This window comes from Neltuma alba, unplaced genomic scaffold (assembly GCF_004799145.2).
Source record: "Neltuma alba isolate B1F8T4 unplaced genomic scaffold, ASM479914v2 tig00012477_pilon, whole genome shotgun sequence".
NCBI lineage: Eukaryota > Viridiplantae > Streptophyta > Magnoliopsida > Fabales > Fabaceae > Neltuma > Neltuma alba.
Genome location: NW_021636952.1, coordinates 179,303 through 251,391, shown reverse-complemented (window position 1 = coordinate 251,391; position 72,089 = coordinate 179,303). Strand labels below are relative to the sequence as shown.

The 72,089-nt window shown below is 32.8% G+C and overlaps 4 protein-coding genes across 4 annotated transcripts; 3 read left to right on the top strand and 1 right to left on the bottom strand.

Moving 5' to 3' along the window:
- The first annotated feature begins 11,004 nt into the window (after positions 1-11,004).
- LOC114727458 (protein NRT1/ PTR FAMILY 5.4-like) lies at positions 11,005-15,489 on the top strand. The gene is made up of 5 exons (XM_028914167.1): positions 11,005-11,167; positions 11,307-11,524; positions 12,978-13,220; positions 13,523-13,809; positions 14,529-15,489. Exons 1-5 carry the CDS (start codon positions 11,080-11,082, stop codon positions 15,379-15,381), a joined length of 1,689 nt encoding a protein of 562 aa, XP_028770000.1. The 5' UTR covers positions 11,005-11,079; the 3' UTR covers positions 15,382-15,489.
- A 10,414-nt stretch (positions 15,490-25,903) lies between these two features.
- LOC114727473 (protein NRT1/ PTR FAMILY 5.4-like) lies at positions 25,904-32,965 on the top strand. Its single transcript, XM_028914176.1, has 5 exons — positions 25,904-25,994; positions 26,174-26,391; positions 30,153-30,395; positions 31,087-31,364; positions 32,104-32,965. Exons 1-5 carry the CDS (start codon positions 25,904-25,906, stop codon positions 32,963-32,965), a joined length of 1,692 nt encoding a protein of 563 aa, XP_028770009.1.
- A 3,137-nt stretch (positions 32,966-36,102) lies between these two features.
- LOC114727471 (protein NRT1/ PTR FAMILY 5.4-like) lies at positions 36,103-40,032 on the top strand. The gene is made up of 5 exons (XM_028914175.1): positions 36,103-36,190; positions 36,364-36,581; positions 37,146-37,388; positions 38,328-38,608; positions 39,165-40,032. Exons 1-5 carry the CDS (start codon positions 36,103-36,105, stop codon positions 40,030-40,032), a joined length of 1,698 nt encoding a protein of 565 aa, XP_028770008.1.
- A 1,568-nt stretch (positions 40,033-41,600) lies between these two features.
- Positions 41,601-44,956, bottom strand: LOC114727486 (UPF0481 protein At3g47200-like). The gene is made up of 3 exons (XM_028914187.1): positions 44,721-44,956; positions 44,378-44,572; positions 41,601-43,302 (listed from the first exon to the last, which is right to left on the bottom strand). The coding sequence occupies exons 2-3, from the start codon at positions 44,543-44,545 to the stop codon at positions 42,052-42,054; spliced, it is 1,419 nt and encodes a 472-aa protein (XP_028770020.1). The 5' UTR covers positions 44,546-44,572; positions 44,721-44,956; the 3' UTR covers positions 41,601-42,051.
- Between the last annotated feature and the right edge of the window lie 27,133 nt (positions 44,957-72,089).

The following is a 72,089-nucleotide window of genomic DNA, read 5'->3' as shown; positions in this document are numbered from 1 at the left end:
TAATCATAATACAGATAATTAATAAAAGTGATAAACAACTTAGCTTGAACTTTTAATCACTCCCTCATCTCATCAGGTCATCCATTAATCCCAAACAATAATTAATGTTTTACATTTTGAGTTAATTAGCTTTCTAATGGTGTAACTGCTCTATCCCGCATCAAATTCTACATATTTTAAATCCAATCAAGCCCTAACTAGACGGAACCTTTTGAGCTCTTTTCTTAATCAACAAATTAAAGCTCCAAAACTCAATACTTCATTACTTAAAAGATATTTAGGTCCTTAATTATTAATTAGCCCAATAACCATTTGTTGCTTTGACGAGTTTTATTTATGTTAACTCTATATTAATTTTGGTTTTTTTTTAATCAATCAAATCTAAAAGTAGAAATATATAGGGTGGCCTTTACAGTAGTTGTCAATTTCGTAAGAGGATAATATAATTAGTTAAATGAGCACAAATTAGTGATATAATATTAAAATAAATTATGATGAGCGAAGCACTAGGCAGGTTTCGCCGAAGCAAATGAGCCAGTAAAACTAAGCTTTTAGGCATTGACTTGACGTCCCATTTTCCAAAAAGGTAAAGACTTTTTTAATCATTACTGGGAGACTCACTGTTATGAACAGTAAACTCTATCATCATCATCATCAAAGTCACGAAACAATATAAAGTAAATTACTAGTATGAAATTAAATTTAAAAAATAATCATTTGCAAAAAAAAAATTATTATAATTAAAATAATTTATGTTATTATTATTCATATATTGATTATTTTCGATCTACAATTTTTTTGCATTTCATACTAAATAATTTCGGTTGTTCAAATTAATTTTAAAATATTTTTTTTTAAAAAAATCACTAGAACTATAAAAGAATCATGAAATGTAAAGTGTTTGAATCTCATCTAAATTCAATGCACTTGGGTACTCGTCGACACGAACAGTAGAGTATTAATGAAGTCATGAAAGTAAATTACAAAGGGATATCTATTATCCTTAATTGAGCAAGAAAACTAGTGACGTGCTAATTTTGCCAACCTGTTGTGTTTTCTAAAAATTAAGAAAAATGTTTCAGATGTCCTACCTCCATTATTATATGCTTTTGTGGATATGGATGTGCTGCGGCTAGCTCTATCTTCTTAATTATTGGCTCTATAGTTTTTATTACTATTTTATGTATTTAATATAAGAGTTATATTATTGATTTGTGGATATTAAGAAAATTAGTTAAGTTAATTATTGGGAAAATTTCAAAAAAGGTCCTTGGAATATGGGAAATGCCAGATTGGGTCCTTAAATTTCGAAAATGACAGAATGGGTCATTGACTCAATCTGTCATTTGTGAAATTCAGGCGAATTGACAATTTTGCCCTCATTTATTCATTCACTACAATGATTCAAGGAATCACTATAAGAGTTTAGGTGTTACTTAGATTCGTATAGCGAATAACTATTCACTTTTTCATAGTCAGGTGTCTTGTTATTAACTACAACTAATGCTATAATCACTAGAACAATGTAGGCATTACCTAGATTTGTGTAGAGAATAACTACTCATTTTTTCATAGTCAGGTACCTTATTATTAACTACAACGAATCTTGTAATCACTAGAACAATATAAGCGTTACCTAAATTTGTTTAGAGAATAACTACTCACTTTTGCTCAGGGGCAAAAATGTCAATTCGCCTGAATTTCACAAATGACAAATTGGGTCAATGACCCATTCTGTCATTTTCGAAATTTAAGGGCCCAATCTGGGATTTGGTATATTCCAAGGGCTTTTTCTGGGATTTTCCCTTAATTATTTGTAATAAATATTTTTTGGCTTTCCTAAGCTCTCTTCTTTAATTATGTATATTAAAACTACTTCTTGGTGGGAACTCTCTAACATGTACAATCAATAGAGATATTTTGAGAAAAAAAATTATAAAGTTGGGATATAAAATAGATTGAGATTTTATATTGGGACTAAATCCAACCACCAATCAGTTTTTATATTAAGGACTGAAAGTAGTATAAGACTTTTTTATAGCAATTAAGAAGGGATTATTTGTCTAAAGCATTAATTTGCTTATCTCATCCTTTGTTTACTGGTGTGCGTATGGTTCAATAGAGAATTAATAATTTGTTTAGAAATTAATTTCTTGCAATTCTTATCCACTTGTTCGTCTCAAACTCTGTTACATTAACAGAAAATGGAGGGAAAAGGAAAGGTGAGATCCAAATTTATAAGAGATAAGCATAGATTTAGATAGGGGACACTAAATCTATACTGATGAAAAAAGAAGAAGCATTATGTTGCAGGTTCAATTAATTAATTTTTTTTGTTAGTTATTTATTTTGTTAACTACCCACTAACCTATTTATTGATTTTGCATTTTAATTATTTTATTTAAAATTAGGTTATAAATACCCTAGGTTTCTATCGTATAAGCAGACTTGGCTTTTGACGTATCAGATAGTTTTCTTCCATTCCCGTTCTCATCTTTGTTCTCTCTTTCTCTCTAATATTCTTCTATGATCTCCTTCTCTTCTCCTTACTCTTTTCTGTTTTACATCAATTTTGGCATCAGAGCCTGGCTGTGCTTCCCTGTGTCCAATTTCTGTCAATCCAAACCATCCAAACACACCCTTAAGTTCAAAAGCTACACACAATGTCGTCGCTCTCCAGTTTCCGTTGCCAATCGCCTCTGTCCATTCACTCCCAGGCCTCCTCTCACTGCACCACCACCGTCATCATCCTCTTCGGCCAATAACCATCCAGACCACTCAGTTTCACAGTGAGTTATTGCCGGAAAAAGTCCATTGTGCGAGATCACCGTCACTGTCACTTTGAAGGCTCATAACTTTCTTGTCCGACCTTCGATTGGCGCGAAACCACCTCTATCGGGTTCACAAGGAGGAACACGGCCAGACCCAGAAATTTCAAGGCCAGCCGGTGTTCCACTAGCCCCCACGCGCCGCCACAGTCCTTGCGTGTGGTCTCCACACACCACCGCGTTGCCAGCTTTCCCAGATCGCATTTTTTGCCGTTTTGACCTCGTTTCGCACCGTTTCTTCCACCGCCGACCCTCCTAATGCTAAGAGCAGTCACCCAGGAGCATTGGAGTTTTTTATTTGGTGTCGTAAAGCTACACCAGTAAGGCCCAATCGACCCTCTAATTAATTATTGTGACTTTTAGTATACTGGAGGTTACTTTTATTGCTTTAGGACGTTGTTCTTGCTAGATACCACTACTGCCTGTATATATATTTTTGGTTATTTATTCCTGATTATTATTTTATAGCTTAAAAAAAGGGGAAAAAAGATGAAAAAAGGGGCAAAAAAAGGAGAAAAAAAGAATTTATTTTCATTTTATTAGTAGCTTCTTCGCTTGCTTCATTATTTATTGTTAGCTTTCGCCTATCTATTACATGACTATTCGTGATATTGAAAATAGACAAGACACCTTAGACCAAGCACTTCAATCCTTAGAACCCCGTGTTAGCTCCCTTCAATCCCAAATAGACCAGATACTTCAGACCTTTGAACTAAAACTGAATGAACTCACTAAATGCCTTAAGGAATCCTTGGCCGAGATTAAGCAAGAATATAACTCCCAGTGTCAAGAGCTTAGAGCCACTACTCAGGAGCTTAAGATAGCTAATCAAGAGCTTAGGACCTCCCAGCAAGAAATTAGAGATTCTCTCCTAAGAATTGATAGGCAGGTCTTTAGTAAGGGTGTAGAAGGAATTCTTGGAAATGCCCCTGAGACTACTCAAGCGCACACCAAGCTTGACACCGTTGGACCATCTCACACTAAAGGCTCCTAGCTTTCTATAGGTCTGCGTAACCTACAGGCTAGATCACTGCATGTTGAGGCCTTTCCCCAACCCCTCGAGGAAGAGGACGACCCATGGGATGAACAAGGTACAGAGAATCGTTACGAATCCCATCTTGGGAATCGACGTACCTACGGAGGGTACGCAGCTCGTCCCAGATATGGACGAGACCCATCGCCACCTAGGCGATACCGAGACACCCCTCGGCAAGACTACTATGATGATGCTATGAAGAGGGTTAAGGTTGAGGCACCTGACTTTGATGGTCGATTAGATGTAAATTCCTTCCTCGATTGGTTAGCCACCATGGACGACTACTTTGAGTGGTACAATATGAGTTACATGTAACGTGTTCGCTACCAAGATGAAGCTCGTCGGATCTGCACAGAAGTATTGGCAGCATGTCCAAGTGAACGTCGAACGCTTAGGGCAACCTCCCGTCATGACTTGGGAGGAGATGAAGCTGAAGCTTAAGGAAAAGTATGTACTGGTCAGCCACTTGAGCACGCTTTTCAACCAATTGAATAACCTAAAACAGGGAACCTTGTCGGCAGCCAACTACATCTCTCGATATGATGACCTTCTGATCCGCAACGACTTAAATGAGCTGAGTTTTGTCATTATCGAGAGATTCATCGGTGGCCTTAGGGATGACATACAGAGGGAGCTCAGAGTAAACCGCCCCTATAGTTTAGAGGAAGCATATCATAAGGCTATCGAGATTGACTCTTTGCCTAAATATCCCTCCTTCAGGCATCCCAGCTTCTCTGGTTTAGAGTCTCATCCCGCTCGTAGCTCTGCTACCTCGGCCAATTAACGGGTAAGTCATCAACTTTCAGGGCCAAGTGCTTCACGATCAAGAGAGTCATCAGTATCAAACATTCACACGGGTAGCTCATCGATAGAGTGTTTCAAGTGTCACTCCAAGGGACACATCGCTTCAAGGTTCCCGCAACATGCATTGCTTATCGAATATCAAGATGATGCACTACTCGAGAGCGTGCCAGATGTAGTTGTTGACCCTGTTGATATTCCTTATGATGTAGACAAAGAGATTAATTGTGATGAAGTGCCATCGGGCCATCTTGGAGTGATGCGATGTCTCTTGACTGTCCCAACACCAGATGACTCCTGAAAACGGAACAACATCTTTCACACCTTTGTGAAGTGCGGTGACAAGTCATGCAAGTTGGTTATTGACAATGGAAGCAAAAGGAAAGTGATCTCTACTTGAGGTGTCACTCATCTTGGACTCAAGACGGAACCAATTGCTAAGTCTTTCCGTGTTGCATGGGTTGACAACACTTCGTTGCTTATCACCCAACAGTGTCGTGTCCCACTCCATTTGGGCGACTACAAGGAAGATGTCTTGGGTCTCGTGATCCCCATGGATGTGTCTCACATTCTTTTAGGACGCCCGTGGCTATATGACCATGATGTCACTATCCAAGGCCAAGCAAACAACCACATCTTCAAGCATGAGGGCAAGACCATCTTACTCCATCCTGCGAAGCCTGAGTACAAAGCAAAAGGTCTTGCCCCCACAAAAGGATCCACCTCTAAGCCCATTAACCTTTACCTCCTGACAGAGAAGCAGTTCATCAAAGAAAGTAGGGATGTTGATGTCATCCTTGCCGTCGTTTTCAAGGTTGTTTCTCCTTCTGCACCAACACCTGACAATTTTCCAAAAGAGGTGACCCAACTCTTGGACGAGTTTAAGGATGTTGCACCTGAGGAGTTACCTCCTGACTTGCCACCCATAAGGAACATCCAGCATGCAATCGATTTGGTTCCAGGATCACAGCTCCCTAATCTTCCACACTATAGGATGAACCCTAAAGATTGGGAAGAGCTCAATCGACAAGTTAACGGCTTGCTTGAGAAGGGCTACATCCAGCATAGCCTCAGTCCTTGCGTTGTCCCTACCCTTCTGACTCTGAAGAAAGAGGGCTCATGGAGAATGTGTGTTGACAGTCGAGCCATCAACAAGATAATCGTCAAGTACCGATTCCCGATCCCTAAGTTAGAAGACATGCTTGATTTGGTGTCTGGATCTAAGTGGTTCTCCAAGCTCGATCTTCGCAATGGTTACCATCATATTCGAATCAGACCAGGAGATGAGTGAAAGACTGTATTCAAGACACAGGATGGATTGTACGAGTGGCTCATTATGCCATTCGGATTAACGAACGCCCTGAGCACATTCATACGAGTGATGACGCATATGCTGCAGCCTTATCTAGGAAAGTTCGTGGTTGTCTATTAACATTCTGGTTTTCAGTAAATCTAGGGATGACCACTTGCATCACCTTAGACAGGTGCTCCTGACCCTTCGGAAGGAGAAGTTTTATCTTAACCTACCAAAGTGCTCCTTTCTGCAGAGTCAAGTTATGTTTCTTGGATTCATCGTCTCAGAACAAGGCTTGTCTGCAGATCCCGTAAAAGTCTAAGCCATCTAAGATTGGCCAGAACCTCAGACACTGCATAAAGCACGCAACTTTCATGGGCTAGCGTCCTTCTATCGGCGTTTCATCAAAGATTTCAGCACCATTATGTCTCCAATCACTGACTGCTTGAAGAAAGATAAGTTCAAGTAGACTCCCACGGCCTCCACAGCTTTCAACACTATTAAGGAGAAACTCTCGAGCGCTCCCCTCCTGGCTTTACCTAACTTTCACAAGTGCTTTGAAGTTGCTTGTGACGCTTTCGGGGTTGGAATTAGAGGCGTTTTAAGCCAAGAAGGCCACCCCATCGCCTACTTCAATGAGAAGCTTAATGAGGCCAAGCAAAAGTACTCCACGTACGACAAAGAGTTCTATGCCATTGTTCACTCGGAGCATTGGAAGTACTATCTCCTCCCCTAACAGTTTGTCATCTACTCAAACCACCAGTCTCTCAAGTTCCTTAGCTCCCAACGACACTTAAATGCCAAACATGCCAAGTGGAGCGAGTTCATTCAGGAATTTACCTTTGTGGTCAAGCACCGCCCACAAGGAGAGAACAAGGTAGCTGATGCTCTTAGCCAGAGAATCCACGTTCTCAACACCTTAACAGTTAATGTCATGGGATTTGACAGGCTCAAGGACGAGTATACTTTGTGTCCTGACTTTGGCATCATTTATGATGAGGTTAAAGATGGCAACCGCCAAGCTCATGTGAATTTCCTGATCAATGATGGCTACCTATTTCGTGGGTCTAGGTTGTGTATTCCCCGCACGTCACTGCACGATTTTCTCGTTTGGGAATTGCATGCGGGAAGGCTAGCCAGACACTTCAGCATTCAGAAGACTACGGCCATGGTTGAAGACAGGTTCTACTGGCCTTCCCTTAAGTGTGATGTTGCTCGAATCCTTTCCCAGTGTCGTACATGCCATATAGCAAAGGCAAAGAAGAGGAATATTGTGTTGTACACGCCTCTTCCTGTTCCTGAGGCACCTTGGAAGGACATTAGTATGGATTTCGTGCTTGGCTTGCCAAAGACAATGCAAGGGCACTATTCTGTCTTAGTTGTAGTTGATCGATTCTCGAAAATGGCACATTTCATCCCATGTAGTAGGACTATCGATGCCTCACATCTGGCCAAGCTTTTCTTTCGAGAGGTTTTGCGTCTTCACGGTTTGCCTACCACCATCGTCTCTGATAGGGATGTCAAGTTGGTCAGCTATTTCTGGAAGACCCTCTGGAAGCTCTTCGGTACGCAACTGAAGTTCTCGTCTGCTTTTCACCCTCAGACTGACGGACAAACTGAAGTGACTAACCGTAGCTTAGGTGACCTGTTTTGTAGTTTAGTTGACGATAAGCCCGGTAACTGGGATATAGTCTTGCCTATAGCTGAATTTGCTTACAATAACTCGGTCAATAGATCCACTGGCAAAAGCCCATTCCAAATTGTCCAGGGTTACAACCCAAAGCAGCCTATTGACCTTGTTCCCCTTCCCCTGTCTGCTTGCCCTTCTGAGTCCGCCGAGACCTTTGCACATCGCCTTCATGATATTCATGCTGAGGTTAGGCGTAAGTTAGCTTTAAATAATGACAGGTATAAGATAGCTACTGATGTCCATCGACGTCACCAAGAGTTCGATGTTGGCGACCTTGTCATGGCTCGTATACGGCCTGAGCGTTTCCCAAAGAGGCCTTACAAGAAGCTGCACGCCCGCACCTCTAGCCCGTTTTGCGTTTCCAAGAAGCTAGGGCCCAATGCATACTTATTAGAGTTACCTCTAGATATGTCTATTAGTCCAGTATTTAATGTTGAGGATATTGTTCCTTACCGGGGCACTTTCGATCCGCCCCCTTTGTGTTCTAATGACTTTGCAGGTACTCAGACTCACCAAGTCCCAACCCCACACGTGCCTAGAGTTGCGCCTCCTGCGGAAGCCATTGACACTGTGATGGATGAGCAGACGGTTCTAACTCCAGCAAGTCCCGTCAGTCGTTACCTCATTCGTTGGAAAGGCTGTCCTGATTTAGACTCTACGTGGCTTACCGAGGATGAGTTCCGTCGTGTGGATGCTGCCCTCCTCGACAGCTATCAGCTTTCTAACTCTCCGGTTGCGAGTTCTTCGAACCGGAGGGGAAATGATGTAGATTTAATTAATTAATTTTCTTTTGTTAGTTATTTATTTTGTTAATTACCCACTAACCCATTTATTGATTTTACATTTTAATTATTTTATTTAAAATTAGGTTATAAATACCCTAGGTTTTTATCGTGTAAGCAGACTTGGCTTTTGACGTATCAGATAGTTTTCTTCCATTCCTATTCTCGTCTTTGCTCTCCCTTTTTCTCTAATATTCTTCTCTGATCTCCTTCTCTTCTCCTTTCTCTTTTCTGCTTTACATCACATTATTTGCCAGAAGAAATAGAAGAAACTATGAGTTTTACCAAAAACAAACAAAGAAGAAGATTATGTCGCAATTGTCAAAGGTCAAATAGTATTTCATAAATGGGAAAAAAATCCATGTTGTTGTATTATATTAAACTACATATATTACTTTAAAGCTTAACAAAATTATGTGAATTCTTTTGAAAAATGTTCTACTTGGTTCCTTTTTAAAATCTAGAGTCAACTTAGTTACTTTGATTCTTATATTAAAAATAAATTCGAAGTTGCACAAAAATTATAATTAAAGTATTGTGTCATGCAAAAATTAAAAGAAAGATTTTTTTTGTCATATCATATTCAACCAAATAAAATTAAACTATCATGATTTCACCCATTAAAGTTGGCCCAATATTCAATAATGTTACGTTTCATGTCCCATAAATTTACGAGATTGAATCTCACTCTTACAATAAGGCTTACCTTTGAGTAATGTGTATTGGGAGATATATATATATATATATATATATATATATGGAATGTGCATATAAACATGGGGTGTATATATATTTGGAATGTATAGTCTATATATATGTATATGGAATAGATAAATTAGAATACACACACATCTGTGTGTGTGTGTGGAAATGTATATAAATATGAGGAATGTGTGTGTTTGTGCGTATATGGATCGGACGGTTTTTTCCCACCATATAATTTGTACGATATATGAGGCATTACATAGATGGGGCAGTTACTTCCCATCACGATTGGTATCGTGTTGATTGAAGGATGTTGCGATTGAATGCTTGATGATCATTATATTTTCTTATTGTCTAATCTATTGATGAAGATTGAGAAAAATTTTATCCTTCCTAGCATGATTTTAGCGTGAACATTTGAATATTGTGACATTTATTTATTATTTGTGACAAATTCTCATGGCACATTTTCTTCCTTTCTACACACATTGTTATTTGTGCTCCCACTTAGTCAGTGGTTATGGTCGATTATGCCACATAGACTCGTGGGGTACATTTTAATGAATTGGTGACTCAGATATGATCTCATGACGTCATGACTATTATAGTAATGTTAAGCCTCCTCTACGTTTGATAACAAGCATTGAAAATTAAAAATTAAAGATGAAAATTAAAAAAAAAATATTAAAAAAGTATTTAACATAAGAGACGGCTTGTTATATGGGATTAGCTAAACCCATATTGAGATCCCCCAATCCCACACATATAGGTTTAGCTAATCCCATATAACAAACACTTACTTATACTAAGTGTTATTTTAATAATTTTTCTTGATTGCAATTATAATTTTTATCTCAGATTTTTAATGTTTCGTGAGACTTTAGAATTAAAGTACTGATAAGCTATGGAATAGCAAGTGCATTCCCGAAGTTATTTTTGTTTGTTTTTTCTCATTTAGACTTCAACAGTTTTAAAACTAGTTTGACAAGCATTTTTATTGCTGTGGAGATAATTATTTGAAAGTCCATAAAATTTTGTTTAAACTTGTTAAGCTAAAGAAAATTACTCGTGTGCCGATTACAACTCCGATTCCGATTTTGAGGGGGTGACAAGCAAAGCTCTAGATATCGGGGGCCAAGTTACACTTTGTGTAAGTTTAGTTTCATTTTCTTTTATATTACTTCTACTACTAATTTGAATTGATTAAACAAATTTATTAAGTTAGTTATTTATAATTAATTAGTTCTCACTTTTCTAAAATACCTTTACTAGTGTGTTTTATTTAACACTATCATTTGATAAAATATTTAACATGTATAATTATTATAAAAACTATATTAAAAAATAAATAAATATGACAAACAAAATAAATTAGTATATTATATTTAAAATTAAATTAAAAGTTAAACTAGTTATTATATTAAATGATGAAAGTAGTATTATAATAGTACAGATTGATAAAACTAGTACTACGTATATATTACCTCTATATCTAATTATAAGAGCTAGTTGACTAATTTGATCAGATTAAAAAAATAAGTTAAGTTAGTTATTTGTAATAAATAGGTATTGTATTTACTAAAATATCCTTGTTAATTAAATGTTTTGGCTAGAACTATCATTATTAGAAGGACTATCTTAGAAATAAATGCATAAATATTAGAGACAAAATGAATTAGGTTTTATATTTATAACCAAAATAAAAATTAAATGAGATATTATATATATATTGACGACGATGATGACTAGTTTTATCTTTTATTTATTCATACTGACACGTTCCCTCACCTCCACAGCCAACCCATCTCTGCATATAAATACCCTTCATGCCCACGCTTTCCCACTCACTTTCCTTTACTTCAGATCATTTAATTCCCTCTCTCTCCCCCTCTCTTTCTCTCGCTCTCTCTGATCTCTCTCTAACTCCGATCCGGCCGTCATCCATGGCGGAAAACCACGACGGTAACGCCTTCTTCTTCAACCAACCTTCCAGCCGGAAGGGTGGTTGGCACGCCGCCATCTTCATCATCTGTACGTCTCTCATCACTTCCAATAACTCATATAAATATATATGTAATTGTGTGCATATCAGAGACGACGATTTCCAAATGGAATAGATTGGAGACAAGATTAGAATAGATTCCATGATCGATGATATTTGTGTTGGCAGGTGTGGAGTTTGCAGAGAGATTCGCGTACTCAGGTTTGTCGGGGAATCTGATAACGTACCTCACGAATGCTCTTCACGAGCCCATTACGACGGCCGCCAAAAACGTCAACACTTGGGTCGGCGTCTCGTCTCTGTTCCCTCTGCTCGGCGGCTTTGTCGCCGATTCATATGTCGGTCGTTTCAACACCATCGTCCTTTCCTCTCTCATCTATCTCCTCGTATGTACTTTCTTCCTTTATTCTTAATTATCTCCATTCTTCTTCCTCCTCCTTAGATTTTACCTTTGCCTTCTCTCCTTTTCATTGGAGTTCCATATTTTGGGGTCCCACAACTTTTTGACAGAAGAACATCTGTCTATTGACGAGCCACGAGCTAGGAAAAATGGTTGAAATGTCTAAGCATCCACCACCATGATAATTATTTTTAAATCCTCACAAACTAAGGAACGACAGTAAAGTTTAGTGGCAAAAAAAAAAAAAAACAGTAAAGTACAGTTAATAAACGCTCCTTTCATACTATTAATATAAAAACTAGCTTGATATTTATTTTATTTTTAAATATAAAATTTCAATTTATTTTATTATTTCATATTTATTTTTAAAAAAAAAAACCATTATCGTAGTTGTATATATTAATTATTTTATTAAATAGTAGTTTTAACTAGTATACCTGATTAGTAAAAGTATTTTTAAAAAATAATATCTATTTATTATAAATAAATATCTTAACTAATTTTTTTAATCTACTTAAATTAGTTAACTAGTTTTTATATTAAAAACCATATAAATATATTTTAAATAGATAGCCATGTGTATTAAAAAATATAATATACATTTTTCCTTCTTATTTTTCCCTCTCTTTGTTGATGAGGATAAAATTAAACGGCAATCATTATTAGGCGTGGACATCATCATTAAGTGTTTATTTCGCAGTAAAAGATTCTAGGGGTGGATCCCACAGTAGATGTGGGACCTACCAACTCATCCGTTGCCTCCACTATAGATTTAAGATTCGTTTTATATACACTTAATGTGTGTTATTAAGCTTAAGAAAAAGTATTTATTAACAAATAATTGATTAATTAATCTGAAACTTTCGTCTGAGATTCTGCAAAGCCATAGTGCGAGAGAGAAATAGACCCAGCAATTAAGTCACATCTAAGTCACATATGGGACCACACATCTGTACCTGCCATATGGACACATTACCTATGATTCTAAACATAGAAACTATACGGAGATTTAATTTAATTTACACATGTTAAAATATTTATATTTTTATGTGCATAGCTAATAAAGGCATTTTAAAAAAGACAACACATATTTAATATGAATAACTGATTCAAACAATTTTTTAATATTCACAAATTAATTATGTACCTCTTAATATACATATTTCTCAGCCTCATTTAAGCATGTTCGTACATTTCCTGAGCACATTTCTACAGAAAAATTGGAAGAGGATCCACAGGACAGGGCACTCAAATTAATTTACATCACATCTTTATTAATCATGACAAAATGGAAAGGGGTTGCATGTTTATGTTAATAATAAAAATAAATAAATTATGCAATAAAAAGAAGTTTATATAATTATATACTATTTTCTTCCATTACCCTATAGAACTTTTTTTTTGTGAAAAAAAAATTTGATGTATTGACAAAAATGTAGGGAATGATACTTTTGACTCTGTCGGTCTCAGCACTGAAGAACACCACTTTATTTTTCGTTGCTCTCTATATACTATCCATTGGTGACGGAGGCCACAAGCCATGTGTCCAAACTTTCGCCGGCGATCAGTTTGACGATGACTCGCCGGAAGAAAAGATTGCCAAAAGCTCATTCTTCAACTGGTGGTACCTGGGGATAGTGGCTGGTTCAACTATAGCCACTTTCCTTGTAATATACCTTCAGGTAATTACTCCTTTCTAGTCAAAATATAGAAGTTAGTAAAAAAAAATTCACTTTGATTTTAAATATAATATTTTAATTCATTTTATTTTTGAAATTTATCATGAAAATTAACTTTTTTTTTAATGAATAACTAGTTTAACTAATTTTATTAATTTCGACTAATTAGTTATTTAGCACATACATCTGGAACGAAGTATAGTTTTAATCAACTGATTAAGTTCATCCCCTCTTTCTTTTTGCCTTTCTATTTATGGTGAAAAATAATAGAATCCACAAGAATAATTATTTATATGCCAAAACAGGATAATATTGGATGGGCCACGGGCCTGGGAGTACTAGTGGCTGTGTTGGCTCTAGCATTAGCAGTATTCTTGTTGGGTATAAAAAGGTACAAAAAGGAGGGCCCAAGAGGCAGCCCATTCACAAGGATGGCCCAAGTTTTTGTGGCTGCAATTCGGAAATGGCGAGTGAAGACCACGAGCGATCCGCAAACTTATTGGTATGGCGGGGAAGAGCATAGTACTATATCCCACCATCATCTCCAAAGTCAACCAATGTCTCATTCTTTGGCCCACACCAATCAATTCAGGTGCTTCTCATTTGTCCCAAAAATCTTCTTTTTCTTCCTATCATAAAAGTAAAAAAAGATTTTGTTGGAAACATATTGTTTTGTAAATATCTTCCTAGCAATTATTGTGTTTATTTGTGTTGGTTGTTATATATGTTTTCTCCTACCAATTGTCTGACCCAAATTTTCTACATTATATTATGATGTTGAAGGTATATTTTGACTCCTAAAATTTATCTCCGTCATTTGTGCAAAGTAGCCTCCTTACACTTGATTGAAAGGACTTTTTCTATCTTCCCTTTGACCGTAAAAAGCAATTTATTTTTTTAAAAAAACTGAAAAAAAATATTTTCTACACTTGTTGAAACAATCGATGTAGAAAGGTGAAAAAGAATTTCTTTTTTTGAAAAATTAATTACATTCTACACCCGCGTAGAAAATGAACAATTTCATACTGCCAGTTAAATTTTCTACATATTATATCGTCTCTAATTTTTTCATTTTTTTTGCTCTAGTGCATCATGAGACAATGATATTGAACCATCATGTTAAGAGTTTAAATATATTAGATCTGAGGAAAAGGTAAATTTTGAGAAGAAAAACTGGAGACTGGTGACCCTAATACTGAATAATGACTTGTGGGACTCATTTATAATTTTATTATTTTATGTCACCTTTTTTTTCAAATGCAACAATCCAATTTTCTAGTCGCAATGTTACAAAGTAAAATGTTGTTACAGATTTCTGGACAAGGCAATGATCATAGATGACATCGATGCTTCAATCAAAACCAAAAATCCATGGAGACTATGTTCAGTGACTCAAGTGGAAGAAGCGAAGCTAGTTCTTCGTCTTATCCCTATATGGTTAAGTTTCTTAATGTTCTTTGTTGTCCAAACTCAACTCCACACATTCCTCATCAAGCAAGGCAGCACAATGGTCCGTTCCATCGGACCACACTTCCAAATCCCTCCGGCATCGCTTCAAGGCCTCGTCGGAGTCATCATCCTCATCGTCGTCCCCATCTACGACCGAGTTTTCGTCCCCTTCGCCAGAAAACTCACCGGACACCCATCTGGCATCACAGTGTTGCAGAGAATCGGAGTAGGTCTCTTCTTGTCTATATTCAACATGATCGTTGCAGCTTTAGTAGAAGCCAAAAGGGTTAATATTGCTAAAGAGAATCATCTTCTTGACAATCCCAAATCTGTAATACCAATAAGCATATGGTGGATGCTTCCTCAATATATCATCTATGGTATTTCTGATGCCCTAACTGTTGTAGGGTTACAAGAACTGTTCTACGATCAAGTCCCAGAAACGATGAGAAGTATTGGAGCTGCGGCCTATATAAGCTTGTTGGGAGTTGGAAGCTTTGCGAGTAATGTTGTTATAAGTGTTGTCGAAGATATCAGCTCAAGAACTGGTGAGAAATGGTTAGGGAATAATCTGAATAGAGCACATCTTGATGACTTCTATTGGCTTTTGGCTGGATTAAGTGCTCTGAGTTTTTGTATTTATATTTGGTTGGCTAAACGTTTCGTCTACAAAAAAGTTGATGTAACTGATACTAGTAACCTGGGAAAAGTTTAAGGATCGACCATGCATGTAACTTTCTATGTATAATATATGAACGATATGTATACTTACTATGTTTTTGTTGAAAAACCCTTATAATAAACTCCTGAGAGTTGTTTTTAATTTTGTTGTCCGTGTATAAATACAATTTATGTGTGATTGTCTTAGCTTGAGACACTTTGTTTCAATTTTTCTTTTGATGTGTGTGTGTGTGTGTGTGTGGATATGGGAGGCTTATGGTGTCTTAATGTATCAGAATATACAGCTCAATTGAGTGGGGCATACGAATGTTATCTCAATATACAAAGTAACGAATTCTTAAATTTATATACTATATATTTCATATTAAAGTTAATTGAAAGAAAGTGATAATATGTTCCTGATGTCAACAGAAAAATTTAAAGGAATTTTCATATAAATTTTTAGTGCATTATATAATAGATTAGTTTACCCTTTACTACTCTGATCTTTTTTAATTGTCATTTGTAGGAGGAAAGTTTGGTTTTTTGTTATTTCATTTGTCACTTGTACTTTTTTTTAATGCTTCATTTCCAATTCTGCTCCTATTAATTAAGGGAGACAAATGTAAAAGTCAAGAGAGAGGAAATAAGCAAGAAAAAAATATACTAGCTATTTATAAGGGTAAAAGTGAAAGATTTTATGCATTTAATGATGTCCTTAGTATGTGAGAAATTACTACAAGTAATAATTAAAAAGGACCAGTGTGGTATATATTGTCTTCAGTTTTACTATATTGTCAGTTTACTAGTGCTTCGGTTTCCAATATTTTTTTAGTTTCTGTCCACATAGTTTTTGTGAATCTTTACAACTTTTGTTCTTATCTTTACATTTCCAAACCATTCTTTGATTTCTTTGTTTTTTTTCTTGATTTAATCTCTTTAGTCATTTAAGATTGAATTCACAATTCTAGATACTAGATAAAACGGAAGGACTTCTATTTTTGAATCCCTATCTAAATTTACAATAGTAGGGCAAATTTAGATATACGTTTAGTTCATATATAACTAGTTAATATCTAATATCACATATAAGGTTCCACCTAAGAGAATTAAATACAAAAAGTTCTTTAAAATTATCAAATTAATCTAAAGTCCCAAGGGACCTCATTACAAGAGATTCTATTTATTTAATTACCAAATTGTTCTTCTCTTCTTTTTTAAAGTATGTATTAATAACTAAAAAAATATAGTTGTTAACAACTCAAGGTGTTATGATTCTATTACAACAGATATTGACAATTCATGCATTATATTTCTGTGAAGTGTTGAGAAAATGTGTTGTTAATGTCTGTCACAATAGTTGTTAATCATTATACCTTAAATTATTAACAACTGCTCATTCAATTATCAATGCATATTTAAAAAAAATAAAGACAATTTAATAATTAAACAAATAAAATCTTTCACAATGAGATTCTTTGAGACTTCATAATAATTTGATTATTTTAAGGCATTTTTTTGTATTTAATTCTCTTAGGTGGGACATTATTATAATTTTTCCTATTTCTTTCCAAAAAATCATGCTCTCATCAGCAAATAGATTCTATGTTCCCTTATTTCTTGGGAAAATCACTAACAGGTCCCACAGAAGGCAATTTATTATTCTAAGGTCCCACGAAATGTCAAAATCACTGACAGGTCCCAAGGGACCTCAAAGTAATATTTTCGTTTTGTAAAATGACATTATTGCCCCTCATATTCCAGATTCATATTTGCTCTGTCATTACGATTTACAACCTCAGCAGCGACTATTAACAACCTAATGAGAGGACGTTAACAACCCTAGCAGTATCCGTTAACAACTTACTTTATAGAATTATATAACCTCTACATAAGAGTAAATTATAACCAAATAATATAATACAACAACTTTAACACTAAAATGGGAAGCTTTTTGATATCATTAAGAATTTTAACTAGATCCAATAGGATTATAGTAATATTTTAATGCGAATATCCATTTACAATCTCAACAGCGATTATTAATAACCGAATGAGAGGGCATTAACAACCTAAGCAGTAGCCGTTAACAACTTACTTTATAGAATTATATAACCTCTGCATAAGAGTAAATTATAACCAAATAGTATAATACAACAACTTTAACACTAAAATGGGAAGCTTTTTGATATCATTAAGAATTTTAACTAAATCCAATAGGATTATAGTAATATTTTAATGCGAAGATCCATTTACAACCTCAATAGCGACTATTAACAACCGAATGAGAATGCATTAACAACCTAACAGTATCCGTTAACAACTTACTTTATAGAACTATATAACCTCCGCGTAAGAGTAAATTATAACCAAATAGTATAATACAACAACTTTAACACTAAAATGGGAAGCTTTTTGATATCATTAAGAATTTTAACCAAAACCAATAGGATTATAGCAACATTTTAATGCGAAAATCCATTTACAACCTCAACAGTAAGTATTAATAACCTAAGAAGAATTGTTAACAACCTTAACAGTGTCTGTTAACAACTAACTTTATCGGATAATATAACTTCTAACTATAACTAACTAAACTATAACTAAATAGTCTTAAAGTTAATCTTATATAGTTGTTAGAGGTTATATTATCCTATAAAGTCAATTGTTAATAGATACTGCCTAGATTGTCAACAGCTCTCTTTGGGTTATTAATACTCACCATTGAGGTTGTAAATGGATCTTCGCATTAAAATGTTGCTATAATCCTATTGGGTTTAGTTAAAATTCTTAATGATATCAAAAGCTTCCCATTTTAGTATTAAAGTTGTTGTATTATACTATTTGGTTATAATTTACTCTTATGCGGAGGTTATATATTCTATAAAGTAAGTTGTTAACTGATACTGCTTAGGTTGTTAATGCCTTCTCATTCGGTTGTTAATAGTCACTGTTGAGGTTGTAAATGGATCTTCGCATTAAAATATTACTATAATCCTATTGGATCTAGTTAAAATTCTTAATGATATAAAAAAGCTTCCCATTTTAGTGTTAAAGTTGTTGTATTATATTATTTGGTTATAATTTACTCTTATGTAGAGGTTATATAATTCTATAAAGTAAGTTGTTAACGGATACTGCTAGGGTTGTTAACGCCCTCTCATTAGGTTGTTAATAGTCGCTGCTGAGGTTGTATATCGTAATGACAGAGCAAATGTGAATCTAGAATATGAGGGGCAGTAATGTCATTTTACAAAACAAAAATATTACTCTGAGGTCCTTTGGGACCTGTCAGTGATTTTGACATTTCGTGGGACCTCAGAGTAATAAATTGCCTTCTGTGGGACCTGTTAGTGATTTTCCCTTATTTCTTCTATGTTTTAATTTTGAAAAAGAAAGAAAGAAAACATGAAAATTTATGATTTGAACATGTCAATTTGTCTTTGGATTTTTAAGATATAAATGCTGTGATTTGCTATATTTATGACATTTAATAGTGTTGTAATGTAATTTGGTATAATTAATTTATCGACCAAAAACTTGTATCACGTCTAGACAATTTCAGAGTTCAAAGCCAAACAAACCCACATATTTGGGGATAATTAAGGGTTTACTTTTTTGCCATCATTCTGGTGGGAATATATTCCTCCAAATTGTTCTTCTCACCATCTCAGACAGCCTGTACCTTGGCTTTTGCCACTTCCACCGTCCAAGCAATTATGGTCTATTAGGAAAAAAATTAGAGGAAAAAGTTTTGATAAAATATGAATCCTATACGTATATACCTACATTGTTTGTGTTATAGACGAATCTTTTTTTAAGCTGTAAACAGTTATTTATTTAATACTCTTATGATCCTATTTATAATGTAGAAAAAGAATTTTTTTTATCTTTAATATCAGTAACTTTATTATATGAATTAAAATTTTACTCTAAATATAAATATAACTATATGTTAACTACGAATAAAATTGAAAATTTATTAAATTTTAAGACAAAGTAATGATATTTGAGGTTTTCTTTTATCATAATAAAATATGCAAGAAGTAACTTATAAATAAACTAAACGAATACTTCCTCCGATTCTATAGATAGATAACAATTAACTAAATCACATAAATTAAAATATTAGTTAAAATTAGTTTAAAACAATAAATGAGTAATACAGGTAATTTTTCTTACAAACATACCCTTACTTATGAAAATGATAAGTGAGAGAGAAGATGAATGGAAAAGAAAAGAAGTGAAAGAGCTTGAGTGAGAAAAAGAGACAACGATGTGTGTAATTAATTGGGGGTTGAAACGAAAAGGACAAGGGCATTGAATTTTTAAACGATCACAAATTGTTACTAATATAGTCCTCTTGTCTTGTTTATTCCCTTATGTCCTTGTAAGCTTTAAATAACTAATTCATGGGTAATGAATAATTAGTTAAAACTAATTAAAAGCAATAAATCGATTATAAACATATTTTTTATTTTCAAATATGTCCTTATAATAAATGAAAAAAATGATAAAATAAAATATGTGAGAAAATATAATAGGAGAGATTATGATAAAAAAGAGAGAATAAATAATTAAGAGCAAAACTGAAGGGGGAAAAACTAATTATATGTCAAGACAAACACTAAATTGAAGCTACAATAAACCACATTCCTCTTCAAATTTGAAGCTTATAAATAGGAGCGGAAGGAGTATAAGGTAGGGAGCAAGGGAGTTATTTTGTCTCATTTATAAGGTAAAAAGAAAAAATTTTATATGAATATATAATTTTATCCTTTATATATTATTGTGTTAGCATTATTCTTATGAGGTATCATGTACAAATTTTTCTCTTTCTGCCTTTACAAATCATTCTCACCCCTCTCTTCTTTCTTTATTTCTTTCCCATGAAAATTAAATGAGAATAAAGTTTTAAAAAAATCACTAAATATCTTACAAGTGACTCATGTTATCTTTGTTTCATCGGTCAGACATAGTAACGAAGATGGTGTTGTACATGTTATACTACTTTTAATCCTTAGTATAAGAGTTAATTGACTAATATGACTAGATTAAGAAAATTAGTTAAATTTGTTATTTGTAATAAATAGATATTATTTTTTCTAAAATATCATTGCTAATCATATGTATTATTTATTTATTTGATGAAACATTTAATATGTGCAATTATTATAAAAATTATTTTTAAAAAAATTAATAAATATAAGAGACAAAATAAATTAAAATTTTATATTTAGAATAAAATTAAATGTTAAACTCACTCCAATATTAAGGACCAAAGATAATATCACGTTCTGAGAATACCTCGTAAAGAGAAGTAAAAAGGAAATATGATTAATGCCCACTGCCAAAACTGAATTTCAATTAATGCACTGAATTAGATGTTGACTATGAAATACATTAATTTTCAGGCACAATACCACTTTCATCCTTAAAACACATTTTAGAAATCTATTAAATTGTGAATTTTTTAATTTTATCTTTATTAAATTTTTTTCTCCCCCTATATTTATAAATCATTGCCATGCCTATCTTCTTTTTTTTCTCTCTTTCTAATGAGAATTAAATAAAAATAAAATTTAAAAAGTAAGCATTAAATATATTGCAAATAACTTATATTTAACATTAAAATTTTTGCTATAAATAACCTACTAGTGACATACATTTAAGATCACTGTGGGAAAATGCCTACAAAGTTACGTTTCCTTCTGGTTGGCCAGCAAATGTTTTGCTCCACTCACATACTATGCCATTAAAAAAGCAGAGCAAGTGATTGGGGGAGTGAATCGGTTCACTGAACTGCTGTATTCTGTTGAATTGAAACATTAGCGTGCTCCCTTCCCTATGCAACTGATCTCAACTGGTCAATTTACTCCAGATTAATGGCCGGTTTTTTGGTCACGTTTAATTTCATTTCTGTATCAATGACCACAATGTACTCGCTAGTCGCAATAACGTCTGTGTATAGATGCATATTTTGGACTATACATAAAGAAAATGTTGTAGATACCAGTGTAGTATATTCATGGAGGCAATTCTAACTATAAATACTAAATGTGAACAACACTTTTAATTTAATAGGAATTTGAATCTTTGTAAAAGAATTAGCTTCTTCCATTAAATCCAATCTCGTTAATGAGTAATTTTCCTCCTTTTAAAAAAGCCATATATTATTTCATTTTTACTTTTGAAGGATTAATTTTTAGCCTTCTTTTTTGACCAGCAATTTTTAGCCTTCTTGGGTCTTAAAGAGTACAATTAATTCTACCAAAAAAAAAAGAGAGAGTACAGTTAATTAATTAGACGATGACAAATTAGGCATTAGCAGCAAGATATTAAAACAGAATTATCAGAGACGCACTTCAAAGCGAAGCAAATGAATGGTTTTTCATTTTTAGAGAGAATAAAAGCTTTGATGCATTGAATGGACGTCCTATTTAGGCAAAATGCAAAGACCTTTTTTTATCATTTTTCAAATCATAAACAGTACTCCTTCTAGATCATTGTGAAGTCATGCAATAATGGCTTAAATAATTATAGATTAGGGAATCATTTACATTACCTTCTAGATCACTAAATTAAATACCATTTTGTATCAAAAAAAATTTAAAGTGAATAATTTTGAAGGGGCTTGGGTTTTTTTTTTATAAGCATCACCTTGGATTTATTTTATAATTTAATACTTTTTTTATTTTATTCTTAATTAAATATATGTCTCTCTTATCTTCTTGTTTTTTTTTCCTCCTCATTCTCTCTTCCAATTGTCCTTATTTATTGTCTTTAATTAACCAATTTTAACTAACTTTTTAAATTGTGTGAATTAGTTATTCCGTCTTTATATTTTGAAGCGAGTGGAGTAAGCATAAGTCAAACTGAACTAAATAATTTTTTTTTCAAAAATATTATCATAAAATTAAAAATTATTCAAACTACGGAATAATTATTTCATTATACTAAATGGGTAAGCTTATCATGAACAGTAAAATCAATCATGAAGTCGTGAAAGAAACAGCCATGGTCCTTAATTAAGCCAGGAAACTAGCAACGTACTACAACTGATAGAGCCTTCTGTTTCCCAAGAATAAAGAAAAACGTTTCAGCCATGGCACCTCCATTATTATGCCTTTCTTAATATGGGTGTCCATAATACATTGAACAATGAAATAGGAATTTTTTATGGGAAAATCACTATGAGATGCTTAAAAATTGAATATGTAAATTTCAAAAAATTTCACAATCAGTGAACATCATATGAATAATGAAAAAGCATTGGTATTGAAGTGAATTTTCTTATCCATCACTTATCGCGTTTTAACTAATCTTTAACTAAGTTTTATCATTAAATAAATTTAGAATTATGCATTTTGATTTGAGTAGAGAAAAATCATTAACTATATAAGTTGAACAAAAAACTACATAAATTTCATTTTGTTCATAAGTATCATGTTTTGTTATAAAAATTTATACTTTCTCATGTCTTTTTGATAAGGACCCATTAACTAGTTTACGCATATTAAGAAGTTCAATTAAAATTTGTTAAAAACGTACCAAAATTCAAAGTTACTTTTAATCATTTTCATTAGTTAAAAGAAATTATCCAATTGGTTTGGATTTTGTTTAGCTTGTTAATCAAAGGACCTTGTATTAAAGAGTTAGAGGACATTTTTGTTCTTAAATCATTTCCTTAACAACATGAAGTATCGTAAACTGTTAAGTGAATTATTTTTTTTAAGATTGCCCGCAAGGCGTTTGTAAAAAGTACTGCTTGGTGGCGTTGATCTGATGTGTTTAACGGAGAAATTTGTAGATTGCTTCTAGTCTTCTTTAACTTGTATTGATCGAGCATCATGTGGGATTGCCCCCATGCCTTACTTTCGGTTTAACCAACATTTTGAGCAATCAAAGTTAACGTTTGCTAACAATAGGGCAACATTCCAATGTTTTAATTTGCTTTACTATACGGTAATCGGATCATAGACTACCGGTCCTTAGTTCAACTGATTTAATGGGGAGATTTGTTCTACACAATATTTAACGTTAACTGCCGCACTCAAATTAAAGCCAATAGGTAAATGGATAAATGGGTTTTTTTTTTTTTTTTGGTTTTCACAGGGTATTCATTGGAGCGAACCCAATAATTAATCCATCGGGTACTGTTGGGCCCAAGATAGGGGCGACCCTCCCAGACACGCTTGCTCTATTCTTATCCCTCCAGGAATCGAACCCCAGAGGCAATGGTTAAGGGACACAACTCCCTTACCAGTTGTGCCAGCGTGTGCTGGTGGATAAATGGAAATTTGTGTGTTACTACCTCCCACCCTAGATATAGGACCTATTTAAATATTTAATTTAGTTTTAAATATAAGATTTTGATACAATTTATCTTCTATGTTTATTCACTTTTTCTTAAAACCTTGGTGATTATAAATGTTAAATGGTTTTCATTTTAATACATACAATTAGTAAATGATATTTTAAGAAAGACAATAATTATTTATTATAAGTAGTTAATTTAACTAATTTTTTTAATATTTACAAATTAATTATCTAACTTTTTATATTAAGAACAGTATTGTATAGATGTAAAAAATGCAATATTTTCTGAATTCACTCTAATCAAAATTTAATTAATACTAAATTAATTATAATAAATTACTCATTAGGTTCTTACTAACTAATTAGAACAAATTAAGAAAACTAAGTAAATTATTTAATTCTAACAAATAAGATATGATCTCCTTAAAATATCCCTATTATATTTAAAACTAAGTTATATAATAGATATAATAGATAAAATATATTAAAGTATTATATTTATTAGAACAAAAACAACCTGTCCAATTATCTCATATATTTATGAACGGAGTAATTACTTATAGTATTTAATTGTGCAGAAAGGCAAAATAAAAAAAGAGTATCAAATTAAATTTATATTTTAAAAAAATTCAAATTAAGAGAGAATTAAGGAGATACTTCTCTTGTTTTATTTATAAGTCACTTTTAATATATTTTACATAGATCAAGAAAAATTTTAAACTTTATTAAGTTTTATTTAAAATTTAATAACGTTTTAATTTTATCTTTATTTAATATACATTATATCTCAAGTCAAACCAATAATAAATAAAAGGTAAAAATCATACATTTATACAACAATATTATCTTAGTATCTTATAAAGAAGATCAATAAATATCTTTTCTTTTTACTATATAAATGAGATCAAAAGAGTGCACTGCGATTTTCTGTGAAACATGCATGCAAAGCACATTACGAGGGAATTGGCAAGTGCACGGACTTTTAGGCAAACCTTGGTACGACTATCAGCCCGCATATTAAGAGAAAATTATAATGAGATTCCAAAAAAAAAAATTAAAAAATAAGTTCTAGATACTGTTATTTTCACTATATGACTTATTATTATAGGCTATACAGGTTGTTATTAAGATCTTTTAATAATTATTTGTTTTATGTAAGACTTGATTATAATTTCTCCACACATTAATTCGCATTGCTGCAAAATTTCTGGCTCCAAGTTTTAGGTATTTAACGCATCAAAGGAATTTACATTTTTGGGGTCCGAACGTGCTGGTCTGGAAGTAGGTGAATCCCTATTTATATTAATTACTTCTCTTGTTATATAAATAGGGATAAAATTTAAGAGTTTTTAAATTTTTTTAAAATTTACGACGGAGTTAATAAGTTTTAACATTTCTGTTAATTCTTGTAAAAATAGTTAAAAATGACTTATAAATAGGATAAAAAATATTTATAAAAATTGTTAATAATTTATAATTAATGAACATAAAAAAAGAGAGAGAAAAGCAGTCTGAGTTCGAAAACATGAAGATATGTGGTTCTATAACTTCGTATTTCAGTCAGCATCACAACAAGGTTAAAAAAAAAAAAAAGAGTGGTTGAACTACGAATTAATTAATTTCACCTAAAAATGAAAATATTTCCAACATTTTTCATATTTAAATTCATACATCATCGGAAAAAATGAATATTATTGCTCTTTCCAGTCTTTTTTCTTCTTCTTTTTCACTGCTTCACGGCTTCACCCAATGAAAAGGATTTATCCATTCATCATATTAGGCTAAAGGTCGAACATAAAACTTTGTTTAAAATAAAATTATACTTGTTAGGAGTTACTTTATATAAGTATTTATAGTTACTTTCACATAAACTAAGACAAAGTTCTCTTTATAGACTCATCACACATTCCATAAAGAATATTTCTAGAAGTTCCAATCATAATTTTAATCGCAACCAAGTTACTTAATGTCAGTCTAGTGAATTGATCCCACTAATAAACACCTATCAAACATGTTATAAAAAGGATGAATATCCATTCTAATATGCGTCTCATATAAGTTTGAATATAATGCACTTAATCCCTTTTTATCTTTCGGCCATTAAGTGGCTTTCTTGTTGTCGCATTTTCTCACTTCCACACACTCACGCATCTCTGCATATAAACACCCAAACGCATTAATTCCAAACACACACAGCTTTTCTTCTTATCATCTCTCTTTCTCTCTCTAACTCCTCCACCGTCTCCGTATTGTCCTCCATGGCGGAAAACCACAACGGTAACGCCCACCACCACCGCAACCAACCTTCCATCCCAAAGGGTGGCTGGCACGCCGCCATCTTCATCATCTGTGCGTCGTTCATTTCCAATTCATATCTATATATATATATATATATATATAGATATATATTCATTCTTCTTTCTGGGATACGATGGCTTGAGGATCAAAATCTCGTGGCTGGAATTTGCGAGCAAGATTAGGTTAGATTCGCTAACTTTGTGACTGTGTGATATATATTGTGTTGGCAGGTGTGGAGTTCGCAGATAGATTCGCGTACTATGGGTTGTCGGGGAATCTGATACAGTACCTGACGAAAGTTCTTCAGGAGCCCACCGCGACGGCGTCCAAAAACGTCAACACTTTCATCGGCGTTTCGGCTCTGTTCCCTCTGCTCGGTGGCTTCATCGCCGACTCATATCTCGGTCGTTTCAACACCATCGTCGCCTCCTCCATCATCTACCTTCTGGTATGTTTCTAATTGTTCTACTCTTACCTCTATTCTATCTTCTTCCTCTTCCTCTTCTTAGTGGCGCCGGTTTGGTTTTGGATTAATTTCACTCGCAGAATCCAGTTCTACGATGCTTGGGAAATGGGAACTGGGGCGTCAAGTTAATTTTGAGCATGCTACATTGTGGGCCCCACTAGTTGACCAAATTGATAAAAGTTTTACGAGTTATAAATGATTTGAATGAGTTGTCCAAATGTCTGACCTTTTTTGGGGTTGAATATTTATCCTCTAGAGTGTTTGGGAGGAAATCAATCATAACTTTAAAAATAATTTTACAGAACATTAAATAAATATTTCTCTTGATTCTATTTATAAAACACTTTTAACATATTTCACACAGATCAAAAAAAATATTAAATTGTATTAATTCTTCATTAAAATATAATAATTTTTCAACTTTACCCTATTTAATATATACACCTTTCAAAAAAAAAACTATCTATAATAAATAAAGGATAATATAGTATATTCATGTTAAAAATTTAATGAAGTAACTTATAAATAAGACAGAAAAAAACTTCTCTCTCTGCCCTATAAATAGGACCAGAGGAGTATGTAAGAAAATTTTTGTGTTTCAACTTAAATGAAAGCAATTTTTAAAAATGCTTTTTAAGTAAACCAAACACTCCTTAGAAAAAAAAATTATAATGCACTTTAAATAAGAAAAATAATTATTTTCATATATTTCTGTTTATCGGTCAAATTTTTTAAAAAAAAATTTATGAGTAAAGTTACATCACTTAAAAAATTGCGATGCTAAGTGCACTAAAAAAATAAGATTATATATAAAATTATATATTTACGTTTTTTAATTAAAAGACTTCAATTGAGCATGTACAACTCTTCTTTTTCTTGATAGGGGAGGTAATCAAATTCAAAACAGTTTGTTAAGCATTAAATTAAATGCGGGCACTTTTTCCATTATAGATTCAAAATTTAATTTGTTATATTATGATAGACTAACCCATTTTCCTAAATACAAAATCATTGGCCGGTGTAATTTTTTCAATTATATGCAATATATGTTCAGCTATGTGCAAAATAGGTTGCACACAACAAAATTTTATAATTAATGAATAATGTTTGGCAATTTTCTCATTTTAACATGAGCACATGTCAAATTTCAGTATTTATAATTGACTGAAAATTAGGGTAATTAATTTTTTTTATTTAGTACCTGTACGCAATTCTTCGTTCTAATGCTCGCAGCACACTAGGGACAATTTCTTTTTCATACATACATACATATATGTGTGTGTGTGTTGGATTTCTTAATGTCTATATATTGTTACTTTTTTCCAACTCTGGCCGCAATTAAATTATGGCTTACTTTTCATAATTTGATGCCTTTAAAATTTTTAAGAAATAATTAGGGACATATGTGAAAATATATTTTAATTGTTCCTCTGTAACTTCCTAAAAGCTAATATAATTAGACATACCAATCTTCTCAAACTTACCTCTTATAATCAGTAACATAAGGAGTAATTAATATTTTATTTAAAATTCTTCAAAACGACATGTTTGATACAAAGTCTAGTCTTCTTTGCGTGTGATTCCTGAAATGGAAATACGTAAATTTAGCTATGAATCTCAATTAACAATTGGGCTGTTTTTAGATTAGTTATATAGAATAATTTTCTAGAACAAGTTTCAGAAATAAAAAAAGGGGTTTATTATAATTTTTGATTCCTCAAATTTTTTTTATTTTGGTTTTAATTCATCAAATTTCAAAATATAAGAATTGATATTTCAAGGAACAAAATGGTCCAAGTTTTTATTGACTTATAGGAACCAATATTTTAAATAAAAAGAAACTTAAAAGATTAAAACGTATGATTTAAAACTTGATAGACTAAAATCAAAATGAGAACAAACTTGCAAAACTAAAAAGTATATTAGCCCTAAAAAAGTTTTAAAACTCCTTGAATCATTATTTTAAAAAGCATACCCCTCGGTTTCTATCATAAGCACCTACCATTAATCAATGATGTTACTTAAAATCAATATTGCTTGTAAATTAAAATATTAGAAATAATCTTAATAAAAATCATTGGACGAGTTTCTTTAATTAGTTAAAAAATTTCATCATTAGTTAGGACTTAGGAATATTATTTGAAAAAAAAAATACTTTAGATATTTAGATATTAGACAATACATGTTACTCTTTCAGTTTTAAATATAAAATCTAGTTTGTAATCTAATTTTTATTATAAAATAAGCTTTATATTTAGGACCGAACGAGTATATTTTGAAATATATAATATTGGAGGTTTTTATAATAAAAACCGAATGGAATAATTAAAACGGTGAAATGAAAGCTGAAAAAAAAAAGTTTTGGAACTCTTGATATAGTCAGAACTTTTCTATTGGGTAAGTAGTAGGGAGGATTTCTTACACAAAATATTGTGAGTTTACTTAATTAAGGCAGTTCCATGGATCCGTTAAACTCTCTTCAATATTACAAATGCTCCAAATATATATATTTATTTATTTATTCTACACGAACACAACCATTTCCATCACCTCCACCCAATCACGCATCTCTGCAAATACATTATTTCCTCCAAAAAGGATCTGCTATCTCTGGTTCTTGATATAATAACTCATTTAAATTTTATTTTGTTTCTAAATATAAAACCATAATTTATTTTATATTATTTATTTATTTATTTATTTAAAAATAGTATTTGTAATAATGGTAGTTCTAGCCTATATACATTTGATTAATAATGATACTTTAAGAAAGATAATATTTACTTATTATAAATAAATAACTTAACTAATTTTTTTAATATATTTTAATTAATTAATTCGCTCTTATATTAAGAAGTGGAGGTAGTATTAATTACAACTCCACGCAACATGCACACTCACCAAATCTTCATCTCTGTCGTTAATTCCTATAATTAGAAAGAAATAGGCTCAATAATGGATTCCAAATATCCCATCAGAACAATGGCTCCTATATATAACTCACTGGTGGGACCCATTTTATATTTTGATAATTTCTTTTTTAATCACACACACACACAACACATGTAGTTTGGAGAAGTTTCAAATTAGTACAAGGTTCAATATTGTTTTTGGGGGGGGGGGGTCAAATCTATTATATTACAAGATGGAATCATATATACCGCTTTTTTCTCCAATGTACCTTTGTTTAAAAATATATCACTAAATGGATTTACATCCCCTCAATATTGAGGAGTCATAATCAAAAGATATTCACTACATCAAATCACCAACACATTGTTGGTACCCGGCACCCCTTAAGAAAAGAGCACAAGTTCAAACTAAATAAGTGAAATAAAAATTTATTTTGATATGTTGGCAATGATGCTAAATATGTCTTGGGGACTTTTTTTTTAATAATAAATTTACGCATGTAGTTGCAATTACTTGAACTAGTTTTGTTTGCTATGAACTTCGATCCTTAATATAAAATTTCATTTAACTTTTATTTTTGTTTTAAATAATGACCTCAATTTATTTTGTTTTTCATATTATTCATTTTTTTCAATATAGGTCTTGTAATAATAATAGTTTAGCTAATAAACTTGATTAGTAAGGATATTTTAGGAAAGACAACATCTATTTATTATAAATAACTAACTTAACTTATTTTCTTAATTTATTTAAATTAATTAATTTTTTATATTTAGGACAGAGGTAGTATCTTTGATGGAAAAGTTTTTAATGTTTTGCAAAAACTGTAGGGCACGATATGGTTGACCCTATCAGTCTCAATACTGAAGAATAATTCAGCTTTATTTTTCATCGGCCTTTATATACTCTCCGTCGGGGACGGTGGTCATAAGCCGTGTGTGCAGACTTTCGCCGCCAATCAGTTCGACGATGACTCGCCGGAAGAAAAAATCACCAAGAACTCATTTTTCAACTACTGGTATTTGGGTTTAGTGGGCGCAGGTTTAATTTCCAGCATACTCATATATATTGAGGTAATTAATTTATATTCTTGATCAATTAGTTAATTGACTGACCTCATTGTTTTCTCAGTTTCTTTTTTCTCAAGTTACTATTTATATGTATAGCTAGTATAAGCTTACTTGTTTATTTGAATTAACGGTGAAGATTTGATTTTAGGTTGTTCGGTGCAAAAGCGTGAAAAAAGTTTTATCTCATTAAGTATAACATACTCTTTTAAGTGTTTTCTTAATTAAAGTATTATGGTTAATGAGTAAAGTTTGTTGGTGGAAAATTTTTAACTATTTCTATAGCCACTTTTTGAAGGGCAAAGCTTGTTTGGGGTTGGCGAACTTCAGGGCATATGTTACAAAAACATTTCTGTTTAGAAAGAAACACATAAGAATATTTTAAAAATAAATTAAAAATATGTATAATTTATTCTCCTATGCATAATATAAAGTGTGTGAAAAGTTGCACTATATATTTATAATGCACAAACCATATTTATAGATAATCTTAAATTTTTTGTATACTCTTCTAGTCTTATTTATTAATCAATTTTTTTCTATTTATAAATCACACAATTAAATTTTTTGCGTAAACATAAATTTCTCCATTCACTTACTTGTGTAAAATATTATTTTTTTGAAAAATATATGTTAAATGGGAGTAAGATTAAAAATTTATGACAACAATTATATTATATATTATGTGGACCAATAGGACCGTTATGGATGGGCCACGGGCTTTGGAATCATAAGTGGAACTGTTGCGTTAGCATTGGGACTGTTTTTGTTGGGAATAAGAAGGTACAAGAAGGACGGCCCAACGGGCAGCCCATTTACCGGGATGGCCCAGGTTTTGGTCGCCTCAATTCGGAAGTGGAGCGTGGGGACGGCGCGTGAGCCTCACATTTATTGGTTGGGCGAGGAAGAGAATAACGGGTCCCACCTCCAAAGTTGCCCAAAGTCCCAATCCTTAGTCCATACCGATCAATTCAGGTGTTTTTCATTTCTCACAAAAGTTTCTTTACCTTGTTTGCCCAAAAGAAAAAGTTCTTTACCCCTTTTTTAATATATAGTAAATAAAATACATTACGTAAAAAGGTTAGCATAAAGACCACACGTTATTCTAAGAGACGACATAAAGACAAATCCAGATACTCTCCTGTCTCCTCCCCACCTCTCTAATTCTCAAAATCTTATTCAGATTTAATATGTCATAAATATGTTATTATAAAAATAAATAAACTTAAACTGTTAAAATTTAATCTTAACAATTTATAAATTGTAGCATAAAAAATTGAAAAAAAATTAATTTATAAAACATTATAATAATATGTTTTTATAAAATATTAAATTTGAATAATCCGGTTTATGATTTAAGGGTGGAGACTGCCTTTTGAGGGTGATAAAAAGGGAAAGGACAAGATTCCATACAAGATGACAATTTATTACAACCAACATTAGTGTGAACAAACCAAACTCTACATCAGATACTGAGAACTAGGACAAAATAATAACCATGTTTCAAATGCCTATGAGTAAAACTTAGGGAATATTCCAAGAAAAAAAGGGTTATAATAAACATGTCAACTCCAAATGTAGGACAATAACAGCATCTGTCGTGCAATGACTGGATTGAATTAGAAGTAATTTCATTACCAAATGATGAAAAAAGGTTTAATTGAAACATAGTTTTGTGAATATGAACATTACATTTATTGTGTTCATTCTGTAGGTTTTTGGACAAGGCAATGATCATTGATGAGTTGGATGCCTCAAGCAAAATTAGAAATCCATGGAGACTATGTTCAATGACTCAAGTCGAAGAAGTGAAGCTTGTTCTTCGCCTTATCCCTATATGGCTCAGTGGTTTAATGTTCTTTGTCGTCCAAGCTCAGCTCCACACATTCATAATCAAGCAAGGTGAGACAATGATCCGTTCCATCGGACACTTCGAAATCCCTCCGGCATCACTTCAAAGCATCGTCGGAGTCATCATCTTTATCGCGGTACCGATCTACGATCGAGTTTTCGTACCCTTTGCTCGAAAATTCACAGGACATCCATCTGGTATCACAGTGTTACAGAGGATTGGATTAGGTCTATTCATGTCCATAATCAACATGATTGTTGCAGCTTTACTAGAATCCAAAAGGATTGGTGTTGCTAGAGAGAATAATCTTCTTAACAATCCCAAAGCAACATTACCAATGAGCATATGGTGGATGTTTCCTCAATATCTCATCTTTGGTATTTCTGATGCATTGGCTGTTGTGGGGTTTCAACAGTTGTTCTATGATGAAGTTGCAGAGACGATGAGAAGTATTGGAGCTGCGGCGTATATAAGCTTGCTAGGGTTTGGAAGCTTGGCTAGTAATGTTGTTATAATTGTTGTTCAAGATATTAGCTCAAAATCTGGTGAGAAATGGCTAGCAGGGAGCAACGTGAATAAGGCACACCTTGACTCTTTCTATTGGGTTTTGGCTAGTCTAAGTGCTGTGAATTTCTGCATCTATATTCTGGTTGCTAAAACTTTCACGTACAAACAGCTTAAGGTGGTTGATCCTAGCGGTGACTTTAATCACAATGAAGTGTAGCTCAGAATGGGAAAAGATCAGACCAATGCAAGCATGTGGAAGTCAAATGAAATAAAAGCTTCTTATTAGTATATATATTGCGATTCCTTGCTATATGTGCTACTCTGTTGGATCTTAAATATAGTAGTTGGTTTGAGGGATTGATGTTCTTTGTTCTTACATTTGTGTTTTAATCTAATGATCTGCCAAAATTACAATTTTTTTTAAAAAATTATTCTTATTGATTTCATACATTGAAGATGTTTATATAAATGGGGAACCTCTTCTAATATAAATAATTAAAAGAGGTATGTTTAGAAAATAAAAATAGATGTTTAAATAATATTAAAGGCGTTTATATAATTGTTCTCAAATTGCCCATGTTTCTTTTGCCGGGAATCTTCATCCAAATGAGTTATTCTACCATATAGTAATATTCAGGAGAGAGGTCTCTCCACTTTCCTTTCTCTTTGTTTTCTTCTGTTGCCTATCTCAACTATAAAATTACAATTTGAACCGTCCAGATTTTATATTTTATAAAATTATAAACAAAATATCAATTTTTTTAGAAAAACAAATAAAATTAAACTAATTAAATTTAACCATGATAATTTAAAACAATAATAAAAAAATTATTATAAAATTATTTTATATAATATAAATTCTAGATTGTTCAAATTGCAATCTTAATAGTTGAGATGAGAAGTGGAGAGAAATAGAAGGAAAAGGAAATGGAGTTGTTCCTTTCCTGTAATATCACTAGTATGTTGAGAATGTTTTAATTAATATTTAAAATTTTGATGTTAGTATTTTTTTCTTGGTTAATAGTGTTAGAATTAGAGGAATTAGGCAAACAAATTTGCTCACTCAATTAATGATGTCTATCCCAGAAAATTATTGAGGGTGTCTCACGTTTTTATTGCAATACTTTCAATTAAAAAAAAAACGTTTTATTTGTCGTGCATGAAATCTGGTAAATGAGTCTTGGGTTTTATGAATAAAAGGGGAAAAAAACAAAGGTATTGAATTGAAATGTTCTTGTCCATCACTTATCCAATTTTAACTGTCTTTTTTTAATCATGCAACTAAAATTGTTATGAAATATTATACTATCTATGATTTTAAATATAAGAACTAGTTGAATAATTTGAGTAGATTAAAAAAATAAGTTAAGTTAGTTATTTATAATAAATAAGTGTTATCTTTCTTAAAATATCCTTACTAATTAAGTGTATTAGCTAAAACAGCTATTATTACAAGGACTATCTTAAAAAAAAAATATAAATATAAAAAACAAAAAAATAAAATCTTATATTTAATATCAAAATAAAAATTAAATAAAACCTTATATTAGAGACTCAAGGTAACATTTTCCCATGGTTTTTTCATAAGAACCCACTTCACGTTGTGAGAAGTATGGTGACTAGAATCTTCTTTAGTGATGAGATGACGATGTACTGATTGGCGAATGATTGATTGAATGAATTGCCACATTTGTATTTTGGTCAAACAAAATCTTTGACAGTCAAAGTTAACATCTTTTTAACTGTAGGAATCGTTATTGCAACGTTTTAATTAGATTTGTCATGTCCTTCGACCGGACCATAGACGCCAGTTTTCCGTTCGGTTAGTTAAACTTCCCAGTCAAATCTAGTTTGATTTTGATAATACTCTTCTGATTCTTAATATAGAACCTAATTATTGAGTTAATTTTAGTTTTAAATATAAGACTTATTTATCATATTTATCAATTTTTTTTCTAAATTACTCTTATAGATACTCTTTCAAACATAATCAAGTAGAAAAGAGAGGGAGGATATCAAGAAAGATTATTATGGTGTTTGACGAAAAACATATCATATTTTTTTATAATTAACTAACTTACCTAACTTTTTTAATCTAATCAAATTAGTTAAATAGGTCTTATATTAAGAATCAAAGGAGTATTGATTTTTTCTACTGATTTGATAATATTGACTTTGAAAACTGCCACATGCACAAACGAAATATGGTAGTTAAATGGAGAAATCGAAGTTGCATTATTATATATATATATATATATATATATATATATAAAGTAAAGTATAGCATCCAGCTCCTAATTAATACCGTAAGTCCATAATTTTATTTATACTGCATCCAGTATTTTTAACACTTTTGATGTTATTTTTTAGTACATCTTATATCCTAATATACTCCTCCGGTCCTTAATATAAGACCATTTAACTAATTTGATTAGATTAAGGAAATTAGGTAAGTTAGTTAATTATAAGAAAAGTGACACATTTTTCTTAAAACACCATAATCATTTTTTTTAATACCCCTCTCCCTCTTCTATTTGATTATGGTTGAGGGAGTATCTATAAGGGTAATTTAGAGAAAATTGATAAATATGAGAAATGAGTCTTATATTTAGGACCAAAATTAACTTAAGAATTGGGTCCTATATTAAGGACCGGAGAAGTATTATTTATGATTTAAGATATTGGAAACACTAAAAAAAAATGATGCTGAATGCATCATAAATAAAATTAGAAGGTGTATGCAACATTGCAACTAGAAAATAACATTATGGTGTTTAATGCAGTTTTACCTTAAAAACTAATAATACTTTTCAAATCTACCTGTGTCAAAAGTCACTATTACATTAATTACAATAAATTAATTACTTATCATATTGAATTGTGCATAAGATATTAAATATTTTAAATATTATCAAATTGGATTTATATTTTGAACCAGTAATAACCTATCTTTTGTAAGCATAAATAAAAAGAGATGATTAAACTATTAACTCTATCCAAAAATGAAAATATTTCTAACTTTGCTTATACATTTAGATCCATACATTGAAAAAATAATAAAAATTATTACCTCCCCAATCCCAAATATTGGGATCCAGTTAAAAAATTTATTTTGATTCAAAATATAAAATCTTAATTTTTTGTCTTACTTGTTTAATACGAGTACTATTTTTCCTTTTTTTTTTTTTAATATTTCCGCCATTATTAGCCTTGCAGTCGCATTCTCTCACTTCCACACAATCACGCATCTCTGCATATAAACACCCAAGCGCATTAATTCCAAACACACACACCTTCGCTTCAGATCATCTCTCTCTCTCTCTCTCACTGACTCCTCCACCGCCTCCGTCTTCCATGGCTGAAAACGGCAACGGGGATGCCCTCCACCGCAACCAACCTTCCACCTCTAAGGGTGGCTGGCACGCCGCCATCTTCATCATGTGTACGTCTCTCATTTCCAACTCTCTCTCTCACACACACACATGTATTATATTCTTCTCTCTCGGAGACAACGACTTCATCAGGATCCAAATTCGGTGGCCGGAATTTACGAGCAAGATTAGGTTAGATTCGCTAACTGTGTGATTGTGATGTGTATATATAATGTGTTGGCAGGTGTGGAGTTCACAGATAGGTTCGCGTACTATGGTTTGACGGGGAATTTGATTCAGTACCTGACGAGAGTTCTTCAAGAGCCCAATGCCACGGCGTCCAAAAACGTCAACACTTTCATCGGCGTTTCGGCTCTGTTCCCTCTGCTCGGTGGCTTCATCGCCGACTCATATCTCGGTCGTTTCAACACCATCGTCGCCTCCTCCGTCATCTACCTCCTGGTATGTGTCCCATTTTTCTGCTCTTACCTGTACTTTTCCTCTTCCTCTTCTTCTTCTTGGCTGCGATTTGGTTTTTGGATGTATTTCGCCGCTGGGTTCTCGGCGAGTTGAAGCCAGTACTGTGATGCTTGGGAACTGGGCATCACGTGAATTTTGCATATGTTATATTGTGGGTCCCACATGTTGACCAAATTCACTAGGGTGAATGAACCTTGAAGTGGCTGATCTTATTTGGAGTTGGAGTTATAATTTGTTTTCAAAAAAAAAAAAAAGCCCTAAATAAAAAAAACAATTATCTTTCATTTCTATTTATAGGTCAAACTTTAAAACTCTCTCTTCTTTGCGACAAGTATTATCAATAAAAAATTATTATTAATTACTTTATCAAGTTTTTATATTTTGGGCCAAAATTTCTTTCTAACAAACTTCTTATATTATAGATAAGAGGGAGTGTGTGTGTGTATATATATATATTGAATTTGTGTGTGTAGTTGCAATTAACCGGGCTAGTTTTGTTTGCTACGTTTGATGGGAAATTTTTTTCATGTTGTATAAAAATTGTAGGGCATGATATGGTTGACCCTGTCAGCCTCAGTACTGAAGAATAATTCGACTTTATTTTTCGTTGGCCTTTATATACTGTCCATCGGAGACGGTGGCCACAAGCCGTGTGTGCAGACTTTCGCCGCAAATCAGTTCGACGATAACTCGCCGGAAGAAAAAATTGCCAAGAGCTCATTCTTCAACTTTTGGTATCTGGGATTAGTGGCTGGAGGTTTAGCTTCTTGCCTTGTAATATATATTGAGGTAATTAATTTATGTCCTTGATCAGTTCATTAATTAGCCTCACTATTTTCTCAGTTTTTTCATTTAGAGGGATCCCATAAAAAGAAGTTTGAAATTGTCAAATTTCAAATAAGATTTGGTAACATTTTAATAGATTTTAACAACACAGAATTTACAAATTTAGTGATTTCAAACTTTTTTTAGTGATTTCAGACTTTTTTTAATGAAATTTTTTTTTTACTTTTTTTAAACTTTATTACTTATTAATTGTGATAATTATTGTAAGGCATTAAGAAAGGAATGTAAAACTAAAAAGTTTTACAATAATTAAGCTATATGTAATAACAAGTTTCAGTGCAGAAAATGATAACAAGTTTATGATGCTCACTTGTGATTAAGACTTTTTAGTAATTGTATTCCTTTCTTGAGACGTGGCAGTGATTCTTCCAAATTTTTTGTTGGCCAAAAAAATGTTTTAGAAAAAGTTTGGTATATCTCACCAAACCATTTTTTTCCAAAAAGGAAAAAACATCAATAAATTAAAGATACGTATAATCTAATAAACTATGTATAATATAAAGTTTATAAGAAATTGCACCATTTATAATACTTGAAGCGCATCTTATACATACTTAATGGGAACCAGTTTTGTGGTCTAAATTTAATTTAAAATTTTTAACTAATAGTTTTTAAAGAAAACATTATTTTTTTTAAAAAAAAACTTATAGTTAAAAGATTACATTTATTTTGAATTATCTGCCTATTGACAAAAAAAAAAGTTCTTTTAAAAACAAAGATATGAAAAAATTAAATCTTTATTGTTCATATTAAATTTGAATAGTTAAAATTTGATGAGTATCATGATACTCATAACTGTGATGAATATTAAAACTGGTTCTATACTTGATGCACGCATTAAAGATATTTTTGTGAACAACTATATATTATGTGGATAAATAGGAAGATGTTGGATGGGCCGCGGGCCTTTGCGTTGTGACTGGAGCGGTGGGGTTAGCATTAGTATTGTTCTTGGTGGGAATAAGACGGTACCGGAAAGAAGGGCCAACGGGCAGCCCATTCACAAGCATGGCCCAAGTTTTTGTGGCTGCAATTCGAAAGAGGCGCGTGGGAACGACGCGTGATCCTCACATTTATTGGTTTGGAGCGGACGAGAATCATAACACATCCCATCTCCCAACTCAACCAAAGCCCCCTTCTTTAGCTCATGCTCATCAATTCAGGTGCTTCTCAGTTCTCATTTCTCTCAAAAGCTCTCAACACTTTTTTTCTTTTTATATAAAAAAGAATTTAACATAATAAACATTACTTACAAACTCTCAAGCAAGCTTACATAGTATAACATAACGGCACATACTAAAAATGATGAATTACTACTGCCTCTGATTTTATATAACACATATTCGATTGTAAATATAAGAATTAGTTAAAGATTCAATTTGATTCAATTATAAGACCTCAATATATTTTATATCATATATCTAACCATTTTTGCCTAAAGTAATCCCTATGGTGATTATATATATTAAAAGGTTTTCATCAAATGATTGTTCCAATATACCTAATTAGTAAGAGTATTTTTAAAAAAATAATACTCATTTATAAAAAATAGTTAATTTAAGTAATTTTTTTATATTTGTAAATTATTTATCTAGCTTAAGATCAGAGGTAATATAAGATACAAATAGTCGAGCTATATATAAATTAAAAATGGATCATACCACTTTTCCAAACCCTTCATCAGATTGTGGATTAAGAATTATTGTGTTCAACTTGCAGTTTTTTGGACAGGGCAATGATCATTGATGACTTGGATGCCTCAAGCAACACTAGAAACCCTTGGAGATTATGCACTGTGAGTCAAGTTCAAGAAGTAAAGCTAGTTCTTCGCCTAGTCCCTGTATGGCTGAGTTGTTTAATGTTCTTTGTTGTGCAAGCGCAACTCTATACATTCATAGTCAAGCAAGGTGAGACAATGGTTCGTTCCATCGGACCACACTTTAATATTCCTCCTGCGTCACTTCAAAGCATCGTCTCTGTCGTCATCCTCATCACAGTACCCATCTACGATAGAGTGTTCGTACCCTTTGCTCGAAAACTCACAGGACATCCATCTGGTATCACAGTGTTACAGAGAATTGGATTAGGTTTGTTCGTGTCTATAATCAACATGATTGTTGCAGCTTTACTAGAATCCAAAAGGGTTGGTGTTGCTAGAGAGAATAATCTTCTTGACAATCCCAAAGCAACATTACCAATGAGCATATGGTGGATGCTTCCTCAGTATTCTATCTTTGGCATTTCTAATGCACTAGCCATTGTAGGTTTCCAACAATTGTTCTATGATGAAGTGGCAGCGACGATGAAAAGTCTTGGAGCTGCAGCATATATAAGCTTGTTTGGATTTGGAACCCTAGCTAGTAATGTTGTTATAACTGTTGTTCAAGATATTAGCTCAAAAGCTGGTGAGAAATGGCTCGCAGGGAGCAACTTGAATAGGGCACACCTTGACTCTTTTTATTGGGTTTTGGCTGGTTTGAGTGCTGTGAATTTCTGTATTTATATTCTAGTTGCCAAAAATTTTGTGTACAAAAAAGAGATTAATGTGATTGATTCTAGCATCAATAACAATCATAATCAAGTGTAGCACAGAATGGGAAAAGACCAATGTAATATGCATGAAAGTGAAATAAAAGAAAAGTTTCTTATATTAGTAGATATACTGCGATTAATTATTGTACACTCTCTTCGATTTTATATGTACTTTTTGTTTTCAAATACAATTTTTTTAGAACAATTATCCAAGCATTTCTTTTTTAATTCTCAAAACTTGTTTCTAAAAACTGTTCTATAAAACTATTCTAAAAACATTATAAAAAAAACAAAAGAAAAGAAACAAACAAGGCTTACATGTCAGCCAAGCCCACCACATTGATACTTGTTTATCAAATTCTTTGAGAAATCAGAGGAAAAGGTGAGATGAAAAAAGAGAGCTCTTCCTTCCAAGTTCTCTCTTGAAGGTTCTTTGAACTTCACGGTGTACGAGTAGATAGTTAGAAGATCTTCTTGGAGCTTTTGGTTTGCATTGTTCTTTTTAATTAAACGGTTTATCTTGTTGCTGGTTGTTTGCCCTCTCTGCTCTGGGTTTGTTTTCTGGGCTGGAAAGTTGGTTACTTTCCTTCCTCCAAGATGATACTACCAACTGGAAGTGAGAGACACAGCACTTCCCTTTTCACTTCCTTTTTCTTCAGGTGTTGAGGTCAAAATTCACAATAATTTGAAAAAAAGAAAGTTAATTTCCCTAAAACATCTGATAATAATTTTATACCAAATATATGAAAAATAATAATTTTTCTTCAATTTTCTATGTTTACGAAGCTTAATTAATAAAACTTGTACGTCTTATTGCTGAAGAAAATAAAAATAATTGTACGTGCATCAATCTCCTTAATTCTTAATTTACTGTTTTAAAACTTGAATTGCCGGCCTGTAGCCTAATAGAGTATTCGGTAGTTGGGTCTTCATTCAATGCTCATCACAACGATAAGCATTATGTGCTCATCACTCTAATACAATCTAAACCATCCAAAATCTAATATGGGTGGTTTAAATTTAAAATTTTCAATATACAATTTTTTCAATGATAAATTTATTTTTTAAACATATGTTAGTTATGATATTATATTTATTTTAAATTATGTATCTATTAAAACAAAATGTTGATTAAAATATATTAAAAAATTTAAATTTAATCTGAACCATCTGAAATCGATTTGGAGGGTCCAAATTGCGAGGAGCATGGAATGTGCTCCCTTTAGTAGTGATGAGCAATACACACACATCTTTTAATTATATATATTTATTGTTTTAAGAAATTAAAAATTAAAAGTTTTACATTTAGGGTACAAATTAAGTTTCCTTTAATAACATAAAAAAATTACATTATTAACAATAAAATTAAATTAAATATAAGCTTTTCAACTTTAAAATCAAAAGAATAATGACATTGTTGTAGAGTCGTCATATTACCAAACAAAATTTCGGTTTTATCTTCCATCATATATAACTATAATATGTGGGATCTCAAGAACATGACCTACAAATTTCATATTGGTATTAACAGAATATCTTCTTCTGTATATCTTGAATCATTGCTTTGACATCATTGGTCAGGTCATCTTCCATCTATCACGTTTGATTGATAAAGCAATCAGCAATATAAATTCTCATTCTTATTGCAAACATAAATATTCAAATGAAGCTTTAATATACACCTTTCTTGTATCATTGTCAAGTATGTGCATTTTTAAAGCTGCCAAAAGGTGGGGGGAATGGCCATAAGCATGTATATATGAATCACCTCCTGTATCCCCTACATGGAAACTTACTTCTAATATGGATAACCGATTGGATTAATTTAATTTGATGGCTACAAAAATCGAAAGAATAGAAGAGGACATATATATATATATATATATATATATAATAACTTTTAGAAGAGCTTTTCTGTGGCTACAAGGAGCAGAACTACTTTTCTATGGCCACAAGGTGCGATCTATTGTCAACAAGACCTGGTACAAGACATTGTTTCACTAGTTAATTATTGGAAACAAAGTCAGAGGACACAATAATCAAATCCCAACATCATACATACAAAGCCGGAAATTTACTTCACAACTTGGAGGATAGAAATTATGGTTTGAACAACTGTGAGAAAGATGAGTATAATTGCAGCAATAGAAGCAACAGTTTGCCAAGGTGTACGGCAATAATCATGTCTTAGAGTTGCCCACAGCTCATGCCAAGGATCTTGACAATACGCATTCAACTTTTGGCAAATATCAAAGTATTTAGAATTGAAAGTCAACTGATTGACATTTCCCAAAAGACCATTAAATAATAAAGCAACATTATTCGTACCCCCTACATGATTGCTGACTATTTTCTTGTGGATAAGGAGATCCACATCTTTTTGTGTGTCTATTAGACAATCCAATACAAGAGCATAGTCAGTAATGTAAGCAGCACAAGGATAATGACACTCTTCTAATGCTATCATATTGCGAAACACAAGTTCAGTGTTATCATCCACCAGAAATTGTGGAATTTCAAGAATATGTCCTGAAAATTTCATGTCTAATAAGCATTTGCTCTCACTAGCCTTCAACTTTATCCCTGCTTCTTGTAATGCATTTGCATTGTATAAAAGACGATGACTTCCATCCACTGATATTAATTGCTGTGCAGACATTTCTCCTTGTAAGTATAATGATCTAAGAAGATCTGTAAAATGCTTTACCTTAACATCAATATTTGGCATTACTTTTGTTCCATGATAATGCTCAAAATACTTATACGTGAGCTTACGAAATGAAGGGAGGTTACCCCGACGCTCATCAGGAAAAGCTCTATTGAATAGCTCTTCAATAACAAAGAATGGAAGTTGATTCTCAAGTAAACACAAATCCTGGGATATAGAACTTACTAACCAGAGCTGCGTCAATATAGCATCGTTGCCATGATCCCTCTTATAGGCCATGATGAAGAGTTCAATGATGAAACCAGCATCCATTAATATCAATTTCACAAGTTCTTCTTCACTAAAGTTAAGGGTTTCTGAATAAGAAGCACGGACTTTTGGTTCTAAATGTTTCACACAGCGAACCAAATCATCCAAGCTTGACATAGCCCTTTGAGCAAATCTTTTGAAAAATATTTTTTTATGCCTTTCCATGTCCTGCAGCCTCTCATTACGGTAATGGAAGGGGCCAATCGAAACAACTTTTGGAGTGTAAGCCTTTTCTTTAAGATGACGGAGCACAATGGGCACTCGATAGATACAACAGTCTGGTGACGAAAGACCATCTCCGCAATCTTGAATCCTTTCTTTGATGTCTATAGCCAGCTCATCTTCCACCTTTGAAGTTTGATTTAGAATGCAAACTTGAATTATACAAGTGATATATATATATATATATATATATATATATGTAAAGAATCCCCTATTATAAAAATGGGCTGTTTTGCCGCGTAAAGCTTGACGGTTGAATAGGAAAACAGGGCATATAGGTTGAGGCGGAAGTTGGGAGGATATTTGACTGACAGTTGTCATTCTGACCATCAAGTTTATCCACAAAATATTAAATAAAGGGAAAATTAGAGAGAGAGAGGCCTAATGGGAATAATTTTTCCTTAAATAAATAACCATTAAACGGGTTTAATTTTTTATTTTTTATAAAAAAATTGGCTAACTACTGACAGTTATCATCAAATAATTGAGAACAAAATTTGAATTTTTTTTTATATAAATAACCGTCAAACCTTAACTATTTGATGGTTTTTTTAATAATAAATTGACAATTTTTTCATTTTAAGATCTAGTTTCAAAAACTAATTTTTATCTCTAAACTTCTCAATTCCAACCTATTTGGATAAAGGTCAAACAAAGATAAGGACTTTGAGTTACATCTCGAATATCAAATACGCTTTCAACGATGCAAATTTAAAATTTTGAAATAATAATTTTTGAATAGAAAAATTATTTTTTCAAAAAATTAACAAGAGATTATTTTTATTTTAGATTCTTTACCCGTTAAGATAATTTTTGTGAAAATCTAAATTATGTTATTGATAACAACAGATTTGTATTCTCATAAAATTGTCTATAACTAAAATCAGACAAGGCTAAAGAAAAGGTAAAAGGGGGGGGGGAGGCTACAATGGGTTACACACAAGCAAATCTTAGAAGGTGCGATCAAATTAAAGGGAATGTAGAAATCAAGAAAAGCCATCACGGATGAAAAGCACAGGACGCATACTTGCAATCTGACAAGTGTCTTTGAAAGGGAAACGAAATAAGACTAAAGAAGTGTAATAATAGAGGAATGATATAAACAGAAGCAACCTCAAAAATTGTAAGCAAAAAGAAAGTAAAGAAAATAATAAGAAAAGGCTTCACAGTTGAAGAAAGAGTAGTAAAGAATGACACATACGTGTTGTTGTTCCAAGTTGTTGGTGAATAAGAAAACTGGTGACTGCTGCTCCACCATTTGTTCAGCACTCTCGGAGACTCTGTCTCTTCGGCCCCTGACTTTAGACTTCAGCCAGCGGGGAATAAAAGCAAGTGTTGCTGAAGAAGCTGATACTGTAATTTCCGCCATTGATGGTACTCTTGGTTATATAATAGCCTGAAAATCGAATAATATGAAATAAGTTATTGAATAATTTATTTGCTAAGAGGCTGTGATCTATTCTGTGGTATATATTGAGAACGGCGAGCGGATGTTAAGGAGGAGAAGGAAGTATATCTCTGCTCTGTTATGCTCAGCAACTCACACCAGCAGAACCACCGACGTTAGTGTCAAGCAAGAGAGAATCATATATGGAAAGGCACGGGGCTATGTCTGGGGAAAAGATTCAGAGAGGATTGACAACTTTTAGAAGTTGGTGAGGTGGATGGAGATGAAGTTGAAGACCCACTAACTGATTTGGAGATATATGGCCATAGAGAAAGAGGTTTCAGCCGAAAAAGTAAAGATGAGAAGTTTGAACGAAATGGAAAATACTCAAATGGAAAAGATAAGTATTTTGAATTTTAATTTTGAAATTGAAAGGAAATAGAGGAAAAAGAAAACAATTTAATCTTACACAGAGCCCAATATGAGCTGGTACTATTCAGTTAAACAGCAAAACGTGACAGGAGCCATATTATGGAACCAGCTTGAATGATTTTTATATCAATCAATCAACTTAAAATATTAATAATCAATCAATCATTAATCAATCAATTTAAAATATCAAATAAAAATCAAAGACAAAATAAGTTATTTTTATCTTCAAAGTGGCTCCTCATTTAAATTATTGTGCTATGAACAGTATCAACTTATAAACAGTTTGTGTGTGACTCCATGCATTCCTTTTTTTTTTTTTTTTAAATTTTGGGTGGATTTTGGACTTCGTATTTCAAAATTCCCTCCGTCCTCCCATTCATTTTTTCTAATCTCTCCACCTTCTACTCTTTTTCCATACATGTTTCTCTCTCTATTTTCCCCCTTTTCTAAATTCCAAATTCAAATGGAAGCTTCAACCTCTCTTTTTCTCTTTCACTCAGATTGATGATTTTCTCATAGAAATCACTGCTCCATTTCCTTTGCTTACAAACACTATTGGCATGTTTGGTTGGATTCACTACAAAAAAATTGACTTTCAGTAGTAACAAAAAGTTGCTGTTGAAAAGTTGTTGCTGTAGCAACCGTGGTTGAAAACTTTCAGCAGCAACAAAAAAAGTCACCGCTGAAAGTGATGCCTAAGAAAAATTGGCTTTACCGACGCTATGTCATCACCGGCCACTTCCACCTCATCGCTGTCGGTCACCACGTCATCACTGATCGGATGCCACATCATCACTAGCCACCTCCACGTCATTGCCACATCACCCATCTCATGGGACATCACTCCTCCCCGCCAAGTTACCACCCAAATATTTTCACCTTAAACGTGTCTTCTTCAAGGTTCGAACTCGTGACCACCTCCTTTCGTGTCTAATCTTCTTGCTGTTGAGCTGGATTGAATTTGTTTATTATTATTGTAAAATAAAATATATCGTATTATATTATACTTTCAGCCGTGACATTAGAAAGTCATTATTGAAAGTCAAATTTGACACTAATAGTCACTGGTAAAAATCTACTTTCAGCAGTGACCCTAAAAAGGCGCGGCTGAAAGTGAATCCTTTAGTGATGACATCACCACCGAAGGTCTTTTATTCAGTGGCGACACAAAAAGTCGCCGTAGAAAGTATACGTTTCAGCAGCGACATTTTTGTCGTCGCTGAAAGTCTTACTTTTAGCGGTGAATTTTTTTGTCGCCATCGAAAGTCGTTACCTAAAGCCTTTTTTGTAGTGTACGAAACTCCATTGATTGATCAGGAAAAAAAAAAAAAAAGACATAGAGATCAGATTATATCAAAGGGTGTTTGTGATATGAGGAAGAATGGAAGACTATATATAGATGGTTTAAAGAGGGGTTAGTGTTATCAAAAGGAGCCAAAGATAAGAATAGATTATTTTGAATTTTTCATTTGATCAATATAATAAGATTTGACAATATATTTGGATTCTAATATCAAGAAAATTTCATCTTATTTTCGAACAATACTTTATATTATATATATAAAATAAATATAAAAGAATCTCATTTTTTTTAAATTAAGGTTTGGTGGGTATTTTAATTGAAATAGTAATACTTTTTTTAATAAACCATTAGATAGTAATAATATACTATTATCACGATAAAAATTTTCAAGTGTTTCATAAAAGTTATATAGATTTTCTAGCTTATCATTAATATATATTTTCAAGTAGATATTGTTATTTGTTACTCTGGTTTAATTTTAATATTTTATTTCAAAATTAAGATTTATATGAATGAAACATATGTTAATAACAGTTCTTTGGGGATCAAATATTTAAAACATGCTCAAGATAATGCCTGACACAATCTTTTCAAAAAAAATTTATATACGAGTATTTCGAACATAAAATTATTTTTTATTTTATTTATAAACAATAATATTATAATTAATAATTATAACAAAAATAGAAATAGATAAATGTGTACTGTTATCTCTACCTTAGCTACCGAATTTTCTATATCTATGATTTATTGGATCTAGTCTTCATTCATAGCTTAATTGATGAGGATGTGTGAAAGATTCACAAAAATATCTGAATAGTTCAAAGTAAATTCTCACATCACGTGAAGGCAACATGTGATCAATATCTTACAGATTGGTTATCCACCACATATAGAGACATCACATCTTTGTTTGTAGGCTCAACTCTCAAGTCCATTAACAAAATGATTTCAAATCCGTATGTGTGATGTGTACATTATAAATTATTAATTCAAAGATTATAAAAATTTAATGATGGTTTACAAAAAAATCCAATAAACTAGAGTTAATAAATTATTGTTATATTTTCTAATCAAAATCACGTTATTTTGAGCTCATACTGAGGGAAGAAAAAGTTGAAATTCTATCATGTCATTCCATCCAAAACTCTCTGGTCAAACTAATTAGGATTTAGGAGATTGGTTGATTGGTTTACTGGTCTAATCAATTGGCTTTGATTTTTTCATGAGCACAATTATCTTCTTATTAAAGACAATTATATTGTACTATCGGTACTACATGTGAACAACTTTTCTAGCAAAGATCTGAATTTTGTTTGACCACAACTTAGATTAAATTTTAATAAAATGTTATCAATACTTAAGGGTAGGGCTATTCACGGTCCCGTCCTGGTTCTATCTTGGTGAACAGGAACATGATAGGATTTTTGTCCCATGTCCGGTCCCGTTTCCCCTTTTTTTCTAAAAAAAAATCTTATAATTTTTTATATGATTTTTTATGTTATAATGCTTATTTTTCTATCAAGCTTCTAAAGATAATAACATTATAAAAAAAAAAAATTATGTAGAAAGCTCAATTATATAGTATAAAAAAGGTGTAAAAACAATATTGTAAAAAAATATCATAAAAAAACACTATATATAGCTTTATAAAATATTTTATTGAGGAAAGAGATTTTGTTGAGATAATATTACAATTTAAAGTGCTAAAAATCACTATAAAAATAATAATTATTAATAAGTAAATTGAATAATCTAATAATAAATAATTTTTAAAAAAAACATTTTGGGACAGGACGGGATAGTCCTGAACTCACTGGGATCAAAACGGGATAACCGGGACGAGACAAATTGAACACCTTTACTTAAGGGTTCACCTAGTCAGACGTCTAGAACCAATATAATGTGAAAGGGGTCATTTTCTATCGTACAGAAAATTATTAATGAATCAAAGTAAAGCAAATAATGATTGCAAAAAAACAAATAAGGCTGAAAGACAAACTCATAATTCATGAAACTTTGTCAACAAAAGTCTAACACCTACAAGCCTTGATCATTGAATGATTATCTTATTTTATGAAAAAAGATATAGCATTTTTCAGTAATTACTCATCTAATTTAATGTAAGATAATCTATTATTAAAGTGTTATGCGAAACATCAAATCATTTAATTATTTTTCGCCAAAAATTCATTTAATAATTAATAGTTTAATACCAGAGGAATTAATTTGATCATTTGTAAAAAAATCATATAATCAGAATAATAAATTTATTAATATATATAAGATTATTTGATATTGAATAATTAAATAATGACAGAAATAATATACAACTACAAATTAATAGCTAATAATGTGGATATTACTTCATGAATTTGGATTAATTTTGCCACTTAGATCTAAATAAAATCAAAATCAATCAAATTACGAATTATATATATAAAGAGACTATTATGATCATAATAATTTTTTATTATTGTGAAAATAAATAAATTGTATTTTATCAATTATATCTGAAAAAACCTCATTTTATTTTATATTTTGTGACAATTTATATGTCTTCTAGTCGGCATCGACATCAACCATAATTAAAAGATCATGAGTACAGTGACTAAAGCAAATGATTGAGAAAACTATAAAAACTCTAAAAAGGAAAAAAAACTACAATAATCTGATTAAAAATCAAGTGAAACTACCATGATTAGCAAATTAATTTTCTCTCAAATAATTTAATTAATTATTATATGATCATGTCCGCATACACAGGCACACTCTCCACATGATTTGAAAAGATTTGTGTGAGCTAGATCAATGTATCAATGAAAAGTTGATCAATGAAAGAACCATTCCGTTGACATTGAGGACTTGATTACATACACCTCTTTCATACAGCGACTCCAATACAAACTATTGATAAATGTATAAAAGTTCTCTCTCTCTCTCTCTCTCTCTCTATATATATATGTATATATATTTATTGCAATGAATATTATTCATGGAATTAATCTCCAACAATGTACTAAAGTCACCCCGTGATATTATATCATATCATTGATAACACTATGTGATCATTAAAATTGCATTGTATTGCAAGGCCTTGTCAAATTTTTATCCACATCAAACTTCTAATCTTCTGGCTAGCCTGCAATCTACACAATCAACCTAAAACATAGAAAATATTAAAAAAAAAATTCTACCATTAAAAGGTTATGAATAATGTAACTTGTTTTTAAAATTCTGTATAATATACACGACTTATGTATAAGTGGAGTATATGTAGAAAAATAGGATAATTTATTTTCTATATGTATTTGTAGATGTTAGTAAAACGCTGTGCTTAGGCTTACTTAGCCTTTCCTTGTATTTCCGGATGTCTATAAATCAAGGAACAAAAAACCGAACCGGAGACTAAACCGGTCGAGACAGTGGGTCAAGGGTCACTGGTCGGACCGGGGTCGGACCGGTCATATTAAAATAATATAATTTAATTCATAACATTAAAATAGAACAAAATTCATAAATAATAATTAGTTGAAAAAAGATAAAAAATTACAAAAATAGTTTAAATATTTCATTGTACCAAGCAAACATTAATAAACTATATATCTTCATCGCTATGGAAAATCAAAATCATCATTAAGGTCATTGGCAATGGCATGGACTGAGACATCAACAGTTGGACAAGGAACAGTAGGAGTGACAACATCATCATGCAAAGGTGGAGGATCAGCAATATCCATATCTTCATCACCTATGTAAGACAATAAGTAATATTAATGATTATGCAGATAACTATATTCATCTAAGAATAGAGTGTTAATTATATATATAAACCTTCATTGTCCCTCTCAAGAGTTGTTGAATTTGCAATGCTTTCATTGTTAATGACACTTTCAAGTGTAGCCACATCTCTATCATCAAACTCTGGAGTGGGATCTTCTTTAGCCACCCAAAAGTCCACCATGTCAATATTTTCATAGTCAATTGGATCATAACTTTTCTTCTTCTTCAATGTACTCCTTTAATGACAAGTAAAACTTCAATTAAACATAAATCAATTAAAATAAAAGACTAAAAGTATTCATTATTTTCAAGATTACCTATGCTTCAATCGCATATTGTAGTTTGTGAACACCAAATCATTCAACCTCTTATGTTCCAATCTATTTCTTCTTTTTGTATGAATTCTTTTAAACAAACTCCAATTCCTCTCACAACCAAAAGAAGCAGAAGTTTGACTAAGAATACGCATTGCAACACGCTGCAATTCTGGAATTGAACAACCATAATATGTCCACCATTCATCTACATAATAAAATACATTTAGTATACAATAGTATAAGAATTAGTAAATAACTATGAATATACTATAAAGTATTAACACTTACAAGGGTCTAATTTTTGTGCAGCTCTTTGACATGAGGGTCTACTAAAAGATTCCTTGCCTTCACGATAAGTAATTGCTTGTTTCATTACTAGAAAGCCACCACATCAATCAACGTCATCATTAACTTTGACTTACTAGGACAGTTTGGATCATATGTGATTGCAGGATTCAACAAATATGATGCTGCATGAAGATTAGTCTTCAAATGCCTGTCCCATCTAGCTTGAATGATGCTTGTGTAGGGCTTATACAACTCCTTGTTCCTTTTAAACATCTCTTTAATCGCCACTTTTGCCCTTCGCATGCCTTCATAAACATAAGGCAATGAAGGCTTCTCATCTAAATCCACAATTCTCAACAATTTTATGAGAGGCGACACAATCTTCACAACTTGATAACAATCATTCCAAAACCGATTATCTAATATGAGGGCACTAAAATTTTTTCCTGCCTCAGTCCTGGATAATTTGTGATCCACAAAATGCTTATCAACAACTAGAGCTTGCAAGTCATTTTTGTGCATATATATATACTATGCAACGTAATAAATGTAGTAGCAAATCTTGTGGTACCAGGACGCATAATTTCTTTCCAACTCAGTCTTTTCCTCAACCATGATAAGAAAACCATATGGTTGTATGCAAAAATTGTTATCTTTGAGGCTTTTGATGCAAGGTCTGACACATGAGGCATGCTGGAAAAGTCTTTCAATACAAGATTCAAACAATGAGCAGCATAACGCGAACAATAAATATTTTTATACTTTTCCTTAATCAGCCTACCACATGCTACATAATTGGCTGCATTGTCAGTCACTACATGGACAATGTTCTTAGGACCAACCCACTCAATGACTTCACAGAATAGAGTAAATAGAGTTTTGGCATCTTTGACTAAATCTGATGCATCAACAGACTTCACAAATACCATACCATGTGTAGAATACACCAAAAAGTTTATCAAAGTCCGTTGTCTAATGTCAGTCCATCCATCAGCTATGAGTGTGCAATCATTGTTTTTCCATTTAGCTCGATGGCTCTCAATGAGTAACTGACATTCTTTTCTCCAATCACTCAATAAATTAGTTTTGAAATCATAAGCACTAGGAGCTTTAAACCCAGGCCCAATTGAAGCAATACCATCTACAACTTTTTGAAATAAAGGGCAATCAAATGCCTTGAATGGAATACAGTTTACAATGGCCCATTCAGCAATCAACATTTTCACATTATGTTTTGCTTCTTTAGTTGCTAATGCACTTTTAATGCCTGGTTAGGAATCAGGAGCTGTCCTAGAAGCAAAGTAATTGTCCAAACTCCCAGAAGCTCTCCTCTTCGTCCCACTACTCATAGTAATTGGAGAATCAACATGGGTTTCTTCTAGTTCCTCTTCTATGTTTTCAACAGCCTTTTTCTTTGAACATTCTTTCAAAGACTCTATTATTCTATGACGCACATCATGTGAAACTTTTTTGCATGAAGCTATTTGACCAGTGACACCAGCAAGGTGTTGTTTCATCCTGTTTATCCCACCTTCTCTATAATTATTACCAAAAAAAAGACATGTATATATAGTTCGTGTCCCCTCTTTTTTGTAGGCAACATGTGCCTATGCAGGATCAGATTTACCACGCAATGAAGAAGTCACGGTGGGAGAAGAGGTTTCGGTATTAGGAGTGGAAGATTGAGTGACATTTTCATTTCCAGAACTTTGATTGTTTGGAATATCCATAACTGTTATTAAATAACAAATCAAAAATTAATAAAAATGATCAAACACAAACAATAGAGCCACAAGCTTCAGCCTTTCAGGAACCACTTCAGAACACAAATTTGGAATATGCAATGAAAGGCAGAACCAGAATTAGGAACACAAGTACACAACATCAATATTCAATAAAAGGCATAACTAGAATATCAGCCAACATAATCAATATTCGGTGAAAGGTAGAACCAGAATATCAGCCAACACAACATCAATATTCGGTGAAAGGCACAACCAGAATTAGGAACATTCGGTGAAAGGCAGAACTAGAATTGTCAAATACAAACTACTGGTCCACGACCACAACATCAATATCAGCCAACATGCCAAAATATTTCCAATCATCGTAAAGAATCATATTAATCCATAGAATGGCAGAAGCAAAAATTAATCCATACAATGGCAGAAGCAAAACTACTGGTCGATCCACAACATTAAGATCAACCAACATGTCAAAATACTTCTAACATTGTTTATTTGTTTTAGTTCTAAAGATATTCGGTGAAAGGCAGAAGTACCAAAGCTAGAAACTCGAAAGGAGAGAGCAGAGTAATTAGTGAATAAATACCAGTCGACAACTCAACGAGCAGACCAACCCACCGGCATCGCTTCTCCACTCTCTACGGCAAATCGGCAGTGTAGGGACACTGGTCAACCATCGAACCAAACTCAACGAAGAAGGAAATGCCAAATACGGACACCAGACCACCACGCCTCCACCTCCACCACAAGTCGACCAACCTACCGACACCGCTGTCTCCACTCTCCACGGCAAGTCGACGGTGCTGTAAGGGAGAATGGCCGCACGCTCAAGCTCAGTTACTCAGCGAAACGAAGGACGATGGGAATGGGGGAAGGGATCTGCAGATCTGTGATCTGCCAGGCCAAGACGAAGGAGGGAATGGGGGAACCGAGCATCTGACTGATCGGTCCAGTGTAGATTGAACGACAGCGTTGTAAATTTTTTTTTTAATGATACGACGTCGTTTTGGGCAGTTTAAGGGGAAAAATATATAACCGGTCAACCCCCCAAACTGGGTGGTTGACCGGTTTAACCGGTTTCTTACCGGTTCACTTGGTGATCAGTTTTCTTGTTAAACCAGACTGGACTTTGGACCGATTTTCTGGTGATCCGGCCCAGTTTTTTTTTTCATTGCTATAAATATTGGGCCTTGTTGGGATCCATGTGTGTGTAATTTTTCCCTTCAATCAATACAGACTTTTGTTTCTGTGCATCTTGGGCTCAAACGGTCAGGGTCTTGCATTTCAACATGGCATCAGAGCCGATGGTTAAGATCTAGGGCTATCGAAGAAAGCCCAGCATTGCGAGCCCATCCATCATGCAAGATAGACATCGTAACTAGATCCGATGGGGGAAGAGAAGATCGCCGCTTAAGGGATTTTGTTTCACACCTGTTGTTCCTCTCCCTGTCGGACACGCAAGGGATGACGATAATTCCTTACATTCTTACGGGCACAGAGAACTACACTGTCTGGTCTTATGCAATGAGGATTGCTCTCTTAGGGAAGCGCAAATTAGGCTTCATCAACGGTACCTACAAGAAAGATGACCAAGAACAGCATCTGTAGCTGTAATGGGAGCGGTGCAATGCTGTCGTGCTGTCATGGTTGCTTAATTCCATATCCAAAGAACTGGTGAGTGGAATTGTTTTCTTTCATAATGCACATAGCATTTGGATCGAGCTTAAAGAACGGTTTGACAAGAAGAGTGGATCACGGGTTTTTGTGCTGTATAGGGAGATCAGCTTGCTTAGACAAGGCCCGAACTCAGTCTTAGTGTATTTCTCAAAGCTGAAGGAGCTGTGGGTGGAACAGGTGGCTCTGGTGGTGATTCCATCTTGTACCTGCAGCATGGCCAAAGCGTACGCATATGCGATCCAAGAGTAGAAGTTACTTTAGTTCTTGATGGGCCTAAACGATGTTTTTGCACAAGCAAGCTGTCAAATACTCCTCATGAATTTGCTTTTGTCTGTAATTAAGGTGTATGCCATGATCGTATAGGATGAAACACAGAGGTCCATCTCCTATGCCGACAAGAGCCTCCCCACCGAAGGACTTGCTATGACAGCAAGGGGGAGAGGACACAAACGAGGTCGAGGGTAAGGAGAAAATATCCCTGAATGCACGTATTGCCACAAAAGGGGGCACCTGAGGGAGAATTGCTTCCAAATTTTTGGATACTCGCCCAATTTCAAAGGGAACAGAGGAAAACAAGGAAGAGACTTCAATCAAGGGGGAGATGAACCCTCAAGGAAGATAGACACTCACAGGCATGTTGCCATTACCGTAGCACCAACCTTCACACAAGAACAATATGAAAAGATTTTGGAGTTACTAAAGAAAGATACAGAACCCGCCATTTATGCTTTAATGGGTACAGGTTTGACTACTCCCATATATGATATTAAACCTTATACACACTGGATACTAGATTCTGGTGCCACCACTCACATGGCTGGCAAATTAGAGTTTGATAAATATGAAATATATAGTGGTCCAATTAAATCAATTAAAATACCAAACGGAGATAGATTACCTGTTACTCATATTGGAACTGTGACTATTGCTAAAAACATAACCATACATGATGTTCTGTACACACCTCAACTAGAATTTAATCTCATATAAATATCTAGATTCACAAAGGAACAAAATTGCATGGCTGCCTTCTTTCCTGATTCGAAGTACTGCAGGGCCTTCAGGATGGGAGGATGAAAATGACTAGTAGAGAGTATAAAGGCCTATATGTACTGAAAGTGATGAATACTTTTGATGTTGTGAATGTAGTTCAAAATGAGAAAAGATTGTTGAGAAAATGTGATACACAGTTATGGCATAAAAGATTAGGACATGCTCCTCTTTCAGTGATAAAACATTTGGATCATATATGTATTGATGCTCCTAATCTGAATAATACTTTTGAACCATGTGATATCTGTTTGCAGTCTAAACAGACCAAATTTCCTTTTACTTCTAGTGTCATTAAATCTGCTCAATGTTTTGATCTTGTTCATGCTAATGCGTGGGGACCATATAAGAACCCCACACATCATGGTTTTCATTTTTTCTTGACTTTGGTCGATGATTATTCAAGGGGAACGTGGATATTTTTGATGAAGCATAAAAAGGAAATTAAAACTCACATTAAGAATTTTGTTGCTTATGTTTTAACACACTTCTCAGTAACTGTGAAAAGAACTAAAAGTGACAACGGAACAGAGTTCATTAGCAGTCAACTGAGAAATTTTCTTCAACAAAAGGGGATAGTCCATCAAACTAGTTACCCCTACACACCTGATAAATCCTGATTTTATATTGATTTTTCATATCTTATTTGGGATTTTTATCAATTAAATTGGGCTTAATTGCATTTATTATGATTAAATTGGATTAATTGTGATTGGATGAAAATATTACTAAAAAGGGGCAAAAAATATCATATTTTTTTATGATTTAGTTTAACTGATTGATCTTTTTGAAAAAAATATCATATCACATTATGTTAGATTTTGTTATAGAAAATTTGAGAGATATTCAAGGTTTGAATTTAAGGTTGCATCATCATCGCCTTCCGGAGGGAGAAAAGGACGGAATAGTAGCGGCAAGGCTTGAGAATATACACCTTCGTGTGTATATATATAGATATGACCGCAGGGAGAGGAGAACACGCCACACCCATCCACGCCACACCCCTCCAGGCCACACCATTCTTCATTCACCACCTTCAAACCCATGGATTCCATTCACCGCACACTACCTCCATTCACTATTTACCACAATCATTATCATCCCATCTCACCTTCCCCTGTCCCCATCATCTTCAATGCGGGGAGAACTGGGAGCTGAAAACAAAGCTCGACAGAGGTAGCGACCTTCAACTCATTCTTCTCATCCACCGTGCCATCAGAGTTGTGATTCCACAGCATCACCGTCGACAAGCCCTGTTCTACTTCTGTCATTGTATTTGGCCTGATAGTATCATGTTCCTGAGTATCCATGGCTACCGTGCATTTCAAATTTGTGGTTGCAAAATTTGAAACCATGCGTGGCTAATTTCATCGAGCTTCTTGGAGATGGAGTATTGGGTTTGAGCTTCAAAGTTAATTAGGGGAGTTTTTCTATTTCAATTCTTTTAATTTAATTGAGTAATGGATTTTCTGAGTTAGAATTGATATTATTTAATTAAATTTTCTGAGATTATTAGTTGTAATTCTTAGTTTAAAATTGAATTTTATGGTTGGGACTGAATTTTGCAATTTGAGATTTACATTTATATCCAGTCTGAAGTTCTATATGATTATGCTATTCTTTCATAGTTTGGATGAATGTTATAATTGTATGGTATTTATTGAATATCTCAAGTTGAGTGTTCTTTGCATAGAGACCCGAATTGCATTAATCTAATCCTAATTGCACACTAATCAGTTTTCAATGGTAATTTTAATTGGTAGTTGTAGCTAGAGTTCTAGGACATCTATTAATTAAGACTACTTGATTTAATCAGTGATTAAGGTTTTGATTTTGAATTAGTGAACAAAATAATTCCCAAATCATTTTGAGCAAGGATAACCCAATCCCCATTTTCCAAGAAGCATTATCTCATATCTCCTTAAAATCCAAATTTTATTATTTGCTACCTTTTTAATTAATTTTCTTTCAATTTCAATTTCAAATTACCTTTTCATTTTTTTATTTAAAAAAATCCGGAAAAATTTTGAATTGCTTTTTTTTAAATTTATTTTGCAAAGTAGTTCTTAATAAAAAAAAAACAAAAAAAAACCTGCTAATGCGTGGGGACCATATAAGAACCCCACACATCATGGTTTTCATTTTTTCTTGACTTTGGTCGATGATTATTTAAGGGGAACCTGGATATTTTTGATGAGGCATAAAAAGGAAATTGAAACTCACATTAAGAATTTTGTTGCTTATGTTTTAACACACTTCTCAGTAACTGTGAAAAGAATTAAAAGTGACAATGGAATAGAGTTCACTAGTAGTCAACTGAGAAATTTTCTTCAACAAAAGGGGATAGTCCATCAAACTAGTTGCCTCTACACACCTGAACAAAATGGGGTAGTAGAAAGGAAACATAGAACAATCATGCAGGTCACTAGGAGCCTTATATTACAATCTGGAATACCCATTAAGTATTGGGGAGAGTGTGTAAAAATGACAGTTTTCTTGATTAATAGGGTCCCATAAAAAATTATTGACTATCAAACACCCTATGAATGAATTTATGGAACTAAACCTGATTTCAGTAACCTGAAAACCTTTGGATGCCTTGCTTATGCTACAGATTTGAAAATTAGTGACAAACTTCAACTTAGATCTATTCCTAGCATATTTTTAAGATATCTTAAAAACTAGAAAGGATTCATCCTTCTTAATCTGGAAGAAAAGGTTATCTTTGTTAGTAGACATGTCAGTTTTGTTGAACATAAATTTTCTTTTAAGGATGTGAAAGATAATTTTCAAAAGGGAGTGGTAGTGATTTAAAATCAATGTTTTGGATTGAGCCAATAGACTTGGAAACTCAAAATTATGTTATACCTACGCATTCTAAGACAAATCACACCAACAGGAATTCTGAGTCTAATGTAAATAATGAAGAACAAAATAATGCAGAAGATAATGCCATAGAGTAATTTCATCAAAGACCTGTGCATGAAAGGAGACCACCCATTTGGGCAAATGATTATGTCTGTTCTTTAGTACAAACTAATTTTGAATTCTCTAGATAGAATAAACAAAAGAAATGTAAATATCCCATCGATAGGTATCTTTCATATGCTAACATGTTAGCTGATTATATGTGTTTTCTAATCTCTATTGATTCCAATAGTGAACCTTCCAGCTATGAAGAAGCTGTACAAAATGAAAATTGGGCAAGGGCTATAAAGGCTGAAATGGAGGCTTTAGAAAATAACAGAACTTGGACCATAGTGCCTCTTCTTAAAGGAAAGAGGCCTATTGGTTGCAAGTGGATATGTAAAATTAAATATAAATTTGATGGTAGTATGGAGAAATTTAAGGCTAGGTTAGTAGCCGAAGGTTACAACCAAAGAGAGGGTATTGATTATCATGACACTTTTTCACCAGTTGTAAAAATGTTTACTGTCAGAGTTGTCCTAAAATTAGTTGCTGTTAATAATGGAATTTATATCAAATGGATGTACACAATGCTTTTCTGCAGGGAGATTTAGATGAGGAGATTTGCATGAAAATTCCTCCAGGTTTTGAAAGAAAGGGGGAGCAAATGGTTTGTCAGCTAAATAAGTCTCTTTGTGGCTTGAAGCAGGCCTCAAGACAATGGAACAAAAAATTGTCTGAGGCACTACAGAAAGGGAGATCTAAACAGAGTAAATCAGACTATTCTCTCTTTGTCAAACATTATAGTGATGGATCTGTTTTAATCTTGGCTTATGTGGATGATTTATTGATAATTGGTAGTATTGAATTAGGAATTAATGAAACAAAAAGGTTTTTCCATAGCAATTTTAGAATTAAGGATCTTGGGCTAATGAAATACTTCCTAGAAATAGAAGTAGCTAAGTTTGAAAAGGGGATTGTTTTGTCTCAAAGGAAATATGTGTTAGACTTGCTATTTGAAACTGGTATGACAAGTTGTAAACCGTCGTCAGTCCCAATGGCACATAATTTGAAACTCTTTGCATATGATGAGAACAACCAGAAAGAAGACTTGCTCAAAGAACCAGAAAGATACAAAAATTGATAGGTAAGTTGATTTATCTGACTATGACTAGGCCTGACATTTCTTATTCTGTGCAGACTCTAAGTCAATTCATGCAAGTACCAACTAAGGTGCATATGGCTGTTGCAAGAGGGCTTATACGGTACCTAAAAGGAACCCTAGGACTGGGAATATTTATAAGTTCAGAAGGAGAGCCAGTACTGGAATATTTTTGTGATTCTGATTGGGCATCCTGTGCTATGACTAGAAGGTCTGTCTCTGGATACTTGCTAAAACTAGGAGGGTCTCTGGTTATGTGGAAGTGTAAGAAATAGAACACTGTCTCTAAGTCTTCAGCAGAGGCAGTATAGAGCAATGAGCATGGCAGTTTCTGAAGTTGTTTGGGCTGTCAGCCTACTGAAGGATTTAGGCATAATCTGTAAGAAACCAGTCAAGATGTACTGTGACAGCAAAGCTGCTATCCACATTACAGCAAATCCGGTTTTCCATAGTGAACAAAGCACATAGAAATTAATTGCCATTTCATCAGAGAAAAATGGCAATCGAAACTGATTGATTTGCATCACATAAGAAGTAACAACCAAGAAGCCAACCTCTTTACCAAGGCTGTAGGAGGAGATGTGCAGAAGAAGCTCTTATGCAAGTTAGGGACTATAGACATCTTCAAGCCCCAAACTAGAGGGGGAGTGTAGAAAAATAAGATAATTTATTTTCTGTATGCATTTGTAGATGTTAGTAAAATGCTATGCTTAGGCTTACTTAGCCTTTCCTTGTACTTCCAGATGTCTATAAATATTGGGTCCTGTTGGGATCTGTGTGTGTAATTTTTCCCTTCAATCAATACAGATTTTATTTCTGTGCATCTTGGGCTCAAACGGTCAGGGTCTTGCATTTCAACAGTATAAAATAAGGTCGAGGCTATCTAATGCTAATCGCTTTCTCTAAATCTTTTTTCAACGTGAGGTTATGAGTTTAATCTTCTATAGGCATAGTAGTTACATGAGTTTTAAGTGAATTGCAGAGAAGACAAAACAAGAGTGTAAAACAAGATCTCTATAAGTTGGATACGCGAATAAAAGTGTGCAAAACCAAATCAAAATCCAAAATTGCACCGGATTAAATTCAATCTCGTTTGTTTTTTTTTTTTTTTGAAATTTAGAACTAAAACAAATCCTTCAACTAGCTTTTCTATTTAAGATAAGAGGGAGTATTTATTTACTATATAGCATTTGGATAAACTTTGCATTTATAAAGTTATATATCTCAAAGAATAATAATCCAAGTCTAAGAATAATGTCACTTGCTATAATTTTATGAATTCACTTTTGTCGCTAAATGGTTTACTGAGAAAAAGAGATAAAGAGAGTGACGGGATCCACATAATATGTGAATCTTACCTTTTTCTCTTTTCCTTCGTTGATCTTCAAATTAACCGAGAGAATTCACATTCTAAATATTAATAGGCACTGAAATTAAAGTAATTATGCACGTTTGGACAAGGAATTTCTCTTAGTGATCAAGATTCAATTAATAAGAACGATGCTATTTCTCTCATTAATCAAAATTTAATTTTTAAAAAGTAATTAATCTCAAATATACATATCTATCAACCAACACGGAAAGTCATTTCTACATCATTTGTTTTACTTAACGTGAATTTTAGGACAAACCAACATAAAAAACAAAATCTCTTTAATCAACGTAAACAATTAATGCACGTAATTAGTGTTTAGTCGTGTTTAACTGTATCTTGTCCTAACATCCTATCTTATCATCGTCCTAGTTATATTGGGGTAGAATTTCAGGACAAGACAAAATTGTCTTGAGACAGAGTATCTTGTCTCGATATATCATCTTGTTTTATTTTATAAATTTATATTATTTATGATAATAATATTTATCAATTGCTACTCTGATTATATTGTTTGCAAGTTCTTCTGCATAGATTATATGATTTTTTTTGTTGAACATTTTAATTTTGTTAAGATATTTTGTTAATATCTTGTTAATATTTTTTTTGATATTATTTGATATTATTTGATTTGTATTCATCTCTTGATTTATTATTAGAATTTATTATTCCTTTTTCTTATATATATAGATGTACTCATCTCATTTCAGAATACACAAATAATACTCATTTCCGATATTTTCTCTCTTTCTCTATTCTAACATGGTACTAGAGCCCTAACTTTTTCTTTTAGACACCTACTTTTGTTTGACGTATCGTCGTGCACGTGCTTTTACCTCGTCTGGTTTCATCCTAGATTCTTGCCTTTGTAGTTCGTTCTGGTTCCGTCTAGATTAGTGCCACTCCACGTCCTTTCTACTGCTATCTTTTACCGTGTGTATTCCCTATGGAAAAGTCTGAGGTTGCCCATCCCATCTCTATTATCTTGAATGGCTCTAACTACCGCCTATGGTTAGAGAGCATGCGTGATTTTTTTAAAAGGGCGTAAACTATGGCGTTATGTTATTGGTGATATTCATTTTCCTGTTCGCAAAGCTATTGAGATTGATTTGCAATTCAATGACCGGCTTGATGAGTGGGATAGCAAAAATAATCAAATTATCACATAGTTTCGAAATACCTTAATTGCTAGCATGAATCAACAATTTGGCCGCTTTGAGACCACAAACGAGGTATGGGACCACCTTGCTAATCGCAATGCATCATCTGATTTGTCCAATCAGTTTCAATTGCATAAAAATCTCAATGTCCTAAAGCAAGAAAAGGGTCAGCCCCTATATGAGTTTTTGGCTAAGATTGAGTCTATCTAGGATCGATTAGCCTAGTCGGAACCTAATTTCAAGAATGAGGAAGATGCACAGGCTTTCTTTCGGTACCACAATCAGCTTCTTCTTATTCAATTCTTATGGCTCTCATGGATGATTTTGAGCCTGTTTGATCATCTCTACTTCACCAAAGTCCACTCCCAGCCTTTGAGGATGCTCTCCCTTGGCTTTGCTCTGAAGAAACTCGATTGGGACTTTTATGGCGTACTCCTGAAATGGTTTTTGCTGTTGTCAGAAGATCCTCTAAATCTTGTCATCATTGCCCTCAATCTGATCACTCCTTTGATCAATGTCCCTATATTGAGTATCAAACCTGTCAAAAGAAGGGACATATAGCTGCAAATTATCCTACCATGCTCTATTACTACTGTAAGAAGACTAGGCATCTTATTGATCGATGCCCTGCTTGTCCTCTCAGGTTTGATCAAGGAAGATCAACTAGGCCTAGTTCCTCTTACAAGCCTGCATTATCTACCACTACTGCTAATTCTACCTTGGAATCTTCCACTACAAATCTTAAGGCTTTACTCCTCAAGTTTATCCCTGATACTTCTTGTCTACCTGCTGCCTTTACCACCCCCTCAGGTACTTCATGGTTCTTTGACTCTACTTGTTGCAACCATATGGCTGGTCAAGAAAGTTGTTTTCCTCTATGTCAAAAAATACTACTGCTCATCCTACACATACTGCTGACAACTCTCAAATGCCTGTTAGTCATATTGGTACTGTTTCTTTGCCCTCCTTATCTATTCATGAGACTTTTTTCATCTTTGCTATTAGTTTTAATCTCCTTTCTGTTGGACAACTTGTTGATATTAGTTATAATGTCTTATTTACCAAAAGTAGTTGTGTTGTGATGGATTAGACAGGACAGGTCATCAGGAGTGGGCGTAAGGTTGGCCATATGTTTGAGCTTAACTCACTGCATCTCCCTGAAGTCACTTCTCCCAAATTGTGTGCTGCTACTACATCCTCGTCCCTTAATTTATGGCATCTCCGTCTTGCTCATCCTTTCTTAAATAAACTTCATCTTTTAATTTCTAGTGGTCTCTTAGGTATAGTTGAGAATGAGTCTTTACAATGTATTTCATGTCAAACTACCAAACAACCTACTTTATCAGTTAATAAAAATGACTCTATTGCTAATTCCATTTTTGATTTGGTTCATTCAGACATTTGGAGCCCCGCGCCTACTCATTCTATGGGAGATCTCGATACTTTGTGATTTTCGTTGATGATCATTTGCGCTATACTTGGATATATCTTATGAAAAAAGGATTCAAATTACTTGATATTTATATTAAATTTGCTACTATGATTCAAACTCAGTTCTCAAAAATTATAAAAGTCTTTCATTGTGATAATGCTTTAGAACATCTGGAATCTAAACTGCTTAAATTTCTTGATGATTAAGGAACCATCTCTCAGTACTCTTGTACCTCTGAGCAAAATGGTAAGGCTGAACGTAAACACTGCCATATCCTTGATTCTGTTAGAGCCTTGTTTATTTCCTCTTCCTGTCCTGAACGTTTTTAAGGTGAAGTAGTATTGAGTGCTATTTACTGCATTAATAAAGTTCCTACACCAGTTATTGGTAACATCTCTCCTTTTGAGCGTCTTTATGGTACACCTCCGAACTATAGTCTTCTAAAAGCCTTTGCTTGCGCCTATTTTGTTCTTTTTCCATCTCATGAGACCACCAAATTATAGGCTTGTGCTCGTGTTTGTTGCTTTCTTGCTTATGATCTAGAATATAAGGGTTATTGCTGGTAGGACCCTATCTCTCATTGTATTCGAGTCTCCTGTCATATTGTTTTTTGAGAACATATAAAATTTTCATCTTTGACTTACCTTTCCTCACTTTCTCCTCCTTTGCCTTCTATTTTTACAGATACTTCTATTGATTTTTTTCCTAATAATTTAGATACTTTTGTTGATCTTTTTCCTAGTACTGAGCTCATTCGCACGACCGATGCAACACCCACTCCAGATGAGCCTACTGTCTCTGATCCTCCTACACAACTCATGCCTATGGAGCCCATATCGTCTGACGTCATTTGGCCCACACGTATAAGACATCCCCTTCTTACCTTAATGATTACCATTGTCTTTCCACCATCCTCCAGTTTCAGGAACCTCGATCCTATAAAGAAGCCTCTTGTGATCCTCTGTGGCAACAAGCTCTGAATGAAGAATTGCAGGCATTGGAGAAAATGCATACTTGGGATCTTGTTGATCTTCCTCCTGGTAAGACTCTGGTTGGGTGCAGATGGGTATACAAGAATAAGACTCACTCAGATGACTCTCTCAAGCAGCGAAAGGCGTGTTTAGTGGCCCAGGGATTCACTCAGGAGTATGGTATAGACTATGAGGAGACTTTTGCTCCCGTTGCTTGATCACTTCTGTTCATTACCTTCTGGCTATTGATGTTGTTAAGCACTGGACTCTCTATCAGATGGATGTCAAGAATGCCTTCTTGAATAGTGATTTGGAGGAAGAAGTTTATATGAAGCCCCTTTCTGGGTATCCTCATCCACGAGATAAAGTTTGTTATCTTTGTCGAGCCCTTTATGGACTTAAGCAGACCCATCGAGCTTGGTTTGCTAAGTTCAGTAGTACAATAAGCCATCTTGGCTTTACTTGTAGCCCTCATGACTCTGCCTTATTTGTTCAAAGTAGTAACCAAGGTATTGTTCTGCTTTTCTTATATGTTGATGATATGACTATCACAAGTAGTGATCTAATAGGAGTTCACGAGCTTAAAACTTACTTAGGAGGACAATTTAAGATTAAAGATCTTGGAAGATTGAATTATTTTCTTAGTCTTGAGTTACATCATGGGGAGAGTGGTATCTCTCTTTCACAGGTCAAGTATGCCTCTGATTTGATATCTAGGGCCTTTCTCATTTATGAAGCTGTTGAAAACACTTCCATTGAGCTTAATGCTCATTTTGTTCCTATTGATGGGACTTTGTTAAAGAACCCAACATGTTATCGGCAATTGGTTGGAGGACTCATCTATCTTACTATGACCCGTCTAGACATTGCCTACGCAGTTCACATTGTTAGTTAGTTCATGTCTGAGCCCCGAACCACTCATTATGCGGCTGTCCTATGGATTTTTTGATATGTTAAGGGAACCTTGTATAATGGCCTTCATTTCTCTGCTAGGTCTTCTCTCATTTTACAGGCCTACTCTAACCCTAATTGGGGAGGTGACCATGCCCTATTGGGTTTTGTATATTTCTTGGGGACTCTCTTATCTTTTGGAGAAGTAAGAAACAAACTCTAGCCTCTCGATCTAATACTGAGTCAGAATATTGCGCATTAGCATATACTATTGCTGAGGTTCTTTGGCTCCATTGGCTGCTTGATAATTTAGGACCTTCCCAAACATCCTCCACTAATATATATTGTGATAGTCAAGCAACTATTAAGATTGCTCACCATGATGTGTTCCATGAGCGAACAAAACATATTGAGATTGACTGTCATTTCACTCGGCAACATATTATTTGAGGTACCATCAGACTTGTTCCCATTCGCACGAAGTACCAACTGGCTGATTTGTTTACCAAATCTTTTAATCCTGGTCGCTTCCAATTTTTAGTGAACAAACTCAAGCTGCTTTCTCTCAAGCCATCTTGAGTTTGAGGGGAGAGGTTAAGATATTTTGTTAATATCTTATTAATATTTTGTTGATATGATTTGATTTATTTGATTTGTATTCATCTCTTGATTTATTATTAGGATTTATTATTTTTTTCTTATATATAAATATGTACTCATCTCATTCCAGAATACACAAATAATATTCATCTTCAATATTTTCTCTCTCTCTCTCGATTCTAACAAATTTATTTCTATCTTTCAAGATTATAGAAAACTTTTTTTTTTTCCTTTGTGAATTTTCGATTACTATCAATTCTTATCTATGTTCTTTTTTTTTTTTTGGGTATTTTTATCATGACTTCTTATGCTTTACGTATAATTGGTTTTCAGATTAAAAACTTAAAAAAAAAAGGAACATTCCCATCTCATCCCAATCACAAGATGAAAAAATAATTTTGTCCCAATTATCAGGATGAGATTGGGACAAGGTTATCTTGATCTCATCAAATCCCATCCCATGAGCACTCGTAGCAGTAGTATAGGACATATATTCTTGATATCACATTGAGAGAAAAATCTAGTCTCAAATTGCGTAGTTGATAATTCATGAGAAAAAGAAAAATAAGGGGGAAAAAACCCAATCGAACTATCGATTTTATGGCCATAATGGAATGGTACATGAAATTGGTAAGGTTAAAATAATGTGTGGGGACATTAGCGAAATTGCGAGAGTAAATGGCATCACCCACCTAAAGTTATTAAAGACATGAAGATATAGCGAAAGCGAATTTTTTGGCGCAAGAGAAGGAGGGAAAGAGGGGAAGAAAGAGAGCAGTAATATACTACTTCTTGCTCTTAATATAAAACATTAATTAACTTTTATTTTGATCATAAATATAAGAACCCAATTCACTATGTCTCTCATATTTATTCATTTTTTTTTTTCAAAATAGTCCTTCTAATAATGGTAGTTATAGCCAATAAACTTAATTAGTAAGGATTTTTCATGAAAGACAACACATGTTTATTACAAATAACTAATTTAACTTATTTCCTTAATTTACTCAAATTAGTCAACTAGCTCTTATATTTAAGACTTGAGCAATAATATATGGGAGAGAGGAAATGGAGAGAAAGGTAAGTGGAAACATATATATTATCATATGGTTGAATTGAGTGCGAAAAATCAATACTCATTAAGTAAGGTTTCGAGTTTATGATAAGAGAAAATGTTATGAGAAGAGGCTTATAAAGGTTGATGTAATTAATTGGTAAACATGCAATTCATATCTCACAAAATCCCGATATGAAGATTTTACTAGTTGGTAACTTGTATATATTTTTGTAGGCACTTTGAAAAGAAGAAAGAGTGAAATAATATTTGTAATAGTTATCATGCATAGTTAAGTTGAGTGGAAAGAATTCAACACATAAATTAAGGTTGTGACTTTAAATTTTATATATAGAAAACAATTACGGTAAGACGCCAATGAAAGTCTAGTGAATTGATAATACGACTCATATCACACAATGGGTATGAATTTAAATTTTGCTTCCTCATATTTGTATATAACTTGAACATAGTTATATAATTACTTTAAATTATGAGGCCTTGATGTAGAACAACCAACTAATATAATCATTGATTCCGCGTGTTGCTATCTTGTTCAATGGAAAGGTTTTATAAATACATATATCAATTGAATTCTTGAACATGAGTTTTGCCAACTTGATCCGCTCTTATTCAAGCCCTACTAAGGTCAATGAATGAAAAAGAGAAGAAATCGAAGATTTATTTCACTACAAAAAAACAGTTGATTAGCGACAAAATTTGTGACAGAAACAAATTCCGTCACTAATTTCTCACAGAATTGTGACGGAAATTCTGTTACTAATTTTTTTGACAGATTAGCGATGAATTCGTGACATAATTTCTGTTTGTCGCTAAATTCCGTGGCTAATTTGTCAAAAAATCTGTCAATAAATATTTAGCGACATAATTTTTTCCGTTAGAAATTTCCGTCGCCAATTCTGTTGCTAAATTATTTGTCACAGAAGTTTTTGTCACTAATTCCGTTGCTAATTCTATTCCTTCGTAAATCCGTCACTAATTTTAAATTTCATTATTTTAAATTATAATCTTGCAAAAATCTATATAATAACAATTAAGAATATAATGATTTAAAAACATTTTTAATTATAAAATAAATTGATATATTTGTGGAGTTGGTTTTAATGAAGATATTATTATTATTCACGTCATCATTATACATATACTGAAAATAGAAAGACAATTTCTTAGAAAACTTATTTATATTTTGTTCAAATAAATTCCTCTTGATTATTAATAATAATTAAAAATTTAATAAGAATATTAATAACTTTCTTATACAAACTAATATAAGAAAGAAATAATTTTATTATACGTACAATATATTGAAATATATAATATATAATAGAAATTCAAAACTAGAAAATGAATATATAAACGCAAACTAATATTGAAGTGAGTTTTGAATTTCAATCATTAAACAATAAAACTTAATCATGATATAATCAATACCCATGATATAGATTGATTTTGGTCTTCAATACAAAAACAAATGGTATATACAAAGAATTTTAAGAAAATAAATTACATAGGATATATATACAAGTAGGAAAATATTGTTTATCTTAATCTATTCAAATCATTTAATTTTTTTTATAGAATAATTTATTAGATTTTATTATAGTAGTTATTTTTTGAACAATAAGATTTTTTGACTAATTGTAAATGATTTTCTTCACATATATAAAACACCTATAGATAATATAATATAATGTAATATAATACATATATAATTAAATTTTATATCTTATCAATGTTAATTAAAAAATAAATGTAAAAATACTTATAAAAAAATTATTTATGATTTAAAATTCAAAATTAGTGTCGTCAGAAATTAAAATTATATTAAAAATATTTTTATAAAAAAAATTATAAAACAAATAGTAAAACAAATATTTAAAAATTATTTTTTCATTAAAATAGTTATGATTTAAATTATCATATAGTATATTTTTAGTTTTTAATAATATATATGTATATATAATTTTTTTGTGTAAAATAATATTTTATATATATATATATAATTTTACATAACAAGTTAACATGTTCATTACAGCTCAACTGGTAACGCAGCACACACGCATAAAGGAGGTCTTGTGTTCGAGCCATGAAGAAGTCACTTTGATAAGGGAATTATGAGGTGGCAACACGTGACAAGCAAAAGTGATATGTGATGTGGCAGGCAGAGGTGAGGTGGCAGCACACGTGGAGGCAGTCACTGGTGATGTGTGGCGATTGGTAGAGGTGCCATGTGGCATTTTAATTTTTTTCCACAAAAATAAAGTTAGGTACAGATTAGCAACAGATTTCTGTCAAGAATTAGCAACAGATTAGCGACGAAAAATTTTCATCAGTAATTAGAGACGTAATTTTCCGTCGCTAATCCGTGGCTAATTAGTGACAGAATTTCAATTCCGTCGCTAATCAATTAGTGACGAAACAAATTTCATCGCTAATCCGTTTCCGTCAGTAATTCATCACTAATCTCTTGCTAATTCCGTCGCTAATTAAAAAATTTCATCGCTAAAAGTATGTTTTTTTGTATTGTTTGAAGATTTATGAAAATTCCAAATATTAAGGGCCTGCTTGATTCTATTCCTAAAGCGATTTTTTACAGTAAGTTTTTGGGGAGAAAATTGTTTGAATCATTATTTTGAAATCATCATTCTATCTCTCTACTATCTCAACTTTGGTCCAACATGAATCAATCACAAAAATTGTTTTCGAGTCCAAATCAAGCAATTAGCAAATCCGATCGATGATTGGACTGGCTGTCTAGTCTAATCGAGTTCTTTACTGATCGGTGTAAATTATCATTTTGAAATCCTTACACTCTATCTCTTTTATACATATCAATTATTTTGAAATCCTTACACTCTATCTATCTCTTTTATATATATCTGCCTTTGATCTTCTCTCTATTATCACTACAAAAAAACATCAAATTAGTGACGGAATTTAGTAACAGAATTTCCGTCACTAATCAAAATTAATGACAGAATTTAGTTAGTGATGGAATTAGTGACAGAATTTTTTCCATCACTAATTCCACTGTCACTAAATAATTAGTGACACAATTCAAAATTCCGTCGCTAATTAGTGATGGATTACTGACAGTTCCGTGATGAAAATTTTTTGTCACAAATTTGTCGCTAATTAGGGACGAATATCCTATAAAAATTTTGTCACAAATTAGTAATGGATTTGTTAGGTGACGTAAATTTCCGTCACTAATCCATTGCTAAATTTTTTTATTTTGTAAATTTAAAATACCACATGGCAACCATTGATCGCCAACACGTGTCATGTTTATGACTGCCACCTCATTACCAGCTGCCACCTCACATTCTCCCCTCTCTCCCATGCTGCCATGATTCTGTTATCCACATCATCGCCACATGTCCATCACTATGAGCTGCCACGTCGTTAATGGTTGCCATCTTACCAACTCCTATCTCTCTCATGTTATCACATCATCTCTTCGTCTATGCCACATGTCAATCATTGTGATCCACCATGTCATCATGGGATGCCACCTCAACTCCTTCTCTCTCCCATGCAGCCATGTCATCTTAGCGTCCACCTCATCGCCATGTGTCCATCATTATGAGCCGCCATGTTGTTGCCTTGTCCACGTCATCATCACATCACAAATTGAGTTTATTTGTGAAGAACTGTTGGCTCGAACCTAAGACCTTAGGTGCACATGCTAAACCCTTTGTCAGTTAAGCTAAGAAACACTTGCAAAATTTTTATGCATTATTATTTATTTGAATTTGATTTTTATATTCTAGTAAAAAATTTCTAAAAATTTATATTTTTATTCAAATATTTAACAAAATAATAACTATATTATATTTTTTTAATGATATTTTTATTTTTTGGTATAAAAATAGATTATTTAAAAATTATGATATATTATATTTTTATTTTAATAATAATTTTAAAAAATTATTATTATATATTTATATTATATTTTTGTGGTGACAGATTAGTGATGAAATTGCAACGAAAATTAGTAATGGAATTTTTCCGTCACTAATTTTTGTCACAAAATGGGAGTTAGTGATGGATTAGTGACGGGATTTTTATGCATTATTATTTATTTGAATTTGATTTTTATATTCTAGTAAAAAATTTCTAAAAATTTATATTTTTATTCAAATATTTAACAAAATAATAACTATATTATATATTTTTATTTTTATGATATTTTTATTTTTTAGTATAAAAATAGATTATTTAAAAATTATGATATATTATATTTTTATTATAATAATAATTTTAAAAAATTATTATTATATATTTATATTATATTTTTGTGGTGACAGATTAGTGATGAAATTGCAACGAAAATTAGTAACGGAATTTTTCCGTCACTAATTTTTGTCACAAAATGGGAGTTAGTGATGGATTAGTGACGGGATTTTTTCGCCACTAATTTTAGTCACTAATAATTTAAAACAGAATTAGCGACAGACTTATGACAGAATTTAGTGACAGAAAAAAAATTCCATCACTAATCTTTCTCTAATTTAGTGACGAAATAAAATTCCATCACTAATTTAGTGACGGAATTTGTTAGGAATTAGCAACGGAATAAAATTATGTTACTAAATTCCATCACTAATCTCTTTTTTTTTTATAGTGATTACAAGAACCGGGATTACATGCAATCATAATGCTAATGGCTAATTCATTAGCTAAAGTAATGTAAATAGAATTACATTTCGTAATGTTAATTACCTAAAGTAATGTAATGGGGATTACAATGGTGGAACATATGAATGGGAATTACAACATGTGAGAATATGGTAAAAAGATATTTTTCACCCCACCTCCTCCATAGTCTCCCTGACCACACATCCACCTGCTCATGCATCTCTTCATCCACTATCCTCCTCTATTTCCATTACCACTATTGAGCTTCATCATTATGGGTGTCACAGCTTCATCCCTAATGAGTGTCGCCACTCATTAAACTCCCATTTATCAATTTCACCACCACCATCAACCTCCCCGCTCAACAATGGTGATTGAGTTCAGGAATCAAGTTATTTGGGTCTTCTATATAGACCTTGAAAACTCATCCTGAATTCTCAATAAACACCTCTCATATTGAAAATGACTTCAAGTGAAAATAATGAACAAAAACATACTGGAGAAAGGGGATAAAATAGTAGCAGCAAAGAAAAGTTGTGACCACTCACTTGAACCAACTTTTTTGGCCTTCCAAATCATTAAGTGATGAATCAATTAGATAATGACAATACTTGACCCTTTTCATTTGGATCAGAAGGAAACGAAACATATTAATGACATTTAGGACCAGCAATATACATTGACTTTAGCGGCCCTCTACCTTGTTTGTCACCGTAGTCC

Excerpts from the sequence above, each read along its gene's own strand:
- LOC114727458 (XM_028914167.1), top strand. The coding sequence starts at position 11,080 with ATGGCGGAAAACCACGACGGTAACGCCTTCTTCTTCAACCAACCTTCC. Across the intron at positions 13,221-13,522 it reads TCCTTGTAATATACCTTCAG|GATAATATTGGATGGGCCAC; the intron begins GTAATTACTCCT and ends ATGCCAAAACAG. Across the intron at positions 13,810-14,528 it reads GCCCACACCAATCAATTCAG|ATTTCTGGACAAGGCAATGA; the intron begins GTGCTTCTCATT and ends ATGTTGTTACAG.
- LOC114727473 (XM_028914176.1), top strand. The coding sequence starts at position 25,904 with ATGGCGGAAAACCACAACGGTAACGCCCACCACCACCGCAACCAACCT. Across the intron at positions 25,995-26,173 it reads CGCCGCCATCTTCATCATCT|GTGTGGAGTTCGCAGATAGA; the intron begins GTGCGTCGTTCA and ends TTGTGTTGGCAG. Across the intron at positions 26,392-30,152 it reads CCTCCATCATCTACCTTCTG|GGCACGATATGGTTGACCCT; the intron begins GTATGTTTCTAA and ends CAAAAACTGTAG.
- LOC114727471 (XM_028914175.1), top strand. The coding sequence starts at position 36,103 with ATGGCTGAAAACGGCAACGGGGATGCCCTCCACCGCAACCAACCTTCC. Across the intron at positions 37,389-38,327 it reads GCCTTGTAATATATATTGAG|GAAGATGTTGGATGGGCCGC; the intron begins GTAATTAATTTA and ends GTGGATAAATAG. Across the intron at positions 38,609-39,164 it reads GCTCATGCTCATCAATTCAG|TTTTTTGGACAGGGCAATGA; the intron begins GTGCTTCTCAGT and ends TTCAACTTGCAG.
- LOC114727486 (XM_028914187.1), bottom strand. The coding sequence starts at position 44,545 with ATGGCGGAAATTACAGTATCAGCTTCTTCAGCAACACTTGCTTTTATT. Across the intron at positions 43,303-44,377 it reads ACAACTTGGAACAACAACAC|GTGGAAGATGAGCTGGCTAT; the intron begins GTATGTGTCATT and ends CAAACTTCAAAG.